General features: G+C 42.3%; 2 protein-coding genes across 6 annotated transcripts; both read left to right on the top strand.

The window, feature by feature from the left end:
- The first annotated feature begins 22,550 nt into the window (after window positions 1-22,550).
- LOC139540037 (protein fantom-like) lies at window positions 22,551-46,262 on the top strand. Of its 4 annotated transcripts, none has more exons than XM_071343567.1 (26): window positions 22,551-22,656; window positions 23,554-23,649; window positions 23,750-23,894; window positions 24,078-24,204; window positions 24,444-24,630; window positions 24,812-24,917; window positions 29,480-29,623; window positions 29,866-29,971; window positions 30,258-30,404; window positions 30,685-30,758; window positions 30,875-31,014; window positions 31,093-31,199; window positions 31,305-31,355; window positions 32,196-32,375; window positions 32,574-32,691; window positions 32,842-33,294; window positions 33,414-33,556; window positions 35,033-35,402; window positions 35,631-35,941; window positions 36,143-36,319; window positions 39,988-40,153; window positions 41,176-41,279; window positions 42,128-42,314; window positions 43,039-43,123; window positions 44,912-45,048; window positions 45,263-46,262. In XM_071343567.1, the coding sequence occupies exons 2-26, from the start codon at window positions 23,562-23,564 to the stop codon at window positions 45,403-45,405; spliced, it is 3,996 nt and encodes a 1,331-aa protein (XP_071199668.1). In that variant the 5' UTR covers window positions 22,551-22,656; window positions 23,554-23,561; the 3' UTR covers window positions 45,406-46,262. The 4 variants fall into 4 exon arrangements, with proteins under 4 accessions (XP_071199668.1, XP_071199670.1, XP_071199667.1 ...); XM_071343566.1 differs by lacking the exon at window positions 22,551-22,656 and adding an exon at window positions 23,031-23,126; XM_071343568.1 differs by lacking the exons at window positions 22,551-22,656; window positions 23,554-23,649; window positions 23,750-23,894 and having other exon boundaries at window positions 24,098-24,226.
- A 4,836-nt stretch (window positions 46,263-51,098) lies between these two features.
- Window positions 51,099-71,460, top strand: LOC139540038 (retinoblastoma-like protein 2). Of its 2 annotated transcripts, none has more exons than XM_071343572.1 (21): window positions 51,099-51,450; window positions 52,860-52,990; window positions 53,391-53,591; window positions 53,852-53,916; window positions 55,301-55,429; window positions 57,194-57,354; window positions 57,550-57,614; window positions 57,945-58,116; window positions 58,360-58,523; window positions 59,881-60,097; window positions 60,928-61,065; window positions 61,366-61,530; window positions 61,726-61,837; window positions 61,984-62,238; window positions 62,404-62,666; window positions 63,744-63,920; window positions 64,439-64,510; window positions 66,854-66,953; window positions 67,079-67,335; window positions 67,655-67,828; window positions 68,017-71,460. In XM_071343572.1, the coding sequence occupies exons 1-21, from the start codon at window positions 51,313-51,315 to the stop codon at window positions 68,182-68,184; spliced, it is 3,324 nt and encodes a 1,107-aa protein (XP_071199673.1). In that variant the 5' UTR covers window positions 51,099-51,312; the 3' UTR covers window positions 68,185-71,460. The 2 variants fall into 2 exon arrangements, with proteins under 2 accessions (XP_071199673.1, XP_071199672.1); XM_071343571.1 differs by having other exon boundaries at window positions 51,100-51,450; window positions 67,649-67,828.
- Window positions 71,461-72,089: the final 629 nt, after the last annotated feature.

Below are 72,089 nucleotides of genomic sequence, written 5' to 3'. Positions count from 1 at the left end.
ACAAACTATCATGGTCCAAACACATCAAGACAGTTGTGAAGAGGGCACGACAAAGCCTATTCCCCCTCAAGAGACTAAAAAGATTTGGCACGGGTCCTCAGATCCTCAAAAGGTTCTACAGCTGCACCATCGAGCGCATCCTGACTGCTTGCATCACTGCCTGGTATGGCAAATGCTCGGCCTCCGACCGCAAGGCACTACAGAGGATAGTGTGTATGGCCCAGTACATCACTGGGGCCAAGCTTTCAGGAACTCTATACCAGGCGGTGTCAGGCGGTCGGAGGCCGAGGCGGTGCCTAAAAACTGTGTAAGACTTCAGCCACCCTAGTCATAGACTGTTCTCTCTGCTACCGCACGACAAGCATTACTGGAGTGCCAAGTCAAGGTCCAAAAGCCTTCTTAACAGCTTCTATCCCCAAACCATAAGACTCCTTAACAGCTAATCAAAGGGCTACCCAGACCCCTCTTTTACGCTGCTGCTACTCTCCGTTTATCATATATTCACAGTCACTTTACCTACATTCACACACTCTACCTACAGTACATGTACATATTACCTCAATTAGCTCGACTAACCGGTGCCCCCACACATCGACTCTGTACCGGTACCCTCTGTATATAGCCTCGCTATTGTTATTTTACTGCTGCTGTTTAATTACTTTATTTAAAATGTTTTACTTTTCTATTTTTTACTTAACACTTTTAGTTTTTTTTAAAGCATTGTTGGTTAAGGGCTTGTAAGTAAGCATTTCACTGTAAGGTCTACCTACACCTGTTGTATTCGGCTCATGTGACAAATAAAATGTTTTGATTTGATTTATTAGCCAATAATCCCTTTGACAAATTAAACAGTATTACACTGAACAAAAATATAAAATGCAAAATGCAACAATTTTACTGAGTTACAGTTCATATAAGGAAATCAGTCAATTGAAATAAGTTCATTAGGCCCTAATCTATGGATTTCATGACTGGGAATACACATAGGCATCTGTTGGTCACAGATACCTTAAAAAAAAGTAGGGGCATGGATAAGAAAATCAGTCAGTGTCTGGTGTGACCACCATTTGCCTCATGCAGCGCAACACATCTCCTTCACATAGAGTTGATCAGGCTGTTGATTGTGGCCTGTGGAATGTTGTCCCACTCCTCTTCAATGGCTGTGTGAAGTTACTGGATATTGACGGGAACTTGAACTCCTTGTCGTACATGTCGATCCAGAGCATCCCAAACATACTCAATGGGTGACATGTCTGGTGAGTATGCAGGCCATAGAAGAACTGGGATATTTTCAGCTTCCAGGAATTGTGTACAGATCCTTGCAACATGGTGCTGTGCATTATCATTTTGAAACATGGTGATGAAGGCGGATGAATGGCACGACAATGGGCCTCTGGATCTCGCCACGGTATCTCTGTGCATTCAAATTGCTATCAATGAAATGCAATTGTGTTTGTTGTCCACAGCTTATGCCTGAACATACCATAACCCCACCACCTCCATGGGGCACACTGTTCACAACGTTGACATCAGCAAACCGCTTGCCCACACGACGCCTGGTATCGTTGAAACCGGGATTCATCCATGTAGAGCACACTTCTTCAGTGTGCCAGTGGCCATCAAAGGTGAGCATTTGCCCACTGCAGTCGGTTACTAAGCCAAACTGCAGTCAGGTCAAGACCCTGGTGAGGACGATGAGCACGCAGATGGGTTTCCCTGAGACAGTTTCTGACAGTTTGTGCAGAAATTATTCTGTTGTGCAAAACCACAGTTTCATCAGCTGTTTGGATGGCTCGTCTCAGACCATCCTGCAGGTGAAGAAGCCGGATGTGGAGGTCCTGGGCTGGCGTGGTTACATGTGGTCTGCGGTTGTGAGGCCGGTTGGACGTACTGCCAAATTCTCTAAAACGACATTGGAGGCAGCTTATGGTAGAGAAATTAACATTCAATTCTCTGGCAACAGCTCTCATGGACATTCCTACAGTCAGCATGCCAACTGCAAGCTCCCTCAAAGCTTGAGACATCTGTGGCATTGTGTTGTGTGACAAAACTGCACAGTCCCCCAGCACAAGGTGCACCTGTGTAATGATCACGCTGTTTAATAAGCTTCTTGATATGCCACACCTGTCAGGTGGATGGATCATCTTGGCAAAGCAGAAATGCTCACTAACAGGGATAAAAACATTTTAAAGAAATAAGCTTTTTGTGCGTATGGAACATTTCTGGGATCTTTTATTTCAGCTCATGAAACATGGGACCAACACTATACATGTTGAGTTTATATTTTTGTTCAGTATAGTTGAGATTAACACCTTGGCATTTGTTCTATGATAAACAACAGCACCAATATGATGACCCGTGACCACAATTACATTTTGGGGGATAAAACGACATGCGTTTCCCAAAATGCGCACTACTGTCTAGATTTAACTGAAAGTCGCACACAGGAGACTTTTCTGCGGGGTTTGTTCAGGTTCTCTCTTCTACAAAATGACGTGGGTACTGTATAAAGGACTTCCAGCTCAAATAGACATAAGGATCCAAGGGTTGAGGGGGATGGGTGACAAACAATACTAGAACCCATAAAAACACAAAGGGGTGTCTTTGAACCAATATTTAAAGGTCTTTGGCCTTGACCAAACTGACAGCCCTGAGTCCCAACGGCATCAAAGATGCTCTCCCTCCAGAGCCACCAGTCTAGTCCTAATTATCCCCTAGCCTTCTGACACTATTTTCCTTCCCTGCAAGGTCAGACAAACAGACAACAAGCAATACTTCCTCCTTCCCGGGCCCTCAGCCAGGGGCGGCGTAAAAATGGAGCAGAGACGTACAGCAACTGATAAAAACCATAAACCAGTGTGAGTGGACTGTGATTGGAGATGAAGGGATAAGAGAGCTATTCACTAGCCCCCTTGGGATATAATTAAGAGGGACCCCCCCCCCCCCAAGCTGCAGTTTAAAATAGAGAGGCGGTGAGTGGTTAAGGGGGTGGTGTAGGATGTCTGTAGTCTAGGCAGTAGCAGCGGCTGAGTGTGTGCTAGAGTCAGTGTTCCGTTTCATTCTGTCTCTTGCTCTTTTGTAAACCTCAGTTGATTAAACGTTGTTAGCAGAGGCCAACTGAATCCCACCGTAATAATTAAAGAATAACAGCGTGCGACATTCTGCGACGGCAAATGGTGTCATTTGCTCTCCAGACCAGCTGCCTGCCAGCATAACCGTCCGACCGACACTTAACTGGTTAGGATTTACTGAGCTAAGGCTGAGCTGAACTGTCTTGGAATCCACAGTTAACTGCCTTTTATAAAACCAGACAAGCCCCTCTCACATTAAGAATACTACCTCGGCCTGCTCGCCATTAAAGTTCCTCGCAGTCAATCATTCATTTAGGAGTGATGGGCAGTTATTGTAAATTCCAGACAATGGAATTAAGCATTGGATTTAGATGCACGTAGCAGAATACCTTTAGCTGGTCCTTCAATTAAGTGGTGGCGTGATGGTGTAATGTGCAAATGGGGATGCAGCTGTTAGTCTGCTATACAGACAGGTCAGCTGTCCTGTACTTTGAAATGGCACACACAGACATTAGCAAACAGCAGAGATGACAACATAGGCTACAGCTCAGGCGTCAGCAAATCAGTTCGTTATGATTGCTGTGTAGCTCCAGTTGTTGATATGAATGGGGTAACAACCAGGGGTACTAAGACCACTGGGAGTACTTGGCCTATCCACAGGGGTGATTGAGAAGACTTATGAGACTTCAGGGCTCTTCTGGGTAGAGCAAAATTCAGCTGTTGGTACAGTAAGCAGAAAAGGTTGGGAACCACAGACCTAGATGCTGCATTACAAGACATTGTGACTCCTTCTAAAACTGCATATTTAGCTATAATGCATGCATATTGGGGTCTTCGGGGATTCTGACAAGCTGTTGTCCCCCCAAGATCAGAAATACCACACTTATGGCGCTCAGGTGGCAGACAACAAGATTGACATCACCAAACTTTAATGAATGTCTCTCGTCTTGTCCTGTCCTTGTCCCTTGTCAGTATGTAAAGTAGTGTGTGCATAACCATAGGGCATATGTGCCGTATCCTAATGGGAATGTGTGTATGCATGTGTTCCTGGCTGTCCGAAGTTGAATAGAGTACAGGACCAAAATAAATAATACATAGAAACCCACCCAGACTGGACAAGGGTAATTATCAAAGGGAAAATATCATCCAGTCTGCGATAGACAGATATCTCATCTCATTACATGATCAAACCACACATGGGCCAAAGCCAGCGTTACATAGCCCCACTATGACACTGTAGCCTTCCTTCCAGCCGGCTGGCGTGTTCCTCTGTTCAATTAATGATGTTCAGAGCCGCAGTCTAGCAGGTGAACATGTGCCGCTACAATTATTCCGACTGACGTTGGAATAACTGCCAGGTAGCCCACCAAATGGTGCTGTCAGCCCCCAGGTTTAATTGCCTTGGCACCGGTGCCAGCTATAATCACCTGTCACCGCAAACAACGGCTGCATCTGTTTACACGTCTGTCAGAGGTGCCAGAACGCGCCGGCCTTTGGGACGAGACAACTTTCAGCGAAGAGCGCGACCTAGACACAAAAGGTCATGTGTCCTCCTGCTTTAGAAGTCATTCACCCAGCAGGAAGGAACTAACAAGGAAGAAAACCATGGATGGTGGATGAGAAATGACGCCTCCGTAAATGTTACGGTGCTCTTGAATGTTAGTTTTTCTTGGATGGAAACGTGGCATTCTTGTAAACTGTTCCAGATGATGTCCAGTAGTTTCTGCACAAGACGTTACATTAAATTAATAACTTCCAACCCTGATGTGTGTGGGCGCCAGTGTGTATGTTAGTGTATTCTCCCTCACGACGCCAGGACAGCGGAGTCAATCACCACCTTCCGGAGACACCTGAAACCCCACCTCTTTAAGGAATACCTAGGATAGGATAAAGTAATCCTTCTGACCCCCCCCCCCCCCTTAAAAGATTTAGATGCACTATTGTAAAGTGGCTGTTCCACTGGATGTCATAAGGTGAATGCACCAATTTGTAAGTCGCTCTGGATAAGAGCGTCTGCTAAATGACTTAAATGTAAATGTAAATGTATTCTGGTAGCAGAAGAACCAGTATTGGCCCAGCCATCCCAACTGAGTAATGTGATAGCCAGGCCCTATCCGTCCCAAAGGCAGCAGCCCCTTTAGCCCACATAGGTCCCCCCCAAACCCACCCCTCCAGTCCCCAGCACCCCAGCAGGTCTGATCCCCAGCACCCGGCCCAGTTCCTCAACACAAGTGGCCACTAAAAAGAGCAGCTGGTTCTCCCCTCGCCAGATTGATGACATTTTTATTACTGGTTCTTTCCCCAAGTCACCGTTCACCTTCAACATAATTTATGACCTGCTCAGGAGCCTTGAACAGACAATATGCTTGCTATGAAATTAACTGGAAGAGTCTGGTGGATTATAACCAGACCCTAACAATAGTGCCACATGAACTCTTTACACTGTCATATCTAATGGTTCTATATATATATTTATTTTATTTTATTTAACCTTTATTTAACCAGGTAGGCAAATTGAGAACACGTTCTCATTTACAATTGCGACCTGGCATGTTGTGTGGTATATCCTAAAACTCATCACAATTACATATTTATCTCAACAAGACATTACTATCAACCAAACTCTCAACCAAAGGCTGAATATCATACTGTTTGCTTGTATGTTGTATCTGACAAATGGGGGGCCCTTGTGGTTATAAAATATGTTATTTCCAAGTTATGCCTCATATGTCTGGCAACTCCACACCTGACAATACATATACAACCCTCTGCAGCGTTGAACAGACGGACAAGCACACAGTGCATTAACATTAGTATTGACATTGACATTAACCTCCTACTCCTCCTCACCACTTAAACAGCCTGATAATAACCTGCAGTAATAAGTGTTCAGGGCAGGCTACGTCCCAAATGGCACCCTATTACCTATATAGTGGACTACTTTTGACCAGAACAGGGAAAAAAGCGTGCCATTTCGTATGCAGGCTGGGTCTGCTACCATGACTGCATTGGGCTCATCTGTCTTGGGAGTGTAGAGTCAGATAATGAAGCTTCTCATTAAAGTCATTGGATATGCACACGACAGTCACTTTTTAACTTGGTTAGGCAGGCAGGCCCAAGAACACGTTGTCAGTCACAACACCATCGGCAGATAATAGTGAAAATATGTGATTAGATCCTTTACAGTACCCAGCTAGCACATAACGTCCTGAGAACCATATGTTTCTTAGAGCTTTGTGAGAGCGTCGTTGTCATATGGTTATTTTGCATACATATTTTGCATCCTCTCTAGGTTTCTTCCTGGCCTTTCTAGGGAGATTTTCCTAGCCACTGTGCTTCTACACCTGTATTGCTTGCTGTTTGGGGATTTAGGCTGGGTTTCTGTACAGCGCTTTGTGACATTAGCTGATGTAAGAAGGGCTTCATAAATAAATTTGATTGAAATTTGATTGAACCTTCCCACAACTTTCTGGGAATGGTGCAGGTTAGTTGCTTGGCTTTGGAACTTTTACAGCACATTTAAGGAACTTGACAAAAAACGTAGTATTTCATTACTTTAACAGAACGTTTCCTAAAAGTTAAAACATGGTTGTATTCAATTTGGTAATGTTCTAGGAACATTCTCCAACTGGTTTGACATTGGGAATGTCCTCAAATAGTTCAGAGAATGTTAAGAAACTTCTGTGGGAATTTCAGTACTTCAAAGACAAGTTTGAAAACTGATGGAAATTAAGGGACATTTCCCTTCTTTTGTGTGAATAAATAAAACATAAACCAAAAACATACATTCCCACAAGGAACCAAATTCCCTTCCAAGGAACCACATGTGCTAGCTGGGTAATATCAAATATTACATTACTTTAATATCAATATAAAACTTTTGCATTTCTAAAATTGTGTGAATATTGTTTAGTGGTTATGTCTCTTGTAGCAAAAAGAATACACTTCAATACAGTATTCAAAAAGTATTGATACCCATTGACAGCCTGAATTCAAAATGTATTAAATAAAAAATAAAAACTCACCCATCTACACACAATACCCCATAATGACAAAGTGAAAACATGATTTTATAAATGTTTGTTGATTTATTGAAAATGAAATACAGAAATACCTAATTTACATAAACTTTCACACCCGAGTCAATACTATGAATCACCTTTGGCAGCGATTAAAGCTGGGAGTTGTCTGGGTATGTCTCTAAGAGCTTTACACACCTGGATTGTACAATATTTGCACATAATAATTTTTTTTAATTCTTCAAGCTCTGTCAAGTTAGTTTAAATTATTATAATTTTATTTTACTAGGCAAGTCAGTTCTTATTTACAATGACGGCTTACCCCGGCCACACCCTAACAACGCTGGGCCAATTGTGCGCTGCCCTATGGGAGTCCCAATCACGGCCGGTTGTGATACAGCCTTGAATCGAACCAGTAGTGACGCCTCTAGCACTGAGATGCAGTGCCTTAGACCGCTGCGCCCCTCGGGAGCCCAAATGGATCATTTCTAAACAACCAATTTCAAGTCTTGCCATAGATTTTCAAGCTGATTTAAGTCAAAACTGTAACTAGATCACTCAGGAACATTTAATGTCATTGTGGTAAGCAACTCCAGTGTATATTTGGCCTTGTGTTTTAGGTTATTGTCCTGCTGAAAGGTGAATTTGTCTCCCAGTGTCTGTTAGAAAGCAGACTGAACCTGGTTTTCCTCTAGGATTTTTGCCTGTGCTTAGCTCTATTCTGTTTATTTTTATCCTAAAAAACTCCCTAGTCCTTGCCAATGGCAAGCACACCCATAACATGATGCAGCTACAACCATGCACTGTCAAAAGCATTATGACCATTTGGTTTCACTTTACTTGGACTAAGAAAATGCACTTTATGACATTGTCAAGAAGCATTAATCCCATCAGAATTATATACAGTGCCCTCCGTAATTATTGGGACAGTTAAGCATTTTTTATTCTTTTGGCTATATACACTTCAAAAGTTTGGATTTGAAATCAAACAATGACTATGAGGTTAAAGTGCAGACTGCTTTAATTTGAGGGTATTTCCATCCATATCGGGTGAACCGCTTAGAAATTACAGCACTTTTTGTACATAGTCCCCCCATTTTAGGGAAGCAAATGTATCGGGACAAATTAATTTATATATGTATTAAAGTATTCAAAAGTTTAGTATTTGGTAGCACGCAATGATTACATCAAGCTTGTAACTCTACACATTTATCTGCATCTGGGTCTTCCCTAAAACGTGATACTTATTGACTCAAGACATTTCATCTTTTCATTTGTATTAATTATTAAACATTTCTAAAAACATAATTCCACTTTGACATTATGTGGAATTGTGTGTAGGCCAGGGACACAACATCTCAATGTAATCCATTTTAAATTCAGGCTGTAATACAACAAAACGTGGAAAAAGCCAAGGGGTGGGAATACTTTCTGAAGCCACTGTATATACAAGCTAATTCAAATGTGTAAATGCCACATCAGACACAGCAATGGACACAATCTGATCCAGTAATCAGTCATTAACAAGAACACAGAATATGGCTACATCTCAAATGGCACCCTATTCCCTATAATAGTGCACTACCTTTGACCAAGGCCCTTAGGGTAGTGTACTGTAAAGGGAATAGGGTGCCTTTGGACGGACCCTGTATATCTATGTGGCTGCTGCATAATCAGGAAGTTTCATGGTGTAATACGCCATAAGAGTCATTCATTAAAACAGCCTTCAAAAGGAGGGACACTGACTGCAGGGTAAAGCATGTAAAAACAAGCTCTCCTTTGACTCATGGAATACTAAGTGATAATTAATGTATTGCTAACTTAGATGGGCATTCATCTTAAAGCTAGTTGCTATTACTGGGTGTCAGGCCAGTCGGGCCCTGGCTGCAGATTTATATTGTAACAACCCAGTCAGCCTTGTCTATAAATCATACAAAGTCCCGATGGCAGTCCTTCCACATACACACACACCCCCCCCCACCACACACACACACAGTCACTCCACCCCACACACGTTTTTGCCAACCACTCGATCACTATGGCATTCATTCTGTAAAACCACCATGAAAAATGAGTGTGCCAGCAGACCTCTTCTGCTCTCTCACAGTGATACCCAATGGATGAGTCCACTAATTGTTCTTTCAGTCTGGGGGAAGTTCTATTCATTGGTCTAAACAGCAGGGTTGGCAAAGGTGAAATCACTCCTATGAAGATGGATCTCTCCCTCTCTCTCTGAATGTGTGGCCTAGATTTGATGAAGAGAAGTACAGTACAGTACAGTGATCTCAAGCTTCTCATGGCCCAAGTGTATTTACTCTTATTAGAACAATACAACCGAAATACCATTATGGCACAAAAATGGCTGATCATTGACAGTATTATAACCATAATGACAAAGACAAAGAGGTATAGGACATGATGTGAGATACCAAACTTCTCTTAGGCACACATACACATTCATAGGATGTTTCCACTGCTAATGCAATCACGTCATACGAAACACACACCAAAAATGTTTTATGTATTTTACGTATTGTTTTGAGGTGAATCGTTTACTTTTTGTACATAGTCGTCCCCCATTTTAGGGGAGCAAAAGTATTGGGACAAATTCACTTATATGTGTATTAAAGTAGTAAAAAGTTAAGTATTTGTTCCCATATTCATAGCAAGCAATGACTTCATCAAGCTTGTGACTGTACACGTTTGTTGGATGCATTTGCTCTTTGTTTTATTTGTGTTTCAGATTATTTTGTGCCCAATAGAAATGAATGGTAAATAATGTATTGTCTCATTTTGGAGTCACTTTTATTGTAAACAAGAATAGAATAGGCTTCTAAGCACTTCTAAATTAATATGAATGCTACCATGATAATGGATAATTCTGAATGAATCGTGAATAAGGATGAGTAAGAAAGTTACAGATGCACAAATATCATACCCCCAAGATACGCTAACCTCTCATCATTACAATAACAGGGGTAGTTACCCCCCCCCCCCCCAAATGCTATGATATTTGTGTGTCTGTAGGAAAGTTATGCTAATGTACAACATTTCCCACAGAAGAACGTTGTTTCTTAATGTTCTTGGAAAAGAATTGAGAAAATGACTTTAAATAGAACCATAAGGAAACGATATGCTGAAATTCCCACAGATGAATGTTATTTCTGAATGTTCTCTGAACCATGAGAACATTACCAATGTCAAACCAGTTGGAGAACGTTCCTAGAACATTACCAAAATTGATATGAAATGTAACCATGTTTGAACTTTTAGGAAACTTTCTGTTAAAGTAATGAAATACCAAGAAAGTATTCCTTTAATGTGCTGTGAATGTTCCAAAGCTAAGCCACTATCCCGCACCATTCCCAGAAAGTTATGGGAAGGTTGTCTGCAAAATAACCATATGACAACCATGCTCACAAACCTCGAAGAAACATTTGGTTCTCAGAACGTTATGTGTTAACTAGGTATTTTCCTATTAGGGACGCAATACATTGAAAATTGTACACCGTCTCTTTAAGAGCTTCAAGTTTCCGTAAGAGATCTGTCATTCATTCATTGCTATGATCATTGACCTCCTGAAGAAGCTACCCCTTTTCCTTCCTTTCTTTGCCCCACAAATATTTTGTCGCATATGACATATGATCGCACTTTAGAACCCTGTGTGCCAATAATTTGGACCCCTAGCTTTTTTATTACTTGTTAAACAAAATCTTTTTCTCTGAGCAAATGTAGTATAAAATATTTTCTTTTCTTAATTTCTTTAGCATACAATATAGCTCAGTATTTGTATTATTTATTTTATACAGTCTTTTTTGCTCATCTTTATTAAAGGTTCCCAATAATTATGGACCCCACAGTAACATAAGTGAATATTCTAGCCAGACATGAATAACTTAACCTCCCCTAGTGTGCAGTAGCTTCTCCGAAACACTCAAATCAAATGTATTTATAAAGTCCTTTTTACATCAGCAGAAACCTAAAACCCCAAACAGCAAGTAATGCAATGTAGAAGTACGGTGGCTTGGAAAAACTCCCTAGAAAGACAGAAACCTAGGAAGAAACCTAGAGAGGAACCAGGCTCGGAGGGGTGGTCAGTCCTCTTCTGGCTGTGCCGGGTGGAGTCATTTTAGATGACTCCACTGAAGTAAATAAAGCACTATAATAATGCTAAACCAAAGTGTTATTTATAGGTTTCTGTTAATATGAAACCAACAGTTTTTTTAATGAAACCAATTTAAACTAGACTGTTGTCGAAGACACCTTCAAAACATGTCTAGCAGATGTACTGTGGGCTGTGACAGAGGTGAATGAATATTCATCACTGTGACCTATGGTAACATAAGGCTGCCATGGCCCTGCACTGCATGAAAACAAACAGAAACAATTACAGAACGAAAGGCTATGCCACCAAGAGGGTGAATGAGGGAGTGTGGGCTGTAGCCTCTCAGAGACTGGTAACCAAGTGCCATCTAGTGTCACATGGGGGTTGTGAGTGTGTGTAGAAAAGGCTCTCATTTTCTTCAACTTTTTAGTTACCTGTCCCTTTAATTGCACTTTTTGGTTAATTGTCCCTTTAACTGAAGGCACGTCGGAGCCATAGAAATGTATAGAGATCACAATGTATCAGTCCTCAATGGCGTCCCATGTAATATAGGATTTTGGGCACTGTAGACCTCTATATAGCTCTATGGTCTAAGAGCACCTGCAACCAATTATTTTATTAAATACCTGAGCTCCTTTTGTCTTTTAGGTCAGTGCCAAACAAGCCATGCCTCTTGAAGAAATTCTCCAGCATTTCTCCCTTTTATTTCTGTTATCTGTGCGTCCAATACCCAACATGAGTAGCCACAATATTGTTTACATTTTACTTTGTTTCATGTGTGAATATATTTGCATATAATGATGCACTGTTGTATCAGTAGTGGTATACTCTTGAGTTCCTGCCACATGTCACGTAAGGACATTAATAATGAATGTTTTGTATATGCTTTGGAGAATGATGATTTAATAATGAGAATTATGAAAAAACAAATGGAAAAAATGGGTTTGATAATTGTTTTGACGAATCTTATGTTCATGATATGAAAATATGCTGATGCAAATATGCAAATCTGTTTATTTCTAGCACACACTTATGGAAATGAGATGGATAATTGAAAGGATAAAATAAAAATGGGAGCCGCAACTCTCTAAACCAAAACCCCAAGTCTCTCGGCCCTATCTTTGTCCTCTAAAAGCCAATTTATGCTTGATTCAGATATTTTTAATACAACCTTCCCACTACTTCCTGGGAATGTTGCAGGATAGTTACTTGCCTTTGGAACATTCTCAGCACATTTAAGGAATTTGACAAAAAAATAAATCTTGTTACTTCCTTACTTTAACAGAACGTTTCCTAAGAGTTCAAACATGATTACATTTCATTTCAATTTTGGTAATGTTCTAGGAACGTTCAACTGGGTTGACATTGGGAATGTTTTCAAATTGTTCAAAGAACGTTAAGTTATTCTGTGGGAATTTCATTTAAAAACATGTACTGTACATTCCGTTCTCAGCATTGACAAAACATTCTAGCCTCTATCTTAAGTATGTTGACCGCGCCCACTAATTGGACACACCTCCTGCTCTTAATGAGTGTTAGTTTCCATCGAAATGGGGTTCATTTGAATACATAAAAATGTACAGCTTTGTATGCGTAAAAAAAACTAAATAGGGCGCGCTAGCTCTATCATGTTGGAGCTAGCTACAAAAAATGTATGAATTTGCATGATTAAATTAATATTCACAATCTCCAGCACCACCCCAACATTAACATATGTGAAAATTGCACATTTCTATGTTTTGTAGTCGGTGTGCGTCTTGTGATCTTAACCAATTATGAGTAGGCATTGCCTACTAATTGGTTGATGATGTCATTGGAAACACCTAGATTTTTTACTACAAAACATAGAAACACACCATTTCACATATGTTGATGTTGGGGTGGTGCTGGAGATATGAAGTTGAAACATTTAGAAATTTCATTAACTAACGTTTTCATAGAAATGTTCCTGTGATGTGCAAGGAATGTTTCCAAGAGACTATTCCCCTAATGAACTTACCCAGAACGGTGTTACCATGTTCGTAGAACTTAAGATATGAAATGTTCTAGACACGTTTCATGGGAACGTGGCAAAAACATTGTCATTTTCTGTGGGTTAGGAGAATATTCTATCAACGTCCCACCAAATATAACACAGAACATGGTTGGCATGTTCTCAGAACGTAAGATATTAATGTTCTAGACACGTTTCTTTGGAACGTTGCAAAAACATGTTCCAATAAATAATCATTACACATCAAGTCTTGTTACTGTTGCCGAGCCAATCAAGACCCTGGTTGGTGAACAACTGTTCCATTCATAGCTTTTTTTGGGGCAAGGATAGGGATAATCACACACACATAGCTTTTAAGATAGTGTTTTCAACTAAAATATTTGACATGCATGAAAACATTGTGCATGTTCAATTAATCAGTAATTATTATTCAACATGTCCTCACCTGGGATTTGAACTCCCGACCTCTTGGCTCACTGTACACCAATCTTCCTACTATACCACCATGTCCATGTCAGGTATCAGTTAATTTGACAATTCTCTCATCATTAATGTGATTGACTTATTTCAACAATTGAAGGGCTTTCTGTATAGTTGTCTAATGTCGGTGTGACATATTAACCTGTTTTAATGATACTCCTGAGTGTACCTTTAACAGAGCTGAGATTTACTTTAAAGTGCATTCACCCTATTGCTTACATTTATCAAGTGGTTTTAAATCGACACATGTGCCCAGGGAGGAGTGGTTAGAGTTTTTTTTTGGACAGGACCCATAAGCACATGCCCTAGAGCAGTGGTCACCAACCTTTTCTGAGTCGAGATCACTTTCGCAGTCAAAAAGCAAGTCGAGATCTACCACTCAGATTTTTCACCAAAAAAACATTAACATTTTAAGCGTATGCAATAAAAACAGTCTGTAGGGATGAAATAGACATGATGAACTGCTAATAATAAAAACGCAGGCCTATCGATACTAATTCAGTGCAGCTGCAGCGCGAGAGTCGGGAGAACCGCGCTTTATGTTTCATAAAAACAGTGTTGACAGTGCTGAATAAAAACTTAAACATACAGCTCTTTGCTGTATTCTTTGACAGTTTCAAAAGCGCAAAGTCAATAATAATAATAACAGAGAGCAAGTTTTTATCGTTGGCTTTTCTACAGAAATGTTTGGTGATAGACTAGGAGTGCCTATAAGATTGACGGGTTGGTGTGAGCTATAACTAGAGATATCCTTTATTGGGACAGTGGTTAGGTTGTTTGTCATTGGTGCTGGTGGCCTGGGTTTGAGACCCACTAGGGGAGTTGCCCTACTCTCACATTCTTAGCAACATATGTTAACGACATTATTTGGCAACACACATATCTGATCTAATTAAAAAATGTTTGTAATTGAAAGATGGGAATCTGTAAGATAATGACCACATTTCCACTACCTCTCAAATGATCAGACATGTACACTTGGCAAGAAGCTATGAATACTGTGAACCAAGAGGTTGAGTAAATGTTGAATAATAATTACTGTATGAATGAACATGCACAATGTAATCATGTGTGTCAAATATGCAAGTTGAAAACACTATGTTAAAAGCACTGTGTGTGGGAGTATCCCTAACCTTGCCAACAGGCAAAAAGAGCTGTGAATGGATCAGTGGTTAACCAATCAGGTCCTTGGTCGGCTTGGAAACAGTAACAGGGTGTGATATGTAATGAAAGAAAATATTTTTGGGAAAACATTTCTTTTTGACCATCAGGCGACATCCTGACAACTGATACACATAGATGTTCTTGCAATTTTCCCATGAAACGTGTCAAGAACATTAATGTCTTATATTCTGAGAACATGGTAACCATGTACTGTGTATGTTTGGTGGGAGGTTGATGGAATATTAAGGGAATGTGCTCCTCACTTTAACACCAAAACATGTTAAAAAGGTTCTCAGAAGGCCTTTGCTATCATGGATACAATGTTCCCCTAATGTAAAACTGGACACGAAAACATTAGGGGAACATTACGGGTAACGTTACAAAAACGTTCTCTCCCTAAAATTGTTAGCTGGAGAAACTCATTCAGAATAAAACCAGACCGGTAGGAGACATTGGGAGGGAAATCTCCTCCTTTTACAATGGGAGGGAGGTAGGGGAATTGAGGCGTGAAAAAAAGTGCCCTTTCCATGCTCGTCTGATCATGTGCTTGACAGTTCTGTTCTGCAGTGCTTGTTGAACAAAAGTTAGAAAAGCATCATGGAACTCAACGACAGGCCAGCTCTGACAGTGACCTGACAGACAGACACGCCTTGCCTTTGCTGACCGCCAAAACAAAAAAGCACCCTGACCCACTCCAACTCTCCGATAAAGAGATGGGGGGGTGGCGGAGGAGGAGGTCAAAGGTTAGGATTTAAGGAGGCAGCCATGAGAGGAGACTGTCATGCCCCAGCACTCTCTGCGTGACAACCCAGGAGCGGAGCATGCAGAGTGAACTCATTCTGTCCGGTCCAGCTCCCATCTCAGCCTTCTAAATTAGTTTCATTGCCAATTCATGAAAGGCAGAGAGCTGACAGCTTGACTGTCAAATCCCAGACTGTAAACCAGAGCTCTTTTTCCCATCTCAGATCACAAATACTCCTACATGCAAAGTTTGGGATTATGCATAGAACAGGACCTGAGTGATAGCCCTGCTACTTCCCTTCACAGAGGATGGTCAGAGGGAAAGAAATGGTTCCATTTCAGATAAAAAAGTTAAACGAACGATAAACATGAAGAAGCATATTGTATAAAAAAATGGGGACATTCATTAACTTCATTGTAAAATCCCCTAAACATGTAGGTAGGCTACAACACGACTGATCTTGCACAATCCCCAATGCACTACACAATGCCCTATCCCACCTGGACAAGAGGAATATCTATGTGAGAATGCTGTTCATCAACTACAGCTCAGCTTTCAACACCATAGAGCCCCCCAAGCTCATCACTAAGCTCAGGGCCCTGGGTCTGAACTCATCCCTTTGAAACTCGTTCCTGGACTTCCTGTCGGGCCGACCCCGTGAGGTGAGGGTATGCAACAACACCTCCGCCACGCTGATCCTCAACATAGGGCCCCCCCAGGGGTTTGTGCTTAGCCCCCTCTTGTACTCCCTGTTTACCCATGACTGCGTGGCCACGCAAGACGCAATAATCAAGATTGCTCCCAACATGACAGTCGTAGGCCTGATCACCAACAATGAGGAGACAGCCGACAGGGAGGAGGTCAGAGCCCTGATAGAGTGGTGCCAGAACAATAACCTATCCCTCAACGTCAATAAAACCAAGGAGCTGATTGTTGACTACAGGAGACAGAAGAGGGAGAACTCCCCCATCCACATCGACAGGGACATAGTTGGAAGGGTCAAAAGATTCAAGTCTCTCGGCGTGCACATCACTGAGGACCTGAAATGGTCTCTTCACATTGACTCCGTAGGGAAGAAGGCACAACAGCGCCTCTTCAACCTCAGGAAGCTGAAAAAATTCATCATGGCCACTAAGACCCGCATTAACTTCTACAGATGCACCATTGAGGGCATTCTGTCAGGCTGAATCACCGCCTGGCTCTTTCGGAGGGCAGTGCCGTCAGCCCAACGCACCATCGGGGGCTCGCTGCCTGCCCACGTTAAGGACTTCAGTCACAGTCTGTTCACTGTGCTATCATCTAGCAGACAGACGGTACAGGTGCATCAGATCCTGGACAGAGAGACTGAGAAACAGCGACGCATATAAGGCCCTCCCCCACCCTCCTTTCGGAAAAGCTGACCACGACTCCATTTTGTTGCTCCCAGTCTATAGACAGAAACTAAAACAGGAAGCACCCGCACTCAGGTCTGTTCAACGCTGGTCCGACCAATCTAATTCCACGCTTCAAGATTGTTTCGATCACGTGGACTGGGATATGTTCCGCATAGCGTTGAACAACAACATTGATGAATACGCTGATTCGGTGAGCGAGTTTATTATCAGTACAGGTGCATCAAAGCAGGGACCGAGAGACTGAAAAACAGCTTCTATCTCAAGGCCATCAGACTGTTAAACAGCCATCACTAACATTGAGTGGCTGCTGCCAACATACTGACTCAACTCCAGCCACTTTAATAATGGAAAAATTGATGTAATCAATTTATCACTAGCCACTTTATATTATATAATGTTTATATACCCTACATTACTCATCTCATATGTATAAACTGTACGCTATACCATCTACTGCATCTTGCCATCTTGATGTAATGTATCACTAGCCACTTTAAACAATGCCACTTCATATAATGTTTTCATACCCTACATTACTCATCTCGTATGTATATACTGTACTCTATACCATCTACTGCATCTTGCCTATGCCGTTCGGCCATCACTCATTCATATATTTTTATGTACATATTCTTATTCATTCCTTTAAACTTGTGTATAAGGTAGTTGTTGTGAAATTGTTAGGTTAGATTACTTGTTAGATATTACTGCATGGTCGGAACTAGAGGCACAAGCATTTCGCTACACTCGCAATAACATCTGCTAACCATGTGTATGTGACAAATAAAATGTGATATTACCAGGGCCCAGTTTTTTTAAAGTTATCTATCCGGATGAACTATTTCGGCTATCGGATAGGATTAAATGCATAGAAATACAATGACTAGAACGGGCGTCCCCATTCAATTCAATGATTTGTCCGTTCTATTCATTCTATTGCTATGCATTAACCCTATCTGATAGACGAAATACAGATAGATAACTTTTTAAAAACTGGGCCCAGGCCATTAGATTGTTGAACAGCCATCACTAGCCGGCTACCTGCCCGTGTACTGTCCTGCACCTTAGAGACTTTCTTGCACACAAACTCCCGGACACACACAAGTTCACACACACCTCATACACACGCAGACTCCTGCACTCACATACACACATGTGCCCATACTCACAACACACAAACATACTCACACACACAGCCAACGTTGCTGTCCCGTGTACACAGAGACATTAAACACTGGACACTTTCCATTTCTTTTAGACTGTTTTTCACACTGTGTATTTATATACTGTGTCCTCAGCATAGCTCATTCTAATAAACTCAGCAAAAAAAGAAAAGTCCTCTCACTGTCAACTGCGTTTATTTTCAGCAAACTCAACATGTGTAAATATTTGTATGACCATTAGATTCAACAACTGAGACATAAACTGAACAAGATCCACAGACATGTGACTAACAGAAATGGAATAATGTGTCCCTGAACAAAGGGGGGGGGGGGGGGGTAAAAATCAAAAGTAACAGTCAGTATCTGGTGTGGTCACCAGCTGCATTAAGTACTGCAGTGCATCTCCTCTTCATGGACTGCACCAGATTTGCCAGTTCTTTCTGTGAGATGTTACCCCACTCTTCCACCAAGGCACCTGCAAGTTCCCGGAACTTCTGGGGAGAATGGCCCTAGCCCTCACCCTCCGATCCAACAGGTCCCAAACGTGCTCAATGGGATTGAGATACGGGATCTTCGCTGACTATGGCAGAACACTGACATTCCTGTCTTGCAGGAAATCACACACAAAATGAGCAGTATGGCTGGTGGCATTGTCATGCTGGAGGGTCATGTCAGTATGATCCTGCAGGAAGGGTACCACGTGAGGGAGGAGGTTGTCTTCCCTGTAACGCACAGCGTTGAGATTGCCTGCAATGACAACAAGCTCAGTCCGATGATGCTGTGACACACCGCCCAGACCATGACGGACCCTCCACCTCCAAATCGATCCTGCTCCAGAGTAAAGGCGTCGTGTAACGCTCATTCCTTCGACGATAAACACGAATCCGACCATCACCTCTGGTGAGACAAAGCCGTGACTCGTCAGTGAAGAGCACTTTTTGGCCAGTCTTGTCTGGTCCAGCGACGGTGGGTTTGTGCCCATGTCTGGTGAGGACCTGCCTTACAACAGGCCTACAAGCCCTCAGTCCAGCCTCTCTCAGCCTATTGCGGACAGTCTGAGCACTGATGGGGGGATTGTGCGTTCCTGGAGGAATTGTGCATTCCTGGTGTAACTCGGGCAGTTGTTGTTGCCATCTTGTACCTTGCCCGCAGGTGTGATGTTCGGATGTACCGATCCTGTGCAGGTGTTGTTACTAGAGGTTGACCGATTATGATTTTTCAACGCGAATACTGATTATTGGAGGACCAAAAAAAGCCGATACCGATTTTTATATATATATTTGTAATAATGACAATTGCAACAATACTGAATGAACACTTTTATTTTAACTTAATATAATACATAAATAAAAATCTATTTAGTCTCAAATAAATAATGAAACATGTTCAATTTGGTTTAAATAATGCAAAAACACAGTGTTGGAGAAGAAAGTAAAAGTGTAATACGTGCCATGTAAAAAAAGCTAACGTTTAAGTTCCTTGCTCAGAACATGAGAACATATGAAAGCTGGTGGTTCCTTTTAACATGAGTCTTCAATATTCCCGGTTTAGAAGTTTTAGGTTGTAGTTATTATAGGAATTATAGGACTATTTCTCTCTATACCATTTGTATTTCATATATCTTTGACTATTGGATGTCCTTATAGGCACTTTAATATTGCCAGCCTAATCTCGGGAGTTGATAGGCTTGAAGTCATAAACAGCGCTGTGCTTCAAGCATTGCGAAGAGCTGCTGGCAAATGCAGGAAAGTGCTGTTGAATGAATGCTTACGAGCCTGCTGCTGCCAACCACCGCTCAGTCAGACTGCTCTATCAAATATCAAATCATAGATGTAATTATAATATAATAAACGCACAGAAATATGAGCCTTAGGACATTAATATGGTCAAATCCGGAAACAATCATTTCGAAAACAAAACGTTTATTCTTTCAGTGAAATACGGAACCGTTACATATTTTATCTAACGGGTGGCATCCATAAGTCTAAATATTGCTGCACATTGCACAACCTTCAATGTATTGTCATAATTATGGCAAATTATTTACGGTCTTTGTTAGGAAGAAATGGTCTTCACACAGCTCGCAATGAGCCAGGCGGCCCAAACTTCTGCATATACCCTTACTTTGCTTGCACTAAACGCAAGAGAAGTGACACAATTTCCCTAGTTAATATTGCCTGATAACATGAATTTCTTTTAACTAAATATGCAGGTTTAAAAATATATACTTGTGTATTGATTTTAAGAAAGGCATTGATGTTTATGGTTAGGTACATTGGTGCAACGACGGTGCTTTTTTCACGAATGCGCTTGTTAAATCATCACCGTTTGGCGAAGTAGGCTGTGATTCGATGATAAATGAACAGGCACCGCATTGATTATTTGCAACGCAGGACAAGTTAGTTAAACTAGTAATATCATCAACAATTTGTAGTTAATTAAACTTGCGATTATGTTAAGATTGATTGTTTTTTATAAGATAAGTTTAATGCTAGCTAGCAACTTACCTTGGCTCCTTGCTGCACTCGCGTAACAGGTGGTCAGCCTGCCACGCATTCTCCTTGTGGAGTACAATGTAATCGGCCATAATCAGTGTCCAAAAATGCAGATTACCGATTGTTAGCCATGCCGATTAATCAGTCGACCTCTAGTTGTTACACATGGTCTGCCACTGCGAGGACAATCAGCTGTCTGTCCTGTCTCCCTGTAGCGCTGTCTTAGGCGTCTCACAGTACGGACATTGCAATTTATTGCCTTGGCCACATCTGTAGTCCTCATGCCTCCTTGCAGCATGCCTAAGGCACATTCACGCAGATGAGCAGGGACCCTGGGCATCTTTCTTTTGGTGTTTTTCAGAGTCAGCAGAAAGGCCTCTTTAGTGTCCTAAGTTTTCATAACTGTGACCTTAATTGCATTTTACTGCATTGTTAGGAGCTAGTAAGTCAAGCATTTTGCTGCACACGCTATAACATCTGCTAAACTGTGTATACGACCAATACACTTATTTGATTTTGCATTGCAGGTATCACGGTAAAGGCTAGCCCTGGATCATGACTCTCAGTTCCATTACGTTACAAATAAGTCATTGTGCGAAGTTGTCTTCTGTACAGGGGAGTTTTGTTAAGCCCGACACTCGGTCTGAACATTAACACGCATCACTTGTGATACGGTTTTGGAAGCATAAGGGCTTTATCTTTCATATCAGCGAGAAATAATAATATAAAATAAAAAGTTAAATTGATACACACCTTTATAGGGTATAGGGTTACTGTTCCCACACGGCCATATCTCCATGTTACAGCGCGTGTTTAGGGAAGAAAGACGTAAGATAGAGGGACCACATGTGCTAATGGTTAAGGTGCATACAGATTGAGGAATTCAGATATTACATAATTGTTTTTAACAATACCCACAGAGTTCTTAAACTACGGCAAGCAACATGGTTCAATGTGACATTAAATCAGTACGATCTACTTTTTCGTTTTTTCAAATTACCGCCTTCTTGGACCTAGAATTGGGATCATGTATACTGTGCTAATGCCTATACAAAAAAAACTGAGAGCAATGTACAATACAGCGAACTTTGCAAACGAGGCATTTGTTGTATGCACATGGGGGCCGCCATCTTTATGAACTTTCGCCATTTGCTATCTAGCATGCTGCGAACACCTGTGTGTAATGGAAGCCCCAATACGGTCGAGCTGCGCCATCATCTCTCAAGAGTAGTCATCCCTCAGGGTCTCTATGCTGCCACCTACTGATATGTCATCTCTCAGTGTAGTGCATCTCTCAGGAAAAGTGGGGGTGTCGATAGGTGAGAGCATTTAGAAAGAACCATATAAGACGTGGAAGCGCTGGAATTCCATAACTACTAGCACTGCCATGACTTGATATTTCAATTATTATTATTCCAAATATTCAATAATAAATAATACATTAATGGCCCCAAATTATTTTTATGGTAGCTAGTCCTGTGTAGCTCAGGTGATAGAGTATTTTGGAGGCGCATGGCGCCAGCGTTGGGGAGTTCGATTCCCACGAGGGACCAATTATGAAAAAAGTATTCAAATGTATGCACTCACCACTGTACGTCTGTTAAATTACGTAAATGTAACGTTGGCTAGCATTTACGAGAAATGTAATGTTACATACATACTACCTGTAGGTAACATTTAAAGAAACAGCTTAGTCAGTGAATATACTTTTTTGGAATAACTGAAATGCCTCACTGTCATCTCTGCAGACCATTACTAATGTCCGATAACCCAAACGACATATTGAGTGAAACGTGTCGAAACCCCCACTTCTCCATATGGTTCATTTTGAAACGTCCACTCTTTTCGAAACCTACACTTTTCCTGCGATGTGCTGTACTGAGGAGATAGCAGTAGGTGGCAGCATAGAGACCCTGAGGGATGACTACTCTGAGACGATGTCGCAGCAGCTGGAACCCCATCGCCAGAAACGTGGCGTCACTGAAAAATACTCTCGGCTGCAACTGTGTGATAAAGTCGGTTAAAACAGTGTACAGTAATTTAATATTTTGTATTTGTGAGATTATTTTGATGTGATATGAAAGTCTAGGATCTTTATGTTTCTATAGCCGCATCGCAATTGAGAATCGATTCACGTTTAGATGGAGTATTTGGCTGTTTTGGTCCTTGGACCTTAAGGCTAACAGTAAGCTCCATCTTGGGCAAGATTAAGGCTTGTCAACATGGTAATGAAAAGAGACAGTGTAAAAGACACAGTGCATAGGAACATTTACTGAAATAATGCCTATCAGCATTGCAAAGTAGGTTACTGCACCAAATACCTTTTAGATACTGACTCACTGTACATAATATTATGGAAAGTGTGTATCTTTTCTGACTACTGCTCTTCTCCTGAAACTACGTATCCCATGATTATTTTGAAACGCATGCGCACACGGGGACAGGAAGACGATTGTTTGTTAGCAACAGTCTCTGAGGAGTGAAGTGTTTATGTGAAACGGTAATAAATGTGTAGGAAATGAATAGTTAATTGTAAACATTATGCATGCATGCTTTACTATTGGATAGACAATTTTAAACTGGACGATAGCTAACTTGTTAACTTGCTTTTCCACTCTAAAACGTACGTTAGCTAGTTCATTGAGACTTGGCTTCAGACGAGCCGCTTGTTTTTGTACGTATGTAGACAAACGAACCTAGCTAGCCTATTTGTGAGCTATTTTGACCTAGAAAGAAACATTTAGCTAAGGTAGTAGAACAATAATAAGATGTACGCCTATTCTAGACATTGATAGCAACTAGTTAGTACTAGTTAGTTGCATAGTTTTCATCTGACCTTCCTAGCTAAAACAAGCCACAGGAGGCTGTGTCCTGTTAGTTGTCTTTCATTGATGGATAGCTGTAATGTCTCAACCTTTTGTTTCCAGATTGAACCATGTCAACGTTTGCTGACGAGACCGCAGCAGATGTGCCCGTTAAAGACATCACCCTAAACCTCACTAAGGTTGGAGTGGGATTATCAGGTTATTAATGCCATTACTTGACTTTAGTTTACTTTACTCTACCCTATGGACCATAACAATTGGGACTAAACTGGTGGTAACTTCCTGGTTCTGTTTGCAGAGATGCTGGTAGCCCAGAATGCCCGGGCGAGGCAGGCAATCTTGCGGGTGAGCAGGGAGGAGCTGGAGGACAGGTTCCTACGGCTCCATGAGGAAAACCTGCTCCTCAAACAACACACACACAAACAGGAGGACAAAATCAAGAGGTGGGAACTGCACCTGGATGTATGCACACACACGCAACACACACACATTTAGCTAAGGTTTCAACCTCAATGCATACCCCTACAGTATCAAACCTTAGAGTTAAACAACTCTTCATGTGGATTTCTGACCCTTGCCTCTGCTCCCATTCTATTGAACTTCCAACTTCTCTTGGCTTTTCGCAGGATGGCCACCAAGCTGGTGCGCTTGGTGAAGGACCGTCGACGTGTGGAACAAGTGGCTGCAGGTGGGGTGCGTCCAGGGGGCCGGGACGTGGAGCTGGAGGAGATGATGGAAGAGCTGCAGGAGAAGGTGGACCACTTTGGAAATAAGTGTATGCGTCCAAAATTGCACCCTTATTCCCTATATAGTGCACTAGTTTTTACAAGGTCTCTGGTCAAAAGTAGTGTAGGGAATAGGGTGCCATTTGGGACAGAGCCAGTGTTTTCATGAATGCTTTTATGTGTCATCCTCTGGGATTTCAAATGCGCATCTTGTCGATGTACGTTTTCTTTATTTGCAACCCAAAATCGAGTGTAATTCAATTCTAGGTCCAGGAGCTGCAGATGCAGAATGAGGGCCTGAAGCAGCGCCTGTTGGCCGCCAAACAGCAGCTGCAGACGCAGAGCAAACGGCCCACCCCCTATGGCCATGTCCAATCACGAGTCAATACAGGCCTGCGGAAACTGAGGGAGGACACGTTCAGCCTGGCTCAGCTACCCCCTGCTGCCCCCAGAGGTGACCTTTGACATTTTACTGCAGCTCTTTTATACTCTGACACTGAATCCCAAATGAACTCCTAGTCTTTACTCCCTAGGCGTAGATTGAATAGAAAAGCAATATGGCTTTAGCCTCATTTTCAAATTTAGGAGGGAGTTTTCTATTAGCCTTAACTTTTGTGTCTGTTTGTGTCTCCCAGGCCCTAGAAGTGTGGAGGTAGAGATGAGTGGCAGGGCCCCTCAGGGTCTGCTGCCCAGATACGGACACAGTTTGCTGGACGACGCCAGAGCTGAGATCCGCAACCTGTATGTACTGTTTTTATCAGCTAGCTAGACTGTGGGGGACTGTACTTTTTGCACCATATTAGCAACATCCCCTCCATGATTGCAATGCTCTCTCTCTTTCTCTTTCTCTCTCTATCATCCCCATCTATCTGTCTCTCTTTCACTCAGTCTTTTTCTGTCTCTCTCCATCTCTCTCTCCCCTTCCCTCTCGTTTGTATTTTTTAATTAATTTTATTAATATATTTGATTATATCTATTTAAGTGATAATGCGCAAGAAGCCGGTGTTTGGAGGATTTATTGGCACAGGTGTTGTTAGGGTCGAGACGAAGTCTAGGGCTGGCAAACCATAGCAATATATTCTAAAAACTGGCTTCGGGGGCATTTTCACTTTTACCAACATATTCAAATAATTATTGACATTTTCATAAAAAATGTTATTTTGATGAATTTATTAAAACTATTTCATCCTTCCACAATATATAGTCCCCACACAAATCTAGGGTTGCTACCCAAGCCGGCTAGTCGTTCGTTCTATCGGTTCGGTTGCCAGACCCAGTCGTTCAGTCTTTTTGTTCTGTATCTATGGATACAGTCGTTCGATCTAAATGTTCCATTGCCATACTGGCTGGCAACATTCTTATCCCTTGCTTGCTAGCTAGCCAACTACGGCTAACTTACAGTCACATCAAAAAGTGCAGCCCAAATAACAACAGTAGCTGCATTTGCATTTGTTTAAGCTGTTTTCTAGTGACATTTATTTTGACACATCCATAACAATGAGCTAATGAGGCATGATTTCATTTGGCATAGAAAATGTCAGGACACTGTTGTTCAGAGGAGCTAGCCAACAACACAGCTAACATAATCACTTCAAACTGAAGGTGGAAAGACTGCAAACTAGCTGCACTTAATTTCGTTTGACTTTTTTTCGATTTACATTTCTATGTATATATTACATAAAAATTATGCCAGCTGATTCACGAGTTCAACTGGCTGAGAAACACCGCCTGGCTGTCTCGTCCGGACTCCTGACACGTTCATTACTATGGGACACATGGAGATCAAATTTGAATATTGAAACAATGTTGCAAATTACATGAGAGACAGACAGCAAGGTTTATAGAAATCTCCACTGTTGAAAACTAAATGTTAGTCTCAAAGAAATGTGAGATAATGTCTAGATGCTTTTTATAGTGGAGATCAAGTTTATAAATTGCTTGGCTGGGCTAATGAGACAGTGGATTGCGCAGTCAGATGGAACAGAGTAAATAGGCATTTTAACATCATAGATTTAGCCGGTGGTAACTTGTGGAATAGACACAGACTGGAATGCGGTTTTAACCAATCAGCATTCAGGAATAGACTCACCCGTTGTATAAATTATAATAGAGCCCCACAGTGGTGTCATAAAACCTAGCAGTCAAACAGGACAATGGTCCCAATTGTTTTTCCAACATTTGATAAAAGTCACCTTGTCCTAGAGAGATGTACATGGTTATCAGGGTAAGCCTACATGAAACACAGCCCTTATTTTAAGTGTTTCTAAAATCCCCCATGGGAAAAATGTATGGTGGAAAAACGATTGGAACCATTTCCCTGTTTGACCGCTAGGTTTTATGGGTATTTTGACTCATGCTGTGGTAATCTATACACTGCAGGAGGATCTCCTACAATTTTGCACCAATTTTCTTCATTTTAGGCTCTTACATCCTTCTGGCCACTTTTTATATTCTGCTGTGTTTTGTATTATTTACCCATAATGCTCATTGAATTGACATTCCAAATGACCATTAAATAAAGCTCTGATTGTTTAGTTCTACTATGATTCATTGTGTTGGCCAAAAAAACGTAAGCAAAAAAAACAAACATCCTGCCAAAACTACTATTTTACTTTTCAAAATCCATACAGTCATGAATAATTCTTGCATCATCATTTATCCCATGATGACGTCACTCCGCCCCCCTCCAGCCCTATGAAAGGGACCCCCGGACCATCTAAAAGTAATTCATAGTCTTATCTATCAATCACAAAGCCCAGAAGAAGCAGATTAGCCACCCTGTCCGCAGGCAACACCGCACTAGGGTGTCCCGGCGTCACAGGAGAGGAGGCCGACAGACCCCTGGTAGTGTAGAAATGTTAAAGTCTGCTTAAATAAAAGAGGGCTTTCAACTAAACTGAACAAAAATATAAAGGCAACATGTAAAGTGTTGGTCCCATGTTTATGTGCTGAAATAAAAGATTCCAGACATTTTCCATACGCACAAAAAGCTTATTTCTCTAATTTTGTGCACAAATTTGTATACTTTCCTGTTAGTGAGCATTTCTCCTTTGCCAAGATAATCCATCTACCTGACAGGTGTGGCATATCAATAAGCTGATTAAACAGCATGAGCATTACACAGGTGCACCTGGTACTGGGGACAATAAAAGGCCACTCAATTGTGCAGTTTTGTCACACAACACAATGCCACAGATGTCTCAAGTTTTGTGGGAGCGTGCAATTGGCATGGTGACTGCATGAATGTCCAGCAGAGCTGTTGTCAAAGAATTTAATGTTCATTTCTCTACCATAAGCCGCCTCTATTGTCGTTTTAAAGAATTTGTCAGTACGTCCAACAGGCCTCACAACCGCAGACCATGTGTAACCACGCCAGCTCAGGACCTCCACATCGGGATTTTTCACCTGCCGGATCGTCTGAGACCAGCCACCCAGACAGTTGATGAATCTGTGGGTTTGCACGACCAAAGAATTTCTGCACAAACTGCCAGAAACCATCTCAAGGAAGCTCATCTGCTTGCTCGTCGTCCTCACTAGGGTCTTAACCTGACTGCAGATTGATGCCGTAACTGACTTCAGTGGGAAAATGCTCGCCTTCAATGGCCACTAGCACGCTTCAAAATTGTGCTCTTCACAGATGAATCCCGGTATCAACTGTACCGGGCAGATGGCGTTGTGTAGGCGAGCGGTTTGCTGATGTAAATGTTGTGAACAGACTGCCCCATGGTGGAGGTGGGGTTATGGTTTGGGTAGGCATAAGCTACGGACAACAAACACTTGCATTTTATCGATGGCAATTTGAATGCACAGAGATACCGTGACGAGATCCTGAGGCCCTTTGTCGTGCCATTCATCCGCCGCCATCACCTCATGTTTCAGCATGATAATGCGCGGCCCCATGTGGCAAGGATCTGTACATAATTCCTGGAAGCTGAACATTTCCACGCTGCATGAGGTAAATGGTGGTCACACCAGATACTGACTGGTTTCCTGATGCACGCCGCTCCCTTTTTTTTAAGGTATCTGTGACCAATAGATGCATATCTGTATTCCCAGTCATGTGAAATCCATAGATTAGGGCCAAATGAATTTATTTAAATTGACTGATTTCCTTTTATGAACAGTAACTCAATAAAATCTTTGAAATTGTTGCATGTTGCGTTTTATATTTTTGTTCAGTGTAATACTGTTACGACACTGACTTGTTGTTATTATTAGATGGTTTATAAGAGTTTTAGGAAATAGAGTTAATAATAGACAAGTAGATAATAATAGCCCAATCTGTTAGGGAAATATACAGTTAAAACATTGAATCATTGTATCTGTCCCTAACAAATAAATACATTAAAACAATGTACAGTACCAGTCAAAAGTTTGGACACACCTACTCATTCCAGGGTTTTTCTTTATTTTTACTGTTTTCTACATTGTAGAATAATAGTGAAGACATCAAAAATATGAAGTAACACATATGGAATCATGTTAGTTTGCATGATTCTTGCCATTCTCCTTTGACCTCTCATCAACGAGCTGTTTTTGCCCACAGGACTGCCGCTGATTGGATGTTATATATATTTTTTGTCTTACCATTCTCGATAAACCCTAGATAGACACTGTCGTGCGTGAAAAGCCCAGGAGGCAGGTAACTGCCAAAATAAAGGAAACGCCAACGTAATGTCTTAATAGGGCGTTGGCCACCACGAGCCAGAACCACGTCAATGCACCTTGGCATAGATTCTACATGTGTCTGGAACTCTATCGGAGGAATGCGACACCATTTATCCAAGAGAAATATCATAATTTGGTATTTTGTTATTAGTGGTGGAAAACGCTGTCTCAGGCACAGCTCCAGCATCTCCCATAAGTGTTCAATTGGGTTGAGATCTGGTAACTTCGATGGCCATGGCATATGGTTTACATCGTTTTCATCAAACCATTCAGTGACTACTTGTGACCTGTGGATATGGTCATTGTCATCCTTTGGGTTTATAACCTTGGTAGCCAAAATAATGGCCTGCCCAGCAATTTTATACATAACCCAGAAATGTTATACATAACCCTGAGCATGATGGGATGTTAATTGCTTATTAAACAACTCAGGAACCACACCTGTGTTGGAAGCACCTGCTTTCAATATAGCTCGTCATACCTTATCCCTCATTTACTCAAATGGTTCCATTATTTTGGTAGCTACCTGTATATTTAATATTTTTTACTGTTATTATTGTCATTCTCACTTTGCTTGAGCAACAGTAGCCTTGTCGTTCATTCTAATAAAACTAATCTGAACCTTTGTCTGTCAGTGAGAATGTGATTGAGAGTCAACGGTCTCACATAGAGGAGATGGACAGAGCTGCAGAGCTGCTGAGGGACCAGCTGAGGAGGAAGGAGAGAAAATTTGAGGAGTCGCTCCTTCACCTGCGAGAGCAGCAGACCACTGGGCAGAGGTAGCACACCGTGCAGAAGTAGCTACTCTGCAGAAGTAGCTACTCCTCAATCAACTGCATTTAGCACATAAGTTTCAACTTTTGATTGATTTTGTTTTTGGTGGAGATTCACATCCGCAATAAGTGGTAGTGTTCACGTACCTGTATATCTCCAGTTGTTTTTCAGTAACGGCATACACACACACACACACTATATGGGGAATAGTGATCAAAACCATGCCTCTGTGTTGTGGTGTCTCCAGATCTACTATCAAGGACAACGTGGAGATGATCAGGTTGCAGAAGCAGCTTGTTGAGAAGGGCAACGCGTTCACTGTGCACGAGGGACGATTCCTACAACTCCAAGAGGTAAAATACAACTGCAAGTTCCAGGAGACACTAGTTCATTAGCAATGCTCTAGCAATGTCCAGTGTGGATTATTTGGGAAATGCAGGTGGCATTAGTACTGCACCAGATCGAGGTTTTAAGAAAATATTTGAGCTGGTAGAAATAAATGGGTTTCAGAATATCTTTTGGTCTCCACCGCACATTCTAGTCAATAGTCGACATGGAAACTTCAAATATCTTGTTCTTTCAATCACATACTATTCAAACCCAGTCACCATGGTAATGACCACCGTGTTGTGATTGCAGAGTCAGAGGACCCTGAAGGCCAGTCACGAAGCTGTGATGGCCAAGGTGGATGAGTTAATGGGCCAGCTGAAAGACGAGCGACTGAGGAGTCTGGGCCTGGAGAGCCAACTACAGGCCAACTCGTTCTCAAAGAGAAGGACAGAGGAGGTAACCTTCCGATACATTTGGGGCTGGTTTCCCAGACCCAGATTGAGCCAAGTCCTCAACTAAAAAAAGCACTTTCAATTGAGATTCTCCATTGAGCGTGCTTTATAGTCCTGGACTAAGCTTAATCTGTCTGGGGAAAATGGGCCTTATGGTTTAGTCATTTAGCAGGCTCTCTTATCGAGAGCAATTTGATGAGATTGAAACAATCTCATAACATTGTAGGGAAACCCTTGGCTAAACTCTTTGGCTAATAAACGATCCTCTTTTTAATGAAACACAGTTGCAGGAGCAAATCTTTGACCTGGAGAAGGAGAGGGTGTTGCTGAAGGAGAACTGTGATAAACTGGTGAACAGGTGAGGGATTGGACACCACGTTTGTACGTTGCTTTGCGTGTTGAAATCCTATATTGAAAAACTCTTCTCTGTACGATCATTTTGTGAGTATATGACATATGGTTTTGTGTTCCCAGTGCTTTCGATGTAAGCCAGGATCAGAAATTTAGGACGCGGGAGCAGCAGCTGAAACTACAGATAGCCCAGCTAGAGTTGGCACTGAAGTCGGACCTGACAGACAAAAACGAGATTCTGGACAAGATCAAGGTTGAAAGAGGTAACTGTCGACCAGAACGTTTTGTGTCCATTCAGAAACATTTTACATTGAAATGTTTTAATTGTGTTACTCTTTTAGATATGAACGAAAAATTGAGCCAAGAAAAGGAAGACATTCAGCTTCGGTTCCTGGAACAAAAGCAGCAGTTAGATGAAATAAGGGATCGAATAAAGTTTTACACCAAGGTACAGGAGCCGGTTCTCACTCCATATATAAATGAATGTGTTTTTTAATGTGTGTACCTCGACCAACGTGGTTATAGATGTGCGTTCGTGTTTTTTCTCTTTCAGGAGAGTGAGGTCGATGTGGCAGAGCTCAGTGAGGCACTGATGCTAATCAAGGTAATTGGTCATTTTACCTCAAATCAAATGTATTTAGAAAGCCCTTTTTACATCAGTAGATGTCACAAAGTACTTATACAGAAACACAGCCTAAAACCCCAAACAACAAGCAATGCAGATAGTAGTAGCATGGTGGCTAGGAAAATATCCCTAGAAAGGCAGAAACCTAGGAAGAAACCTAGAGGGGAACCAGGCTCTGAGGGGTGGTCAGTCCTCTTCTGGCTGTGCCGGGTGGCGATTAGAGTACATGGCCATTTAGGCCAGATCGGTCTCTTATCTCTACCTGAAATCATGCTCTAAGGCAGGGCTGCCCAACCCTCTTCCTGGAGATCTACTGTCCTGTAGGTTTTCAGTCCAACCCTAATTTAGCATATCTGATTTAGCTAGTTAAGGTCTTGTTGAGCAGCTAATTAGTAGAATGAGGTGTGTTAAATTAGGGTTGGACTGAAAACCCACACTGAAAACCCTAGGTCTCCAGGAAGAGGGTTGGCCAGCCCTACTGTAAGGTCCACTTTGACCATATGCAGCATCACCATATGTTACTACTCCCATCCACAAGGGGGCACCGTGCATTACAGTTTGCACTGAAATTAACACCTTTCCCGTTTGTCACTAGTTACCACAGCCACAAAGTTATATTGTAAAAATGTATGAAAACAAAAAATAGCTCTTTTGGTTTTAATTTAAGGTTAGTCATAAGGTTAGCAGTGTGGTTAATGTTAGGGATCAGGTTAGGGTTAGGTTTATAATCATTGTAAATTATAGCAATAGGTGGGGTTTAGACAAAATTATGACTTTGTTGCTGTGGTAACTAGTGACAACCATTCTTTCCTCCCTCAGGTGCGTAAGTCCCAGAGGAGTGGTGAGCTGGGCTTCCTGGAGCAGGTGGAGGAGGAGGTGCGTAGCGACACGGAGCACTCCATGAGGGAGCTGCAGGCCACGCATGCTGAGACCATCCATGAGCTGGAGAAGACCAGGAACATGCTCATAGTCCAGCACAAGATCAACAAGGACTACCAGGTACGTGGTTATACACAGCATGAATCACTTGGACTACACTTAGGAAAATAACTAGATATTCCATAACATTTGCAACAAGGACAATTGAATGGTGTCTTACATTACACATACTTTAGAAATGGTCTTAATTCGTAGTATTTCACTTGATAAGGTGACATACCTTTTTTTTTTAAGTTACACCGTATTCTTGTGTCTCAGGCGGAAGTTGAAGCGGTGACACGTAAGATGGATGACTCCAAACTGCAGTACGAACTAAAGTTGGAACGCCTTGCCCAGCTGCTGGACATGAGGGCTGCCAAGATCAAGAAACTAGAGGGTGTGTATTTATTCTGTCACGATTATTGTGTGTTGTGGTGATTTTATTGTTATGTCTAGTTTTGTGGTGTTTGGTCGTGTCTGGTTTTGTCTTTATTGTCATTTTAACTGATTTCCTTGTTGTACTGTACTCTCTCCGTTCACCACGCAGCCCAACTGAAAGACATTGCCTATGGCACCAAATCACACGTTTTCAAACCCGAGGTTACTGACGACGACGTGACCGACGAGTTCGACGAGACCGTACACCTAGAGCGTGGAGAGAACCTTCTGGAAATCCACATCGGCATGGCAACCCTCACCCCAGTCGCCCTGGAGACACTGAGCGACCGCGAGCCCTCCACCTTCTGCACCTACGCCTTCTACGATTTCGAGCTGCAGGCTACACCCGTAGTCAGGGGAGCCAGGCCGGCGTACGGCTTCACGTCGCAGTACGTGGTAAGGGTGGACGACCTATTCCTGCAGTACCTCCACACGGGTTCGGTGACGCTGGAGCTGCAGCTGGCCCGGGGCATGGATTTTACGACAGTGGCTGTGGGGCAGCTCAGGCTGTCGGAGCTCCTGGAGAACGACAGCAAAGCCCATGGGACCGTACAGCTGGTTGGTGAGTGGAGGGGTTTTAATATGGACTTCTTTCTACCAGGGTATGTAACTCAGATTCTCAGGTATCTACTGCATATCCAGTGCCTACAATAACTCTGCTTTCTCTTTTCTGCTCCTCAGGTGTGGCTGGCGAGGTGCAGTCGTTTGGCTCTGTGGAGTACTGGGTGAGGCTGCGGGTGCCCATGGAGCAGGCCATCCGGCTGTACAAGGAGAGAGTGAAAGCCCTGGGCTACCTCAGCTCTGCTTTCAATGCGGAACAGCAGGTAGCTAGTGGACAATGTAACCAAACTAATCTTTCTTGGACAGACTACGTAAAAAATGGTACCATACATGCACTATATGGTCAAAAGTATGTGGACATCCCTTCAAATGACAAGACTGGGCTATTTCAGCCACACCCGTTGCTGACAGGTGTATAAAATCGAGCACACAGCCATGCAATCTCCATAGACAAACATTGGCAGTAGAATGGCCTTACTGAAGAGCTCAGTGACTTTCAACGTGGCACCGTCATAGGATGACACCTTTCCAACAAGTCAGTTCGTCAAATTTCTACCCTGCTAGAGCTGCCCTGGTCAATTGAAAGTGCTGTTATTGTGAAGTGGAAATGTCTAGGCGCTATATCGACTCAGTCGCGAAGTGGTAGACCACACAAGCACACAGAACAGGACCACCGAGGGCTGAAGCGCTTAAAAATCATCTGTACTCGGTTGCAACACTCACTCCCAAGTTCCAAACTGCCTCTGGAAGTAACGTCAGCACAAGATCTGTTCATCGGTATAGCTTCATGAAATGGGTTTCCATGGTCGAGCAGCCGTACATAAGCCTAAGATCACCATGTGCGATGCCAAACGTCGGCTGGAGTGGTGTAAAGCTCACCGCCATTGGACTCTTGTGCAGTGGAAACGCGTTCTCTGGAGTGATGAATCACGCTTCACCATCTGACAGTCCTACGGACTAATCTAGGTTTGGCGGAAGCCAGGAAAATGCTACCTGTCCCAATGCATTGTGGCAACTGTAAAGTTTGGTGGAGAAGGAATAATGGTCTGGGGCTGTTTTTCATGGTTCGGGGCTAGGTCCCTTAGTTCCAGTGAAGGGACATCTTTGCTACAGCATAGAATGACATTCTAGACGATCCTGTGCCTTCCTGTTTCAGCATGACAATGCCCCTGTGCGCAAAGCAAGGTCCATACAGAAATGGTTTGTCAAGATTGGTGTGGAAGAACTTGACTGGCCTGCACAGAGCCTTGACCTCAACCCCATTGAGCCAGGCCTAATCGCCCAACATCAGTGCCTGACCTCACTAATGCTCTTGTGAAAGAATGGAAGCAAGTCCCCGCAGCAATGTTCCAACATCTAGTGGAAAGCCTTCGCGGAAGAGTGGAGGCTGTTATAACAGGAAAAGGGGGACCAACTTAATATTAATGCCCATGATTTTAGAATAAGATGTTCGACGAGTAGGTATCTACATACTTTTGGATGCATCGCATAACGAGCAGCAGTATTTCCGGTGCTTGAACCCAGAACTTAATCTGACCAAATTCTATGAGATTTTAGTTCCGGGTTAAACAAGATTCATAACCATACCACAACACAGAACTAGAAAAATGTAATGTCTACCCTATTTTGGTGGTTCAATGCTGGTGCTTCAATTTCACAAAACTTTTGTTAAAATACTTATTTCCTATTTGGCCCGTAAATCCTTACTAACCCCACTCTGTTTCTCTATAATCCCTCAGGTGTCAACCTCAACCCTAATCCCCCATTCAGTGTCAGCCGACGGAGGCATGAACCTGAATGAGCTCAACGTCACCGTCCGATGCTGCAGCAACCTGACATCCCGCCATGCCCACCCACCCAGCCCCTACGTGGTCTACCAGTTCTATGACTTCCCTGACCACGACACCTGCATCGTGGGCGACTGCAGCGAGCCTCAGTTTGAGGACAACATGTCCTTCCCAGTGGCCATGGAGGCAGAGCTGGACAGCTACCTGAAGGCAGGGGCTCTGCTGCTCTACGTGTTCGATGACCACGATACCCAGAGTGAGATGTACCTGGGCAAGGCCAGGGTGCCCCTCCTGTCTCTGGCCCACGACAAGGCCATCACTGGTTAGTTTGGTAGTTAGTCAGGGTGGTTAGTTAGAGCAACTATACTGGTAATTATTGACTTTGAGTGTGTTTGTATGGATACTTTTATCTGTCTCTTCAAACTGCGTACATTACTTCCATGTTTTGCCTATTTTATTGAATCTTAGTCACACACGTCTCTTTTTGTTTGAGTGGGACCAGTTGGGCCACTCCAACCATCGACATGCCCTCTGTGTGTCCACATCTCAGGTACATTTGAGCTGACTGACCCGTCCGGCCTCCCCAGTGGCCATATTGATGTGACGCTGAAGTGGAAGTTCACCTACCTGCCTCCTCCTGGCTCTACCATGACAGTTGAGCAGGCCAAGTTTGTACCCAAAGAGAGACCAGTGAAGCTAACAACACGAAAGGTAGAGGAGAAGAAGGTGGAAGTGGAGGAAAAGGGGGAAGAGGAGGAGGAGGAGAGGGAGGGGAAGAAAGAGGAGTTGAGGATGATGGTGAAGGAAGAGAAAAGTGCCAAAGCTCTTCTTCCTCTTCCTACTACTTCCACTGCATCTGAGGTAAGTACAGGTACTATGAGGGTAATGTTAGCTTGGTCTGGGATGGTTTGATGGATTTTGAGGTGGCTTCCAGTACAGAAATAGTATTTACTACAATGTACCTTTTGAAAGGCAATTTGATGGGAAAGGATTGCAGTATGTTTCAGTTACCTTTTGGTTCTTGATTTGTCATGAAATTGTGTTTGATTCTTGTCTCCCGAGATACCGTTACCAAAACCTAGACTACGGACCTTGGTGAAAGAAAAAGCGGCAAGCAAAAAAGTCTCATTCGTGGATGTCACAGCACCCGAAAATCAAGAAGCTGAAAATGTTTCATGTCCCTCTATTTTGCCTGGAACAGAGAAAAGGGAAGTCTCAAAGTTACCGCCCCTAACAAAGGTACTTTATGTCTCTGTCTCTGAGTTATATGTTATATTAAACATACCTTTTCTGGGGTTTGGTGTAGAGGTCGACCGATTATGATTTTTCAACGCCGATACCGATTATTGGAGGACCAAAAAAGCCGATACCGATTAATCGGCAGATTTTTTTTAAATTTACAAAAAATAAGAAAACAAATGTATTTGTAATAATGACAATTACAACAATACTGAATGAACACTTATTTTAACTTAATATAATACATCAATAAAATCAATTTAGCCTCAAATAAATAATGAAACATGTTCAATTTTGTTTAAATAATGCAAAAACAAAGTGTTGGAGAAGAAAGTAAAAGTGCAATATGTGCCATGTAAGAAAGCTAATGTTTAAGTTCCTTGCTCAGAACATGAGAGCATATGAAAGCTGGTGGTTCCTTTTAACATGAGTCTTCAATATTCCCAGGTAAGAAGTTTTAGGTTGTAGTTATTATAGGACTATTTCTCTCTATACGATTTGTATTTCATATACCTTTGACTATTGGATGTTCTTATAGGCACTTTAGTATTGCCAGTGTAACAGTATAGCTTCCATTCCTCTCTTCGCCGCTACCTGGGCTCGAACCAGGAACACATCGACAACAGCCACCCTCGAAGCAGCGTTACCCATGCAGAGCAAGGGGAACAACTACTCCAAGTCTCAGAGCGAGTGACATTTGAAATGCTATTAGCGCGCACCCCGCTAACTGGCTAGCCATTTCACATCGGTTACACCAGCCTAATCTCGGGAGTTGATAGGCTTGAAGTCATAAACAGCGCAATAGCTGCTGGCAAACGCATGAAAGTGCTGTTTGAATGAGCTTACAAGCCTGCTGCTGCCCACCACCGCTCAGTCAGACTGTTCTATCAAATCATAGACTTAATTATAACATAATAACACACAGAAATACGAGCCGTAGGTCATTAATATGGTCGAAGTCGCTCTGGATAAGAGCGTCTGCTAAATGACTTAAATGTAAATGTAAATGAATCCGGAAACTATCATCTCAAAAACAAAACATTTATTCTTTCAGTGAAATACGGAACCGTTCCGTATTTTATCTAACGGGTGGCATCCATAAGTCTAAATATTCCTGTTACATTGCACAACCTTCAATGTTATGTCATAATTGCGTAAAATTCTGGCAAATTAGTTCGCAATGAGCCAGGCGGCCCAAACTGTTGCATATACCCTGACTCTGCGTGCAATGAACGCAAGAGAAGTGACACAATTTTACCTGGTTAATATTGCCTGCTAACCTGGATTTCTTTTAGCTAAATATGCAGGTTTAAAATATATACTTCTGTGTATTGATTTTAAGAAAGGCATTGATGTTTATGGTTAGGTACACGTTGGAGCAACGACAGTCCTTTTTCGCGAATGTGCACTGCATCGATTATATGCAACGCAGGACACGCTAGATAAACTAGTAATATCATCAACCATGTGTAGTTTTAACTAGTGATTATTATTGATTGATTGATAGTTTTTTATAAGATAAGTTTAATGCTAGCTAGCAACTTACCTTGGCTTCTTACTGCATTCGCGTAACAGGCGGGCTCCTCGTGAGGCAGGTGGTTAGAGCATTGGACTAGTTAACCGTGAGGTTGCAAGATTGAATCCCTGAGCTGACAAGGTAAAAATATGTCGTTCTACCCCTGAACAAGGCAGTTAACCCACCGTTCCTAGGCCGTCCTTGAAAATAAGAATGTGTTCTTAACTGACTTGCCTAGTTAAATAAAGGTATAAATAAATAAATCGGCAAAATCGGCGTCCAAAATTACCGATTTCCGATTGTTATGAAAACTTGAAATCGGTCCTAATTAATCGGCCACTCCGATTAATCGGTCGACCTCTAGTTTGGTGACTATGGGGTTATTTTGCTTCATGTTATAGTTGTAATTTTAGCTTGTGTGTGTGTATATACAGTTGAAGTCGTAAGTTTACATACACCTTAGCCAAATACATTTAAACTCAGTTTTTCACAATTCCTGACATTTAATCCTAGTAAAAATGACTTGTTTTATGTCAGTTAGGATCACCACTTTATTTTAAGAATGTGAAATGTCAGAGTAATAGTAGAGAGAATTATTTATTTCAGCTTTTATTTCTTTCATCACATTCCCAGTGGGTCAGAAGTTTACATACACTCAATTAGTATTTGGTAGCATTGCCTTTTTTTGGGTAGCCTTCCACAAGCTTCCCACAATAAGTTGGGTGAATTTTGTCCCATTCCTCCTGACAGAGCTGGTGTAACTGAGTCAGGTTTGTAGGCCTCCTTGCTCGCACACGCTTTTTCAGTTCTGCCCACAAATTTTCTATAGGATTGAGGTCAGGGCTTTGTGATGGCCACTCCAATACCTTGACTTTGTTGCCCTTAAGCCATTTTGCCACAACTTTGGAAGTATGCTTGGGGTCATTGTCCATTTGGAAGACCCATTTGCGACCAAGCTTTAACTTCCTGACTGATGTCTTGAGATGTAGCTTCAATATATCCACATAATTTTCCTACCTCATGATGCCATCTATTTTGTGAAGTGCACCAGTCCCTCCTGCAGCAAAGCACCCCCACAACATGATGCTGCCACCCCCGTGCTTCACGGTTGGGATGGTGTTCTTCGACTTGCAAGCCTCTCCCTTTTTCCTCCAAACATAACGATGGTCGTTAAGCCAAACAGTTCTATTTTTGATTCATTTAGACCAGAGGACATTTCTCCAAAAAGTACAATCTTTGTCCCCATGTGCAGTTGCAAACCGTAGTCTGGCTTTTTATGGCGGTTTTGGAGCAGCGGCTTCTTCCTTGCTGAGCGGCCTTTCAGGTTATGTCGATATAGGACTTGTTTTACTGTGGATATAGATACTTTTGTACCTGTTTCCTCCAGCATCTTCACAAGGTCCTTTGCTGTTGTTCTGGGATTGATTTGCACTTTTCACACCAAAGTACGTTCATCTCTAGGAGACAGAACGCGTCTCCCCCTTCCACGGTTGCATGGTCCCATGGTGTTTATACTTGAGTACTATTGTTTGTACAGATGAACGTAGTACCTTCAGGCGTTTGGAAATTACTCCCAAGGATGAACCAGACTTGTGGAGGTCTTCAATTTTTTTTATGAGGTCTTGGCTGTTTTTATTTGATTTTCCCATGATGTCAAGCAAAGAGGCACTGAGTTTGAATGTAGGCCTTGAAATACATCCACAGGTACACCTCCAATTGACTCAGTCTAATTGACATAATTTATCAGAAGCTTCTAAAGCCATGACCTAATTTTCTGGAATTTTCCAAGCTGTTTAAAGGCACAGTCAACTTAGTGTATGTAAACTTCTGACCCACTGAAATTGTGATACAGTGAATTATAAGTGAAGTAATCTGTCTGTAAACAATTGTTGGAAAAATTACTTGTGTCATGCACAAAGTAGATGTCCTAACCAAATTGCCAAAACTGTAGTTTGTTAACAATACATTTGTGGAGTGGTTAAAAAACGAGTTTTAATGACTCCAACCTAAGGGTATGTAAACTTCCGACTTCAGCTGTACACTGGACCTGTAATGAGGCAATTCAATGTGATGATTAAGCTTTATTTAGAGTTACTATCTACTGTGAGATTATGCAAGGGATGCATGCATAGAACGGTGATGTGCTCCACAGGTGGTCACAGGGTCAGAGGTAGCACCAGAGCCTCCTCAGAGCACCACAGAGGAAGAGGATGATGAGGAAGAGTCTCACTTCTCTGAGGGACAAGTGATCGTAGCCAGCTCTCAGTCTACCTCAGACGAATCAGACATTTCCGAGGAGGTTCTCGAACAGATGGAAGGTAAGCACCTCACTGACATCAACAACCAGTTTCCTTGGTCCAATGATAATGCTAATAATTTGTATCAAGGTCCTATCGGAATTGGGAAGGATATGTTTGTTTTCCCTGCTCTCCCTGTCTTGTGTTTTGGAGTGCAGCTGCTGTACTCTGTTTAGATTTGCAACCAGTTTTTCTACTTCTTGCATCAATCTGAATCATTTTCCAGCAAGGCCTAATTTACAAACAAAACCCAAACCTGTACTGTAACTCTCTTAAGTATGACTTTAGTGTACAGTACCTACTTTTTAGTCTGAGTTAGGATAGGGTTAGGGCTGCAGGTCAGCTCTGGCTCTTCAGCCTTAATAGCCAAATGTACATTTACATTTTAGTCATTTAGCAGACGCTCTTATCCAGTCCATGCATTTTTGTCCTGGTCCCCTGTGGGAATCGAACCCGCAACCCTGCCGTTGCAAGCGTCGTGCTCTACCAACTGAGCCCCACGGGACCAAATCCCCTATGGATCCTTAGGAAAGAAATACTTACTATTGTATTCTCTTTCAAGTGCAAACAGTCCATGCTATTGTTTGTTGACATGTTTCTTCACCAGAAAACCCATAAATATTTGAGTTCTGCTGCCAATAGTCTTCAGGCTGGGGATAGCTGAGCCCATCAATGTTAATGCTGACCTTGAGTAGTACGGGAGAGACCCCCCCCCCCCCCCCCCTTCAGTGTTCAGCAGTGGTACATATCACTCAGCCTGCATCAATGAAACTTGCTGTCAACACGTCAACGCCAATAAGAATAGGTGATGTCATGTCAACTGTTATCATTCTCCCCAGTTTCTTTCAAAACACGCATGCAGTGTACACACGCACACGCTCACAGCAACACTTATGAATCCTCTCCTACTCTATTGCTCAGTATAACCCCCCCTTGCTTCCTTCTGCAACACATCAAGCCTGAAATGCTCTTCTTGGTTATGACTGAATCTTTTTTTCTCCTTCTCTCCCCCTCTCTTTATCCCTCTATCCCCCCTCCCCCAGACTTGGAGGAGGCCCCTGTGGCAGAGGACGAGGAACAGAGTGAATCTATCCTCTCAGACAGTGATGACTGCATTGTTCCTGGCCAGTCCTCAATGGGACGGAAGGTGGGTGAACCAGGGATAGAGGATAGAACCCAGCCTGTTTGCCTTGTACTCTCAGAGTCCATAGAGGATAGGCGTACAGTACAGTTGGATAGAAAGTACTGCATCAAGGTTATTGGGCTTGTTGTGTTTATATCAGGGGAATTTAACAGCAGCATCCAAGTAAAAGTTTTACCCAACAAGTCTAGTTATTTGTATTGCTTATGTTGCCAACCCCCATTGTTTGGACAAACCACTAGTACTGTAAGTATATTTACTGTGCCAAGGTTTTCTATTGATCATCTTTAACCAGTTTGTCAGATGGGATTATTGATTCTTTATTGAAAGCACAAAACACAAGCATTCATTCATCATTAATGGTGTGGATTTGAACGGTACGGATATGATATCCAGTTCAATATTAGCTGCATTATTATTGTTGATGGATAGAAAAAAAGATTGTTCTGCAAGTGAGTTACTTACATATTCCTCTCACATCTGCTAAGGATGTTATTTTAAAGTAAATGTACAATTGACTTAGCTATTTTAGATGACTCATTATTTTAGTAGTTTATATTTCAGTACAATTATGTCTGACCCATCCAAACATATTAGGAGGTATAAGAAATTATCTCCAGTAATTGACTATCTGGAATTCTTCAGTCATTACTGCCCTGGTAGGTTAAGATTCTACTGTGTGTTCCTATAGACCCCTCAGCCTAGTAAATGGGATCCACAGCATGAATATTAGCCAATAGACTTTCCAAAATCCCACCGCGTGTAAAGCCTAAATGATGATCCACCCTTGTTTATTTCAGTGGCGTTATGTCACCGAGTCTTATTACGTGACAGCGTCCTGTTTGTCTCTGCAGCCTTCTGAGCGCGTGCGTGTGGAGATCGTGTCTCTGAGCCTGAGGCCTGAGTCGCGGGCAGCAGCAGATGGTAGTGTGGTCAGGTTGTTTGTAGAGTACTCCCTGTTGGACATGCCCTCTGAAGAGACGCCACTGTCCCTGCCCAAACCCTCACCGGGTAAGACCAGCCACTACAACTACAGCAATGGTAAGGGATACCAGAGAGCGCTTACACACACTAATACACTCACAAATGCTGAACACACACACACACACACCACAGGAGGTTGGTGGCACCTTAATTGGGGAGGACGGATTTGTGGTAATGAGTGGAGCGGAATGGGTGGATTGGTATTAAAAACCATGTGTTTGATGCCGTTCCAGACATTATTATGAATCCCTGTCAGGAGAAACAAGGCATGGCTTACTGGAAACCATGTGTTTGATGCCGTTCCAGACATTATTATGAATCACTGTCAGGAGAAACAGGGCATGGCTTACTGGAAACCATGTGTTTGATGCCGTTCCATTAGCTCCGTTCCAGACATTATTATGAGTCGTCCTCCCCTCAGCAGCCTCCACTGACACACACACACATATACTCTCTCAAACACACACACACACACATATACATACATACATACATACATACATACATACATACATACATACATACATACATACATACATACATACATACATACATACATACATACATACATACATACACAAACAAATACTCATACAATGTACACTGTCAGTCTTACTGAGCCCTTACCAGTGTAGGATTTCAGCTACAGATTAAGTAGCTAAAGAGAAACTGACAGGCTTGATGGAGCAACTCTGAAATGTTTCCTCCATTGAGTCTGTATGTGTGTGTACTTGGAGTGTCAGATGTGATTCAGTAAGCCATGCCTTGTTTCTCCTGACAGTGATTCATGTGGACATGAAGAACAACAAGTCCAGACGGGAGATTCTAAGGGGGGTACTAGAGGGACGCAACCCCCAAATGGAAAGGTAAGAAAAAGGTTGTTAAAACTTCTTATGGCTGGGGGCAGTATTGAGTAGCTTGGATGAATAAGGTGCCCAGAGTAAACTGCCTGCTACTCAGGCCCAGAAGCTAAGATATGCATATTATTAGTAGATTTGGATAGAAAACACTCTGAAGTTTCTAAAACTGTTTGAATGATGTCTGTGAGTATAACAGAACTCATATGGCAGGCAAAAACCTGAGAAGAAATCCAACCAGAAAGTGGGAAATCTGAGGTTTGTAGGTTTGCCTATCCAATAAACAGTGTCTATGGGGTCATATTGCACTTCCTAATGCTTCCACTAGATGTCAACAGTCTTTAGAACCTTGTTTGATGCTTCTACTGTGAAGAATGAGGGAATAAGAGATGATTGAGTCAGGTGTCTGGCAGAGTGCCACGAGCTCACTCAGGCGCGCCCCTGTGAGAGTTAGCTGCGTTCCATCGCATTTCTACAAACAAAGGAATTCTCCGGTTGAAACATTATTGAAGATTTATGTTAAAAACATCCTAAAGATTGATTCTATACATCGTTTGACATGTTTCTACGAACTGTAATGGAATATTTTGACTTTTCGTCTGGCCATCAATTTGGATTTTGGAACTAAACGCGCGAACAAAAAGGAGGTATTTGGACATAAATTATGGACGTTATCAAACAAAACAAACATTTATTGTGGAACTGGGATTCCTGGGAGTGCAATCTGATGAAGATCATCAAAGGTAAGTGAATATTTATAATGCTATTTCTGACTTCTGTTGACTCCACAACATGGCGGGTATCTGTATGGCTTGTTTTGGTCTCTGAGCGCTGTACTCAGATTATTGCATTGTGTGCTTTTTCCATAAAGCTTTTTTGAAATCTGACACAGCGGTTGCATTAAGTTAAGGAGAAGTTTATCTAAAGTTCCATGTGTAATACTTGTATCTTTTATCAATGTTTATTATGAGTATTTCTGTAAATTGATGTGGCTCTCTGCAAAATCACCAGATGTTTGAGGCAAAACATTACTGAACATAACGCGCCAATGTAAACTAAGATATAAATATGAACTTTATCGATCAAAACATACATGTATTGTGTAACATGAAGTCCTATGAGTGTCATCTGATGATCATCAAAGGTTAGTGATTCATTTTATCTCTATTTCTGCTTTTTGTGACTCCTCTCTTTGGCTGGAAAAATGGCTGTGTTTTTCTGTGACTAGGTACTGACCTAACATAATCAGATGGTGTGCTTTCGTAGTAAAGCCTTTTTGAAATCGGACACTGTGGTGGGATTAACAACAAGTTTATCTTTAAAATGGTGTAAAATACTTGTATGTTTGAGGAATTTTAATTATGAGATTTCTGTTTGAATTTGGCGCCCTGCACTTTCACTGGCTGTTGTCAAGTCGATCCCGTTAACGGGATCTCAGCCATAAGAAGTTTTTAAGAGTGTATGTGTGTTTGTACATGCATGCGCATGCATGCTGGTAGTAAAAAAGGAGGCGTAGCTGGGATTTCCCTTTAACATTACGCAACATTACTGTCAGCTAGAAAATAGCCTAAATGATTAGACCAGATAGTGATGAGTTATGTGCTTCTCTATGGTGTCGCTGGTCATGGAAGGCAAGAAGATGAGGACAGGACTGTTCTAGACTGAACGGTTCTAGAAATGACAGTCTGTAGATCTAGAAATGTACACACCGTTCTAGAGATTACATATTAACCTTGCCTGACCACTAACCTGCTGTGATTGGTCCTGTCTGACCTCTGGTGTGTTGTGATTGGCCAGTATCAGGTTCACGGTGGTGAGCGAGCCACCGGAGGAGGAGGAGCAGGAGAAAGAGTGTGAAGATGTAGGCGTGGCCTTCTTCAGGATCCCTGACATCATGGAGCAACAGCAAGACGTGATTGAGACCAGCCTGAACAGTGAGTATTGTGTATGCATATTGTGTAGAAAACTGTGTCTTTATGTCAACTTGTGCAACAGGAAGTAAAACATTTGTGTGTTTTCTCACCCCCAACCCTCTCTTTTTATGTGTGCATCTCTCTCTATCACTCTATCTCTCTCGCGCCTTCTATTTTACTTTTACTTCCTCTCCCTCTCCACTCCCCCCCTTTGTCTCTCTTTCTGAGTGTGTAGTTGTGGATGTGCAGGACAGCAGTGTGGTGGTGGGCAGTCTGTGTGTGTCTGTAGAGGGACTGGAGGCACTACAGTCTATCATGGAGGACGCAGACCATGACTACACGCCCCTCTCCTCACTGGAACTAAAGGCAGAGGGTTAACTCGCAACGAACATTTTACTAGTGTGAACGACTTGGGTGTTTAGCCTTGCACGCCACAAGACTGCGTTAGCTCACTGGGCTAAAGCCTAGGCATTAGCTAGCACAAGTCTTCTGGTCTCAGACAAGGTTACTCATCACATAAAAATGGTTCACCAAATCACAGCTGTAACACTAGAAATCAGTGGAGGCTGGTGGGCGGCGCTATAGGAGGACGGGCTCATTATAATGGATGGGATGGAACGGAGTCAAACTTGTGGTTTCCATATATTTGATTTCATTCAATTCCAGCATCTACAGTGAGCCTGTCCTCCTATAGCTCCTCCCACCAGCCGACTGCTAGAAATACATTTTACTGCTGTTTACACAAGCATTCATCACTTCATTTATTTATTCCGGGAGCTACAAGAAGTAAAACTTGGAATGTGTAATGGCTAATATGGTCTATGGACACACTTTTCTATGTTCTGATACTGTTATGTATGCAAATTAGTCATTTGCAAATGATACTGTATTTAGGTCATGTATTTTATTTATATATTTTTATAGTTGAAAGGGATTATTTTATGAGGCAGTATGGCACTCCATGTTAATGGCGTGATGTGTGAAATTGTGTTAGTAAAAAAATTGTGTATTTATACTGCCTTGTGACATTGGCTCTGGTTATAATTGGATAATTAATTGGATAATTAGCACATTAGCACGAACCAGGAGTAATGTACGGACTGTGAAAATGTGTACCTCAAAAATATATTTTATATCTGAAATGAGGGTGTTCAGTAGAGTTATAGAATGTCCAAAGCATTGAGAAATATCTTATTTTTACCTGTGTTAGAATAATAAAGAGTTTAGTTTCTACATGTCCTTATTTTGTTGTATTGATTCCTGTCCTTCATTTGTTTAGTTTTAATGATTGCCAGAACAACCTCTATTTGCAAACATCATTTTGGCATGTAAAGTATTTAGCAGGATTTAATATTGCAGGGTTCACTGGCTCTGATAACATTTGCTCAATTTCCTGTGACATATTAAATATCTGCCCCAGAGGTCAAGGCAATTGAGTGTCCACTGATTTGTGTGTTATGAAGCCCTTTGAAAAGAGGATCATAGTCCTATAAGCAAAATCCTAACCTTCTGCTCAATGCTTGTAGTTGTAAGCGAATTAAGTGTTGATTACACCATAGAAGAATGGTATCCAAAACCAGAAAGGTATTTTGTGGTTATGAAAGGGATGTTGACTTACACTACAGTACCATCTAGTGCTGATTTGATGCATCTCATCTGAGACTATATTTTAAAAAGTAATAATATGCATCCACTGTGTAGAAAATGCAATCAATGATTGTCCTTTCCCATGCCACTAATTGCATATGTATCTAATCTAGGGGGCAGTGCTGTGTGCAGTGGCATGTTTTTCAACAAGGAGTTGCCAAAGAAATAAGATGCTATTTTTAAACAATTTAGGTTAAATTGGAGGCAATGCTGTGCAACAAAAGAAACATATCTCTACAAGAGGATTCATAGTTTTTTTTGTTTTTTTACATTGTACCATTTCAATCTGCCTAGCTGCATGTTGTTACAACATAGTTGTTACAATGTGTTGACTGTGCACGTGGTGGTAGTTGCTACAAAGTAACACCCAATCTGCTTTATTGGGCAGAAGAATTGGGAAAATAAATCAGTTATAAAGCTGCATAAAAACATGGTCTCTTTTTTGCTTTCTTGAGTAAGGCAGCTCCAAAATGCAGCTGTTTTAACCCAGCTCAGTGCTTTCTGTGGTGGCAAGGCAGCCAGCAGGTCAGTAGGGGTTGGTCATGTTCTCTGGTTGCGCCGTCATTGGCTCAGTGTTCTGTCACTCATGGGGACACTACATCACAGCCAAATCCAAGGGTAGAGCCCGAAAATTCAAGCCCCTTGGGTGCTGCCATAGAGTTATATTAGAAGTGCCCATCCAAGAAGGCTCAAGGTCATTGGCCACAGATAACATGTCAAATCACGTTATATCTACAGTAGCTTTGATTGGACTGATCATGTCAACGTCATAAATCAAATCGACAATCTACTGGCAAATCCTTTGTAATCCTTGTCGTACGAAGATAAATAATGAAGAGAAATTATAGATAAAACGTATCGGTGCTCATTGCCCATTGGACATAAACATTACACAAGTTGGAATACGCACATTCAACAATGAGTGGTTTGGAAGGAATCAGTGGCTAACTGCAAGCGTTGCAAAGAAATCACTAGCCTGCTATTCAGTGGAGTGGGTGTGTGGTCCGAAGTCTGGGTTTAAGGGTCTGTTTCCAAGCTTAAAATGATAAACATTCAACATTCACAATGCTGTCAATCCAAAACCATGCTGCTGCGCTCAAAACTCAGAACTGGGAAATCTGACTTCAATGAGTTCAAGACAACTGGGAACTCTGAAAAAAATGAGCTCCGACTGGGAAAATTGTCTTGAACGGTCATCCAACTCGGGAATTGCAAGTCAGGAACTCGGGCCTCTTTCTTTTTATTTAATTTTTTTATTAACAAATATTAACAAACAAAATAGGAATATTTACATGCAAACAAGCATACATACAAACTATTTACATTGCCAGAAATCCTAAACAAACACCATAATCATTAATAATACGGCAGGCAGCCTAGTGGTTAGAGTGTTGGACTAGTAACTGAAAGGCTGCAAGATCGAATCCCCGAGCTGACAACATAAAAATCTGTAGTTTTGAACGAAGCAGTTATCCCACTGTTCCTGGGCCGTCATTGAAAATAAGAATTTGTTCTTAATAACTGACTTGCCTAGTTAAATAAAGGTAAAAGAAAAAATACAAGTTGAATAGCCTTTTTGTTTTTCATTTTAGTTCAAGTAGTGCTATATTGTTTAAATTCATTTAGGTTAGGTTTTGAATTAAACCATTTGCATTTGTTAATATGAAATGTACCTAATACCTCCGACCTGACGATCACTGACGTCATCACGATTCGACCTTGTTCTTTTCCGAGTTCACAGTTGTCATGAAAGCACCATAAATCCAGAGAATGCCAGACTTATGACAAAGTTTGGTGACAAAATGTGTCCACGAAGGTCCGCCGCGCCACCTTCCTGTTCAAGTGAGCACAGCACAAAAAGGTGAGTCCAAAAATGCATTGTATGAAGCTGCATAAATTATGTAATATGCCAGGGAGATACAGTTGAAGTCGGAAGTTTACATACACTTAGGTTGGAGTCATTAAAACTCGTTTTCCAACCACTCCACAAATGTATTGTTAACAAACTATAGTTTTGGCAAGTCGGTTAGGACATATACTTTGTGCATGACACAAGTAATTTTTCCAACAATTGTTTACAGACAGAATATTTCACTTATAATTCAATGGGTCAGAAGTTTACATACACTAAGTTGACTGTGCCTTTAAACAGCTAGGAAAATTCCAGAAAATGATGTCAGAAGCTTCTGATAGGCTAATTGATATAATTTGAGTCAATTGGAGGTGTGTACCTGTGGATGTATTTCAAGGCCTACCTTCAAACTCAGTGCCTCTTTGCTTGACATCATGGGAAAATCAAAAGAAATCAGCCAAGACCTCAGAAAAAAGTCTGATTCATCCATGGGAGCAATTTCCAATTGCCTGAAGGTACCACGTTCATCTGTACAAACAATAGTACGCAAGTATAAACACCATGGGACCACGCAGCCGTCATACCGTTTAGGAAGGAGACGCGTTCTGTCTCCTAGAGATGAACATACTTTGGTGTGAAAAGTGCAAATCAATCCCAGAACAACAGCAAAGCACCTTGTGAAGATGCTGGAGGAAACGGGTACAAAAGTATCTATATCCACAGTAAAACGAGTTCTATATCGACATAACCTGAAAGGCCGCTCAGCAAGGAAGAAGCCGCTGCTCCAAAACCGCCATAAAAAGCCAGACTACGGTTTGCAACTGCACTTGGGGACAAATATCATACTTTTTGGAGAAATGTCTTCTGGTCTGACGAATCAAAAATATAACTGTTTGGCCATAATGACCATCGTTATGTTTGAAGGAAAAAGGGGGAGGCTTGCAAGCCGAAGAACACCATCCCAACCGTGAAGCACGGGGGTGGCAGCATCATGTTGTGGGGGTGCTTTGCTGCAGGAGGTACTGGTGCACTTCACAAAATAGATGGCATTATGAGGTAGGAAAATTATGTGGATATATTGAAGCAACATCTCAAGACATCAGTCAGGAAGTTAAAGCTTGGTTGCAAATGGGTCTTCCAAATGGACAATGACCCCAAGCATACTTCCAAAGTTGTGGCAAAATGTCTTAAGGGCAACAATGTCAAGGTATTGGAGTGGCCATCACCGAGCCCTGACCTCAGTCCCGTAGAAAATTTGTGGGCAAATCTGAAAAAGCATGTGCGAGCAAGGAGGCCTACAAACCTGACTCAGTTACACCAGCTCTGTCAGGAGGAATGGGCCAAAATTCACCCAACTTATTGTGCGAAGCTTGTGGATGGTTACCCGAAACGTTTGACCCAAGTTAAACAATTTAAAGGCAATGCTACCAAATACTAATTTAATGTATGTAAACTTCTGACCCACTGGGAATGTGATGAAATAAATAAAAGCTGAAATAAATAATTCTCTCTACTATTATTCTGACATTTCATTCTTAAAATAAAGTGGGGATCCTAACTGACCTAAAACAGAGAATTTGTACTCGGATTAAATGTCAGGAATTGTGAAAAACTGAGTTTAAATGTATTTGGCTAAGGTGTATGTAAACTTCACCCTAATAATTTGGTCCCTTTTCCCCTGCTAATTTTGCCTACTGTTCTGACTTGGTGGTGCACATGTAGCCTATAGCCTGTTTTAGAGAAATGTAATCATCGAATATTGTAAGAGCTTTCATTGTCTGCTTATATGTCCCCTTTATTTATCCTACGGTTCTGACTTGGTGTACAGGAAGAATACTGTAAGAATGTTCCATGTTCTGAATTCTGTCACTGTTTGTTTAAAAAGTGCTCAACAAATAGTTATTTACTATGTCCGTCCGCTCATTAATGTCTTAATCGAAATTATGCATTGCCTCGTCTCCTTATGCCATATTTTCTACATCTCAATTGTCAGTAGAAACCACATTTGTTTAAGCAAGTCAGCCATATCAGCTATGTTTTTTTAAGGGCAGTAAATTAGGCTGAAGGAACTGTTTCGCTGCCAGACAAGGCTCCGCTGATAGCCAGGTGTAGCAGTGGTAAGGAGTTGGGACTGCTGATGGGACTCTGCCGTTGGGACAGCTTTATGTAGGGCCTAACAGTCTGTGGGTACCGTTTGTCACCGTTATAGGGCAATGTATGTATTGTTTAGTGTTCTGTGGTGTAATGGCTTTGCTGGCATGCATCTAAAAATATATATTTTTGCGCCACCAAGATTTACATGCTAAAATCGCCAGTGATTTGGTTTACGTTGTTGAACATTGCATGAATGATTAAAAAATCTCACAACAAACTATCTCACAACAAACTGGTATGAATGATATAATCAGCCGGAAGTATTATTTTATTGAATCACTGGTATTCATCCATTAAAGGTTGGAAACGCATTTTTTGTGGGCGGAAACCTCCAGTACGGTTGATATCGTATTCACCAAGCAAATACCGTCAACAATGTCACGTTTTCTATCGCTCATGTACTCTACGCAAGTCTTTTGCGTAATCTGCTACGCGAGATAGTAGCTTTCACTCAAAGGACATTTAAATGGCTACACTGTATAGCACCCACTGTATATTGGATCGCACAATACGAATAGTAACATTGTTTATATGTACGTTGTAACAAACCGCGCTTGAGTCGACTCTGCTTTGTAACTGCGTTGTAATTTGGACCCGAATCTATTTGCTGTGTACCCTTTGGAACAGTCAAAATGAACGAGGAGGAAGACTTTTTGCAGAAAACAAGGCAGGGGTTTGAAGATCTCTGTCGAGCTTTGAATATGGACGAGGAGGCGAGCAACGAGGCATGGAAGAGCTACGAAAACATAAGCAAAAATTACACATTAGAGGTAAATATGTTTTGCTTTGTATATTGTACAGTAATATACATTTAGCCATTTTGGCAACCAGTTCACCGCAGGCTTCACTTGAAGAGTAGCATTGCCTCTACCTTTCACGACCGACATTTTACGTCGTCTCATTTCATATTTAAAGACGCAGCTTGAATAACGTTTGTAGTTTTACATAAATATTTGATATAAAACTCCATTATTTGTGATATTTTTCTGTGGAAAGGGGAGGAGTTTACCGGTCTGAATTTACCGGTCTGTGTCAGATTTAGAGGCGTACCAATCTCATGGTTTAGAATAGGACAAGGTTAACTGGGGTCAGGGATTCCCAACCTTTTTTCTCAAGGGCGCCCTTTTTCACATTTAAAAAATGTCACTACAAAATTTTGTTTATTGAGATAGCTTATACTAAATACACCACCAGCTTGATTTATTTAATTTATTTGAGGGACCAAGGAAAATGTTTTTGAAGCTAATTTCCTGCAAACTACATAGTTTAACAAGACATCATGACATATTTTAGGTAGGCTCTTTATGTAGGTAGGCCCTTTAATGATAATAATAATAATGCATACTGAAAATAAACTCGAGACCCTATTTCCCCAAATGTTATTCCGCCACCAAATATGTTTATTAAGATCATTTATATGAACCCTCAATTTAATGATGCATATTCTCTTTTACATCAACTGAATAGATCAATTGATAGCGACAGAGTCACACATTGTATAAGACTGCTTCCCATGCAAAGTCCCATTTCTTTGACTCCTTGACATTAGAAGGTTGTTGCTCTGCTTCTGAATGTCATTGAGACTAATATATTCCCCCATGTGCATTAGAGTCAAGTCTTCCTCTGTCATTTTACCTCTTGGTTTTAGCCTAAAGCATCGCAGATTTATTAATTGTTTTTAGTTCAGTATAAAAACAAATAAAAAAATTACTCCTCAAATCAAGGAAGGTCCCGCACCTCCCAACGGAACATTGCCGCCCCATATGGGGGGGCGCACCCCCTAAGTTGGCAACACCTGGTCTAGAAAAGGGGGCGCTGCTCTTTGGTCATAACACTGAATGATCCAACTTACTTGATCTTTTAAAATATGGTATAGTTATGGATATCAGGGTTGTTCTAATAACGTCTGCATTGTGCATGTGCCTTATTCACAAACCTTTCCCCATAAGGGATAGCCATCTGCTGTATTTGTGTATGGTTTATTTGGAGGTGGTTTGACAGAAAATTAGGAATAGGGATAACAGAAGAAACCACTAGAGGGGAGAATTTCTAACATATCTCCTCTCTGGCCCCACCAGCTCTAACTGGTATCCTTAATAGTGAGATAGAGCCTGGGACAGAAAAAGTAACACTCTATCTCTCCCCCGCTCTCTCTCTTTCTCATCCCCTTTTCTTACAGGGCAGTGAGCTACACTGGTTAGCCTGTGCTCTCTATGTGGCCTGCAGGACAGCCATACCAACGGTGGGTAAGGGCACCGCGGAGGGAAACTATGTCTCTCTGACCAGGATCCTCAGCTGTTCAGAACAAAGGTGCGTATGCCCAGGCACTAGTCCCTATGGTCCGGTTTCCCGGAATCAGATTAAGCCTAATCCTAGACTAATAATGCATGTTCAATGGAAATTATACATTGAACGGGCCTCTTAGTCTAGGACTAGGCTTAATCTGTGTCCAGGAAACTGGCCCTAAAACTGCCCCACTTCATATATAACTTACTAAAGGACTTTCACACAAAGTCCTCCATAGATTTGCATAACAGTCCATATGGTGTCTTGCTTAGTTCTTGGATTCTGATTCCAACATGGTTATTTGTGTAATGCTGAACAAGGAACCACACATCTACTAACAACATAACTGTCCTATGTAGTATGTCATTTATTGAACTGGAAAATACTGTCAATTCTCAAACAGTTGCCCTGTTTCTGATTGCAGCCTCATTGAGTTCTTTAACAAGATGAAAAAATGGCAGGACATGGCAAGTCTGCCCCAAGACTTTTGCCAGAGCACGGAGAAGCTGGAGAGGAATTTCACAATTTCCGCTGTCATCTTCAAGAAATACATCCCCATATTCAAAGCCATCTTTAAGGCACCCTCTGACGACCCACCCAGAGTCCACAGGAGCCGCAAACAGAGGTGAGTTTATTGTTGATACTGTAGCTCGCTATGCAGTTCTGACATCTCACTATTTTCTACAATAGTTTGACCGCTCTTGAACAAAGCCAAGTAGATGTGTGCACTCACTACTGTAAGTTGCTCTGGATAAGATCATCTGCTAAATGGCTAGAATGTACAAATGGAATTGCTTCTATCCTGGTGCCAGCCAGATCGTGAGATCTCTGAGCACAGCGGTCAGTCTCCTTGACCAGACTGACCGCTGACTTATTCTGATTTAGACGCCATCCCTGCACCGTCGCTGAAGTCTTCAACTTCTGCTGGATTCTGTTTGTCAACGCTAAAGGTGAGTACTTCTATTTCGTTCGTGGCAAAAGACTGGAAAAGAGGGGGAGGACAGAGGGGAAAGGACTAGGGATCAGTGGGGTCCTGAGAAAAGGCTAGTTTGAAGGCTATGTGAAGTGATCACCACTTGGTTACTCACAAAGTATAAGTGACAAGGGCTAGCTACTCTACATTGGGCACTGGGCATGCCAAGGCCTGCACTGAGTTGTTGGCATCAGCAGGAGAACAGAGGCCAGGGCAAATAGATGTCATTTTTATATCTCCTTAATCCTTAATAAGAACTCAAAAGACACGCACGCACACAACCAGATCTGTTCACACACGACTGCGTGGCCGCGCACGGCTCCAACACCATCATTAAGTTTGCCGGCAACACGGCGGTGGTAGGTTGCATCACTGGTTGGTATGGCAACTGCTCGGCATCTGCCCGCAAGTTGCTACAGGGGGTAGTGCGTACGGCCCAGTATATCACTGGGGCCAAACTTCCTGCCATCCATGACCTCAATACCAGGCGGTATCAGAGGAAGGCCCTAAAACTTGTCAAAGACTCCAGCCACCCAAGTCATAGACTGTTCCCTTTACTACCACACGTCAAGCGGTACTGGAGCACCAAGTCTGTTACCAAAAGGCTCCTGAACAGCTTCTATCCCCAAGCCATAAGACTGCTGAACAGTTAATCAAATGGCCACCCAGACAATTTACAATGACCCTCTTTATTATTTATTTATTTATCTTAATCATTTTGCACTGACTTCCTTGCACTGGCTCTATGCACACTCACTAGACTCTACACTCTTAGAAGAAAAGGTGCTATCTAGAACCTTAAAGGGTTCTTCGGCTGTCCCCATAGGAGAACCGTTTGAAGAAATAATTTTGGTTCCAGGTAAAACCCTTTTGGTTCCAGGTAGAGCCCTAGTGGGTTCCATGTAGAACTCTTTCCCCAGAGGGTTCTACATGGAACCCAAAAGAGTTCTACCTGAACCAAAAAGGGTTCTGCCTGGAACCAAAAAAGGGTTCTTCTATGGGGAATACCGAAGAACTCTTTTGGAACCCTTTTTTCTAAGAGTGTCCTCACACATACTACACTGAATTTGATTTTACTCGTGTTTGTTAATTGAATTAGGTGAAAGGTGACTTTGGTAAGTATACTGTGATATCCATTGTTCTTTGGACGTAGTTGAAATAATCACAATCGAGGTTTGAGGCTACCAGCACTACTCTGCTCTATCTTTCAGATCAATTCAATTCAACAAGCTTTATTGTTAGGACCAGATCATTGTGTCAAACTATCTTTGTGTCTTAGAAAAGCAGTGTAAAATCCTACTTATTATTATTATTATTATTATGATTATTTCAATGTCTTTTCTCTCTCCCTCCCCTGCCAGGAAACTTCCCTATGATCAGTGATGACCTGGTGAACTCATACCACCTGCTGCTGTGTGCTCTGGACCTGGTTTTCTCCAACGCTCTACTGTGTAACACCAGGAAGGAGCTGCTCAACCCCAACTTCAAAGGTGACCTCCCGGCCCAAACCTATATCCCCTCCCTATCCTCCCATCTCTCACCCCCTATGCATACAGTACATTCGGAAAGTATTCCTACCCCTTGACTTTTTCCACATTTTGTTACGTTATCAATCTACACGCAGTACCCCATAATGACATAATCGTTTTTTCGAATTTTTTTTTTAAATACCTTATTTATGTAAGTATTCAGACCCTTTGCTATGAGACTAGAAAATGAGCTCAGGTTCATCCTGTTTCTATTGATCATCCTTAAGATGTTTCTACAACTTGATTGGAGTCCACCTGTGGTAAATTCAATTGATTGGACATGATTTGGAAAGGCACACCTGTTTATATAAGGTCCCACAGTTGACAGTACATGTCAGAGCAATAACCAAGCCATAAGGTCGAAGGAATTGTCCGTAGAGTTCCTAGACAGGATTGTGTCGAGGCACAGATCTGGGAAGGGTACCAAAACATTTCTGCAGCATTGAACGTTCCCAAGAACACGGTGGCCTCCATCATTCTTAAATGGAAGAAATTTGGAACCACCAACACTCTTCCTAGAGCTGGCCGCCTGGCCAAACTGCACAATCGGGGGAGAAGGGCCTTGGTCAGGGAGGTGACCAAGAACCCGATGGTCACTGGCAGAGCTCCAGAGTTCCTCTGTGGAGATGGGAGAACCTTCCAGAAGGACAGCCATCACTGCAGCGCTCCACCAATCAGGCCTTTATGGGAGAGTGGCCAGACAGTAGCCACTCCTCAGTAAAAGGCACATGACAGCCCGCTTGGAGTTTGCCAAAGGGCACTTAAAAGGACTCAGACCATGAGAAAAAATATGCTCTGGTTTGATGAAACCAAGATTGAAATCTTTGGCCTGAATGCCAAACGTCACGTTTGGAAGAAACCTGCCACCATCCCTACAGTGAAGCATGGTGGTGGCAGCATCATGCTGTGGGGAAGTTTTTCAGCGGCAGGAACTGGGAGACTAGTCAGGATCAAGGGAAAGATGAACAGAGCAAAGTACAGAGAGATCCTTGATGAAAACCTGCTCCAGAGCGCTCAGGACCTCAGACTGGGGCGAAGGTTCATCTTCTAACAGGACAACGACCCTAAGCACACAGCCAAGACAACACAGGAGTGGCTTCAGGACAAGTCTCTGAATGTCCTTGAGTGGCCCAGCCAGAGCCCGGACTTGAACCCGATCTAACATCTCTAGAGAGACCTGAAAATAGCTATGCAGCGACGCTCCCCATCCAACCCGACAGAGCTTGAGAGGATCTGCAGAGAAGAATAGGAGAAACTCCCCAGATACAAGTGTGCCAAGCTTCAACAAAGTGCTGAGTAAAGGGTCTGAAAACTCATGTAAATCTGATATTTCAGTTTTTTTTAAATTAAAAAACTGTTTTTGCTTTGTCATTAGGGGTTATTCTGTTTAGATTTATGAGGGTAGGGGGCAATGTAATCCATTTTAGAATAAGGCTGTAACGTAATAAAATGTGGAAAAAGTCAAGGGGTCTGAATACTTTCCGAATGCACTGTATATACCCTCCCTATCTTCCTATAGATAACAACATTGATAGTATCCAACCAGTATCCGTGCATGTGTATGTGTGTGCAGGCATGCATGCATACATGTGTGGTTACTCACATGATCCGTACGTAGAGTATGTTCAATCTCTGTGGTCCTTTTCCGTGTTACTGCATAGTTACTGTAATACCTCATCACTTGCATCTAATGCAGGAAGCTGCTATATCTCGTCTGATCTACAGGCCTTCCTGAGGACTTCAACAGTAAGGACTACAAGCCTACTGCAGGGCCTTACTGCTTCATAGAACAGCTGTGTGAACTGCATGATGGCCTGGTGCTGGAGGCAAAGGGGGTCAAGGAACACTTCTGGAAACCGTTCATTAAGAGGCTCTTCCATAAGAAGGTTTGGCACACACACAAACACACACACCTCAGTCCTACACACGCACACACACACCTCAGTCCTACACACACACACACCACACACACACACACACACACACACCTTAGTTCTACACACACACACACTCACACCTCAGTCCTACACAATCTACTTTGTCTGCCTTGTCTCATCATGTATTTTCTGTGTCATCAACAGATTCTCAAAGGGAAAGAAGATAGCTTGACTGGCTTCTTCGATCCTATGAATTTTGGAGACAGTTTGTAAGTCAATCCTTATCTTGTCTCTCTTCACAGAGCAGATATTGATAGTCTTTTGAGTAATATACATTACTCATATACACTGAGTGTACAAACCATTTAAGAACACCTGCTCTTTCCATGACATAGACTGACCAGGTGAAAGCCATGATCCCTTATTGATGTCACTTGTTAAATCCACCTCAATCAGTGTAGATGAAGGGGAGATAGGTTAAAGAATGATTTTTAAGCCTTGAGACAATTGAGACGAATTTAGGCTGTTCTGAGGGTCAAGGTGTTCCTAATGTTCGGTATACTCAGTGTATTTGTGTGTGTGTGTGTGTGTGTGTCTAGTGCATCCATGGGGCGTGTGTACGAGGAGCATGTTCTAGCCACAGGGGGTCTGGATGAGAGGATCTTCCTGGGAGAGGGGGCCAATGAAGACCTTGGCACACCAGGCCCCTGTCTCTGTGTGGGAGTAAAGAACCAGGACGCCTCCGCATACAGACTCTACAGCAGTCTGACTGTAAGACACACACACACACACACACACACACACACACACACACACACACACACACACACACACACACACACACACACACACATTATTATACTATTATTATACATTATTGCTTGTTATGTATGAAATGTGCTGCTGTTATTATGATTACTGTAACACACAAACGCACATGCACGTCTTGTGTCTTTGAATTCAATGCAAATGTACAGTAATCCCTTTGCTATGTCCCCTTTGTGTGTCCTGTAGGCCTCAGCCTTGAAGGTGTCTACTCCTCTGACGGGTCTTAAGTATGTCCAGGACAACTGTCTGGGCACGCCGGTATCTACAGCCATGCAGAGTGTTGGCCGACTCCACAGCCTGCTCACAGGACTCAAACACCGCCCCAGTGGCAGACTCACCGACTTACTGGGGTATTGCACACAATACAAATAATAAAATGTATTCTAAGCTGCACACAACCACACCAGTGGCCCAGAACATTTTTAATGGGGTGGCCAAGGTGGAGCACAGACCCAGTTTTGTGGGGCCAAAACATTTTTAACCTTAATCGAAGCAAGGTGGATTCTTTTTTTCCTATATATAATTCTGATGGTTCAACGCATTAAATGCTTCAGCTTAGGTTTGGTACATTTCCCTGTTCAATAAATCCTAAATCAATTAAACCAAAAGCCTTGTTACAGTGTTTGCATTCAAGGTTGTGATTTTATATAAGGGTATTAGCATAGTAAATTCTCTTGAAAGTGGCATCCAAAGTGCTTATTATACCGTGACATTTAGGGGGGTCTCTATTTTTTTTTTAATAGGACCTCCTATGTGCGCACTTTGTTTTTGATGACCATGTAATTTAACTGTAAAAATGTCTTTACCTTTTAATGTGTCATGAACACAACCAGTCAGGATGTTTTCCCCTGATTGTCTAACAAATCACTTCAAAATGTAGGTTACCTGTGCATGTTCGTCTACTCCAAAATAAGTCTAGCATCCGAACAGTGCACTGTGCACCCACCACTTGAATGGAAAGGGACATCCTATTACAAACACCATCAGTGTAATGACATTCGGCCTATAAAGTGGTGTGTATTCATGGATGCCAAGGGAAGCCAGGCTTCCCCCAAAAATGTTACAATAAAAAAAGAAATTAACTTTTTCTAATGTGATTTCTCATTTGTGTCTATCCATGTTTCATAATTTTCCTTCGATTTGCAAGAGGCTGAGTCTAATTCAACAGAGAAAGCATCCGAGCGAGGCAAACAGCGCCCCTCTATCTTAGTATCTGTAGCCCATTTATCTGATGCTGTCTGGTCAAAAATAATGTGGCATGTCATACTCTTTTTGGCCAGATGGCATCAGATACATGGGCTACACATACAAAGACAGAGGGGCACTGTTTGCCCCTGCACGTATTGTATTCTTTCTCCGGTGAGATTGATGAGTCTTGCTGAAGGTGTGCATCTTTGTCAAAATTATCAATATATTCAGAGACAACCTAACTCAAAATCTCTGGGGGGCCACTTGGGTGGCCAGTCAGATTCCACATTCTGTGTGTGTGTGTGAACCACATACAGATTGTTATTATTTAGTGTTTTATGTATTGGATAGGCTTTACCTTTTCAAATACTCACCCATTCTTATATTGTTACCACACGGAAGAGTTCAGTTGTCCATTTTCATTTTAGGTTGTTAGTATTTGAGCCGTGAAAGGTGTTTTGGGGTGTAAGTATGAGTTTGGAGGGTGATTTATCAGTAACTGTGTCTGTCTTGTTCCAGGGCGTGTGCCAGAGACCCAAGTGAGACCATCTCCACTAGGCTGAAGGACATGTGCCAGGTCTTTTGTCAGCACTTTGAGGGCAAAGGGGAGGAGAACACAGGACTGGGGAAAGACATTGCAGTGAAGTACTTCCGCCTGGCGGAGGCGCTCTACTATAAAACCCTGGAGGCCGTCATTGACCAGGAGAAGGAGAGACTGGGCGACACGGACCTCTCTGTGAGTCTCACCTGCGCTGCGCTGCCCTGCTAGCTCAGCTCAGTTTGCTGTAGCTAACTAGAAATTTCACACACATTTCCCAATGACGTCAAAGCATTATTTATGCAAAGGTCCAAGTTACGGTATTGTATTTTCAGTTCACATATACACTGAGTGTACAAAACATTGGGAACACCTGCTCTTTCCATGACAGACTGACCAGTTGAATCCAGGGGAAAGCTATGATCCCTTATTGATGTCACCTGTTAAATCCACTTCATTCACTGTAGATGAAGGTGAGGAGATGGGTAAAAGAAGGATTTTTAAGCCTTGAGACAATTGAGGCATGGATTGTGTATGTGTGCCATTCAGAGGGGGAATGAGCAAGACAAAATATTTAAGTGCCCTTGGATGGGGTATAGTAGTAGGTGTCAGGCGCACCGGTATGAGTATGTCAAGAACTGCAACACTGCTGAGTTTTTCACGCTCAACAGTTTCCCGAGTGTATCATGAATGGTCCACCACCCAAAGGACAACCAGCCAACTTGACACAACTGTGGGAAGCATTGGAGCCAACATGGGCCAGCATCCCTGTGGAGCGCTTTCGACACCGTGTAGAGTCCATACTCATACGAATTGAGGCTGTTCTCAAAGCAAAACGGGGTGCAACTCAATATTTGGAAGGTGTTCCAAATGTTTTGTACACCGTATATGTTTAAATTGGGCTCTACGTTGAGATATTGCATGTTATGACACTTTCATCTCTGCCAGTCTTGCTTGTAAAAATATGGAAAATAATTTGTTCTCTATGGTGGATGAGCAATAAACCTTTTGTTCTGTTGTGTCCTTAGGGTATTCTGGAGCAGGATGTGTTCCAGCGCTCTCTGCTGGCCTGCTGTCTAGAGATTGTCATCTTCTCCTACCGACCCCCAGGGGACTTCCCACGAGTCATACACATCTTCCAGCTCCCCGCATACCACTTCTACAAGGTACATGCTTGTATTTCTATCTGTATTACGTGTTTGTATGTGTGATTGTCCTAGTCATGAGTGTGTGTGTGTGTGTGTGTGTGTGTGTGTGTGTGTGTGTGTGTGTGTGTGTGTGTGTGTGTGTGTGTGTGTGTGTGTGTGTGTGTGTGTGTGTGTGTGTGTGTGTGTGTGTGTGTGTGTGTGTGTGTGTGTGTGTGTGTTAGTCATGAGTGTGTGTGACTAGACAGTATGTAACCTTCTCCCCTTTTGTCTGTGTGCGTTTGTGCGTGCGCTCATGCATATCTGTGTAATCTATCTCAGGTGATTGAGGTGCTGGTACGGGCAGAGCAGGGCTTGTTCAGGGAGGTAGTGAAGCATCTGAACCAGGTGGAGGAACAGGTCCTGGAGAGCCTGGCCTGGAGGGGGGGATCCCCGCTGTGGGACAGCGTCAGGGAGGCCAAGAACCAGCCACCAGCTTGCCAAGAGGTAGGACATCCACAGCACCCCTCCTTATCCCCACCCTACTCATCACATGCACAGCTAAGAAAATGGTGCCAAGTTTCACTTCTCGCACACATACTGAATCATGTGGCCCCAAAGTAACTCTGAATTCAATGTCTTGAAAAAGATGGACTGGACTGAAATCAGAACAAAATAACAATCTTTCTCATTGATGTTCAGGTGATGCCACCGCAGCACCTGGAGGATGGGAACGGAGACAGCAGTGCTGGCAGCGCCCCTCTCATCCCTAACATCCATGGCACTGACCTAAGCACCAACAGTGGTGGGAAAGGTTAGTCATTTAGCTTGTTAGCTCGTCAGGAGGTCAATTTGTCTGTCAGTTGTGCAATAACTCATTCAAATAGTCAGTCAATGGGTTGTAGTCAGTTGGTTAACTCCACCCTCCCTCCCCCTCTCCTCTCCCCACTTCGCCCCCAGGTGTTTCTCCCTCTCCCACCACCCTGTTGGACCGCTACAGCTCCCCCCCCACGGGCTCGGCCAGGAGACGGCTGTTTGTGGACGCTTCCTTCGACACCTCATCGGACCCCTCCTCCACCAGCACCACTACCACCACCGTCAGGACCTCCCAGGCCATCGTCACTACCACCATCCCTGCCGGACAGACAGTGGTCACTATGGCAACGGCCACGGTTACCGCTAACAACGGACAGACGGTCACCATACCTGTGCAAGGTGACGTTTGCAGATTCATTACTGTACAGTATGACATTATGGTTTTTTGTACACCTTTGCCCTTACTGCCAAATGATACTGTATACTCCTATATGCATTGTATAGTGGGGTTTCTGACTGATGCAGGTTATTAATGAGAACTCTCATGCCCTCTGACCTCTGCAGGAATAGCCAATGAGAACGGAGGCATCACCTTCATCCCTGTCCAGGTGAGTGTGACAGGACAAGGCACGGCCATGCTCCAGCCCCTGTCTGCCCAGTCCCTGACTGGCACTTTGACCAGCCAACCACAGACCACCACCACCCTGAACAGTCCTGCCCTACAAGGCAGCCCCGCCACCAGTAAACCAGTCAAGAAGCTGGCAGCCCAGGTCCCGTCCAGTAACAAGCCTCAGAAAAAGGGTTCCCTCTCGCTGTTCTTCCGCAAGGTAAGGGCACACAAACATAATCTCCATCGGTCACTGAATTTAAAGGGATAGTTCAGGCACGTTACAAATCTAACTCATCTCATCTTTTGGATAGGGAGGAAGTGTACTGAACAAAAATATAAACGCAACATGTAAAGTGTTGGTCCAATGTTTCAAGAGCTTGAAAAGAAGGTCCCAGAAATGTTCCATACACACAGAAAGCTTATTTCTCTCAAATGTTGTGCACAAATTTGTTTAAATCCCTGTTAGTGAGCATTTCTCCTTTGCCAAGACAATTTATTCACCTGACAGGTGTGGCATATCAAGAAGCTGATTAAACAGCATGATCGTTACACATGTGCACCTTGTGCTGGGGACAATAAAAGGCCACTCTAAAATGTGCAGTTTTGTCACAACACAATGCCACAGATGTCTCAAGTTGAGGGAGCATGCAATTGACATGCTGACTGCAGGAATGTCCACCAGAGCTGTTGCCAGAAAATGAAATGTTCATTTCTCTACCACACGCCGCCTCCAACATTGTTTTAGAGAATTTGGCAGTACGTCCAACCGGCCTCACAACTGCAGACCACATGTAACCACGCCAGCCCAGGACCTCTACGTCCGGCTTCTTCACCTGCAGGATCGTAGACAGCTGATGATACTGAGGAGTATTTCTCTCTGTAATAAATCCCTTTTGTGGGTTAAAACTTATTCTGTTTGGCTGGGCCTGGCTCCCAAGTGGGTGGGCCTATCCCCTCCCAGGCCCACCCATGGCTGCACCCCTTCCCAGTCATGTGAAATCCATATATTAGGGCCCAGTTAATTTATTTCCATTGACTGATTTCCTTATGTGAACTGTAACTCAGTAAAATCTCTGAAATTGTTGCATGTTGCGTTTAAAATGTTTGTTCAGTATAGTTTAAATCCATCCTAGTATTCTGTTTCTGCCCTCTGTGCCATATGTGGCCAGTTTCAACCCTACCTTTTTAAGAACCCGACAACTGTAGCATTTCATACCATAAATGATGGATTTTTGCTTGAGTTTAAAGACTTAAACCCTGGTACTATTTTGTGCCTGCTCTGTACCACCAACAGGTGTACCACATGGCCAGTGTGCGTCTGAGAGACTTGTGTGCCAAGCTGGACATCTCTAGTGAGCTGAGGAGGAAGATCTGGACGTGTTTTGAGTATTCCCTGGTGCAATGCACAGAGCTCATGATGGACCGACACCTAGACCAGCTCCTCATGTGTGCAGTCTACGTCATGACCAAGGTAGGGTTAGAGTGTGTGTGTGTGGGGGGGGTGTCAGTCCCTCCAGGATTTCGTTGAGCTTTTTTTTGTGATCGTTGCGGGCCAAAATGCTTGATTTTGCTGCGGCAATTTGAAAGGATTTTGTCATTTTTGTCACGAAAATGCACTGACGAGGGAAACATTTGTTGACGTGTTGCTTGATTGAACCATTTATGCGGTAAAAGTGTGGTGATTGGTTAGAATTGCGAGCCCTCTTTTTGTAGTGTGGTGATCCGACAGTTATATGCGATAATATTGCGATGATTTGACTGTTTAATGTGGTAATAGTGTGGCGATTGGTCAAATTTGCATGCCCTCGCAAAATATGTGGTAAATTGCGCAGAATCGCAAAATCCTGGACGGATTGGGATGTTTGTGTGGGAAGGGGGATATGGATGTGCGTGCGTACGTACGTGCGTGCGTGCGTGCATGTGTGTATAGACTGTGGGTGCGTAAGGTCGCAGGAAGTGTGTGTAGTATGTGTTTCTACTGTTGTGCAGGTGACCAAAGAGGACAAGTCCTTCCAGAACATCATGAAGTGCTACCGCTCTCAGCCCCAGGCCAGCAGCAGCGTGAGTACTGTTAGTAGGGCCTTATGTAATGATGTACAGTGCATTCGGAAAGTATTCAGACACGTGTGTGTGTGTGTGTATATGTGTGTGTATATACAGTATCAGTCAACATTTTGGACACACCTACTCATTCATCCCCTCCGACAAATAATGACGCCGGAGATTCCCTCCACAACTGAAGAAATTCCACAAATTAACTTTTAACAAGGCACACCTGTTAATTGAAATGCATTCCAGGTGACCACCTCATGAAGCTGGTTGAGAGAATGCCAAGAGTGTGCAAAGCTGTCATCAAGGCAAAGGGTGGCTACTTTGAAGAATCTCAAATATAAAATATATTTAGATTTTGTGTAACACGTTTTTGGTTACTACATGATTCAATGTGTTATTTCATAGTTTTGATGTGTTTACTATTATTCTACAATGTAGAACACAGTAAAAGTAAAGTAAAAAAAACCTTGAATGAGTAGGTGTCCAAACTTTTGAGTAGGTGTCTAAACTTTATATATATATATGTTTACCTCACATATAATTTAAAAGTATGTATTAAGGTGTCTGTAATAGAATGAACGTGGCGAAAACAAATGTAGACATTAATAAAGGCAGTTCTATAGCTTCCAAAATATTTTTGACAATGGTGGGGGTGCGGCAAGATGGAGGTGTGGTGGCATCAACACAGCGCCCCCTATCAGTCATCTAGTGCATAACTCTTATGGCCAGGGCCAGGAGATTTTCCTGACCTGACCAGGAAAAACTTCAAGCCCTAGTTTGAGGCTATAGTACTGTGACAGCGTCACTGTTTTCCCCCCCTTTGGACACTGGATTATGTTCACAAATAGTGCTAATGCTGTCAAGGAACCACTCAGAGGTGGCACCACAGGTCCCAGAGTGGTGTGGCATTTTATTGTTATATCTGGGGCCCTTGGTTTTTCCTGATCTGGTAACCTAACCAGGTAGAACTCTGGACCTTACACGGTATGACGTGATTAATCTGTTGTAAAATTGTTTAATATGGGCTATGATGGATCAGAGTTTTTCTATTAAGGTCACATGGTTTAAAAAAAACTCCTGGCCTTGGAGTGGATGAAAACCCTGTCAAACTGCAACAACCTTCAACCTGTTCATATGAATTATATTTTAAAGAAGGACAAGGGGGGGGGGGGTTCTTATATGCAGACACAGTGAAAACAACATGATTGGAAAATAAAACTCAGTGCTGAGCTTGCTTTATGCAGGTTTGCATCGTAAAGTCCTGCCCTATGCAACTGTAGGACAAGTAAGAAATGTTGTCAGTCTGTCATAGTAGGCTAGGCTATAGACCCTTTTCCAGTACACGACACACTGACGTCACAAACTCCTGCGCGCGACTCTTGGTGGCAGTGAGAAAGCCATCGCCATCTGTGCCCATTCAACATAGCCTAGATTTAAGTTTTTATTACTTCTCATACACTTACACAATGATGTTTTGATTCTTGCTTGAACAGTCGCTAAGATTATAGTTGGTTGTGCTCTTTGCAAAATAACTAGTTTGGATGCAGCAGTTGTTAGCTAGAATGCTAATGCTCATTGATATATGCTTAAGCAAAAGCTAGCCAAAGAGCCATTTTACTGGTTGAAGTGGGTTTTTTTTTTTAAAGCATAATGCAGTTGATTTACAATGATGACACATATATTATATTAGGCAGGACATTCATTCAAGCCTTAAAATCCAATTATGATCCAAAAGTAGTGTGAAATGCACTCATAATCAACATGTAAATAAGAGGCTTCTTTTGCTGCCGTTCTATTAGAACTCCCCCTTGTTCTGCCATCATCTTGCGCACATCGCCCTCATGCTGGAATGTTTGCAAAAACAGAAAGGGGTTTATGCAGCTGCTGCTGTTAGTAGCCTACAGTTGATTAGACTGAAAAATTGTCTCCTTTCTATGTAATACAGCGTGTAAGATCGCTAATGTTTAGGTGTATAGGCTGCTACATTTATGTAAGAGTTTTAGCTTGTGTCTGTCAGGAGTGATGCTTGCTAAATAAATACCGGAGGAAAGTGGAGAGAGCGCCTTGAGTGTTGTTCCCGGCCCGCGTGACCTGCGATTTCCATGCATCTGATTGGTCAAGACACGCAAAGAGCCTACAGCAGCACTCTGATGTGAAGGACAGATAAATTGTGTGCAAATTTACAAATCATGAGGCAAATCGGTCCAAAAAACAGCACTTTTCCTCTTTCTTTAATGCTTTGCGTCGATGTATTAAACTGAATCAAAAGTGATTGAAAAGTGCAAATTACACCTCACCACACGTTTTCCGGCAGCCCTGGAACCACTGGTTGTGTGTGATTTTATTTACCAGGTCTACAGGAGTGTGTTGATCTCTGGGAAGAAGAAACGTCTCTCGGGCAGCAGTGTGGGAAACACACAGAGCTCTCCCACAGACAACAGCCAGAAGCAGGGTAAGAACACACACACACACACTGTGTTAGATCTGGGTTACATGTTGAGACGCAAACTATTTCCTGGACCTCTTCTCCCCTCCCTCTGTCTATTTTCCCTCTCCCTCTCTCTTTACCCCCTTCAGGGAGTGGAGACAGCAGCCCAGTGCCCATGTGTTCCACCAGCACCCTACCTGCCCCGCAGCCTGGCAGCATCCCATCCACCCCCACCCTGGCCCCCTCCACCTCCTCATCCCTCCCTCCCTCCCAGGAGCAGGAAAAGGAGGGGGGAGTGGTGGGGGAGGAGGAGCGAGGAGACCTCATACACTTCTACAACCGGGTCTACATCAAACAGATGCGTCACTTTGCCCTCCGCTACTCGCCCAGCTCGCCCTCTGCAGGGGTGAGTGAGTGAGTGAGAGAGGGAGGGAGCGGGTGGGGGGTGCAAGGGAGGAAAAGAGAGAAAGATAGGAAAGGGAGAGATGAAAGAGGAGAAAAAGTATGAGTTTTGTTTACAAACTTAGAAGAAAAGAGAATCCCGCAGACTGCTCTTGCTAGTATCTTTACAAACTTAACTCTATTCTGCAAACCTATTGGTTAAAAGCAAGAGAGGATAGAGGTAGAGAGTAAGGGAGGGAGAGGAAAATGACATTAACAAATTTAATGTGTGTTTTGAATAGGTATCTGCCTATGCTCTTATAATGTTTTTGTGACAGGTGCAGTCTCCTCCCCTGTGCCCGTACCCCTCCCTGAGGACCAGCTCCCCTCGCAGGGTCCTCCTGTCCCACAACCACTCGATCTACATCTCCCCCCACAAGACTACTGGAAGCCCCCCCACCCCCTCCATTACCGCACGGGACAAGATCTTATACTACATCTGCAGCAGCCCATCCAACGTGAGTCACAAGTACATACACATACAGTACTCATGCACACAATGTATGCTGGTTAACGTTGATTCAGCACAGTACTTTTCAAACCCTGACAGTGACTCATTGATTAGTTTAATCATACCATACCTGGCGTGTGATGATGATGAACCCTCCCTGACCTGTGTCTCTGATTTCTACCTCTGTCTGTGCAGCGCCTGGCGGAGATCAACAGTATGATCCGCACCGGGGAGACGCCCACCAAGAAGCGCAGCATGCAGCTTGAGGAGGAGCCATCGCCCAAGAGGGTGTGTCCGGACAACCAGACGGCCCTGCTCCGCAGATTACAGGACGTGGCCAACGACCGTAGCTCCTCCCACTGAGGCAGGACACAACCCCTTCAGAACACACCACAGGCTGAAGTCGCTAGTCACTAGATGGTCATGATAGAAAGGAACATTTTGGCAATATAATAAATATCAACATTTATGAGCATATATTTGATTTCCATTTAGGGGTAAGGACAGGCGTAAGGTTAGGAGGAAGGTTCAGTTGTTAGTGTTCATGGTCGGTGGTTGGTAGTTCTTATGATTTGTGTCTAGAAAGTACCATATTTCTGTCCATGGCCAGATTGTGATGAGCGGCTCAATTATTTTATCACCATGGCAATAAGACTAGCTGGTTGTTTTAGCAACAAAACCGATGCGTGCGCGATTATGGTGCTAAACAGACTGGGTTGGCTTAATTGTTGACATGTCAACTATATTTCGTCTCTAATGTTTATTGAAAACATATATACAGTTGAAGTCGGAAGTTTACATACACTTAGGTTGGAGTCATTAGAACTCGTTTTTCAACCACTCCACAAATTTCTTGTTAACAAACTATAGTTTTGGCAAGTCGGTTAAGACATCTACTTTGTGCATGACACAAGTCATTTTTCCAACAATTGTTTACAGACAGATTATTTCACTTATAATTCACTGTATTACAATTCCAGTGGGTTTATTACAGAAGTTTACATACACTAAGTTGACTGCCTTTAAACAGCTTGCAAAATTCCAGAAAATGATGTCATGGCTTTAGAAGCTTCTGATAGGCTAATTGACATCATTTGAGTCAATTGGAGGTGTACCTGTGGATGTATTTCAAGGCCTACCTTCAAACTCAGTGCCTCTTTGCTTGACATCATGGGAAAATCAAAAGAAATCAGCCAAGACCTCAGAAAATAAATTGTAGACCTCTACAAGTCTGGTTCATCCTTGGGAGTAATTTCCAATTGCCTGAAGGTACCACGTTCATCTGTACAAACAATAGTACGCAAGTATAAACACCATGGGACCACGCAGCCGTCATACCGCTCAGGAAGGAGACGCGTTCTGTCTCCTTGAGATGAACGTACTTTGGTGCGAAAAGTGCTAAATCAATCCCAGAACAGCAGCAAAAGACCTTGTGAAGATACTGGAGGAAACGGGTACAAAAGTATCTATATCCACAGTAAAACGAGTCCTATATCGACATAACCTGAAAGGCCGCTCAGCATGGAAGAGGCCACTGCTCCAAAACTGCCATAAAAAAAAGACCAAGGTTTGCAACTGCACATGGGAACAAAGATCATACTTTTTGGAGAAATGTCCTCTGGTCTGATGACACAAAAATAGAACTGTTTGGCCATAATGAACATTGTTATGTTTGGAGGAAAAAGGGGGAGGCTTGCAATCCAAAGATCACCATCCCAACCGTGAAGGACAGGGGTGGCAGCATCATGCTGTGGGGGTGCTTTGCTGCAGGAGGGACTGGTGCACTTCACAAAATAGATGGCATCATGAGGCAGAAAAATTATGTATATATATTGAAGCAACATCTCAAGACATCAGTCAGGAAGTTAAAGCTTGGGTCGCAAATGGGTCTTCCAAATGGACAATGACCCCAAGCATACTTCCAAAGTTGAGGCAAAATGGCTTAAGGACGACAAAGTCAAGGTATTGGAGTGGCCATCACAAAGCCCTGACCTCAATCCTATAGAAAATGTGTGGGCAGAACTGAAAAAGCGTGTGCGAGCAAGGAGGCCTACAAACCTGACTCAGTTACATCAACTCCTCCAGGAGGAATGGGCCAAAATTCACCCAACTTATTGTGGGAAGCTTGTGGAAGGCTACCCAAAACCTTTGACCCAAGTTAAACAATGTAAAGGTAAAGGCATGCTACCAAATACTAATTGAGTGTATGTAAACTTCTGACCAACTGCGAATGTGATGAAAGAAATAAAAGCTGAAATAAATAATTTTCTCTACGATTATTCTGACATTTCACATTCTTAAAATAAAGTGGTGATCCTAACTGACCTAAGATGTCATTTTTAGGATTAAATGTCAGGAATGATGAAAAACTGTGTTTAAATGTATTTGGCTAAGGTGTATGTAAACTTCTGACTTCAACTATACATTTGCACAATGCGAACTTGTTGTCTCTCAAATACATTGTTAGTTGTTGGTTACCTAGCTAGTAAATTTTAGCCATAGACGTGACAGCAGTCAAAACACCTCAAAACAAGATCAAGAACAAAATAAAAGTAGCTGATACAAGCCACCTACGATTCCCCACATGGCAGCTTCTTGTCATTGTTGCTAGCTATCTGGCCTTCCAGAAACACAACAACACACAGACATTTTCGTGATATCAGCTAACCCATCTATATATTTCTACACATATCAGAGTCAAGGGAATGTATTTTGTCTAAATACACAGCAAATACAGAATGGACTGTCAGTGTTGTGGTGCTTTGCAAATGTGCATATATGGTGGAGTATGCTTCAAAATCACATGCATTTTAAAGTCTATTCTAATAAATAATGTTACTAACTTGCTCATGCCTGCAATTTAGCTGTTCAATATACTATGCATGAATGCCTTTCAGTGTTTTGAGATTATTCTGGAGACAAAATGCATCATTACATCATCTGTCATGTAGAAATGTATTTTGGATTTTATATGTCAGAAGTTTATATAATGAGCTTTTTTTTTTTTTTTTTTGAGCCAGAAGAGAAAGCACTTGACAATGACCATGTTCTTAATACTTTGTACACTGTTTCAAAAATAAGTATTTTTGAAGCTTTTGTAATACCGGAGAAGATGACATGATGTCATCAAGTCTCCCGGGTTTCTTTTCCAAAGTCAGAAAAACCTTTTTTTTTTTATATACTTCATTTTATGCTCTTATTTGTCGTTTATGTTTGTGTGAAATCGGTCAGATATTTATGCTACTTTTTTAACTTTAGATATGTTAGCAAGCAACTATAACTTTCCCTTAACAATGACGAGTAGTAGAATCACTGACAACAATATTTATTTTCAGTCTCATGTAGCTACCATTAATTAATTATGTAGCTACCATTAATTAAGGTAATCATTTTAGTATCCAATCTATTTGATATTTGTGTTAGTCACAATTGTATGTTATCGTTTTGTTAATCACCAACTTAGGAAAAAAAAGAAAGCATATTATTTTATCGTGCACAATGTTTCTGAATTTTATTGTGAGATTCTGTTTCTGAATCGATTCATTTAAGCTATACAGTACATGTACATGTCTTTGTTTAACTTGTCTAGCTGGTAAAAAAAAAACATCCTTGGAAATAAAAATATATATTTAGGAGTCATACCATTTTTTTCATTCACCTTTTTAAAGGCAACCTCTGTGGACCTCAAAAGTGTCATCAGAAGATTTATGTTTAGTAAGTTTAGTAAGTTATATTTTCACCACTAGATGGTGCTGCAAGAATGACAGTGATGTTGTACTTTGTAAAGACCTATGTCAACACAATAGTTTAGTGGCCCATGCCAAATTGGCCATACTGTATTGTATGTAATTGTAGACTTCTAATATGTGTGAGAAGTATACAGGATGACAGGGATTGTGCTTATGTGAATGTTTCTTTGTTGTTACTTTTTCAATTAGGTATTCAACAGTCTCCACATTTACATATGCCAATGTTTTTACGTGTCTTATGGTGCTACTGCTTTTGTCTAGCAATATCATGAGCCAATGATCTGTAATCAGATCCTAGTAATAAGCATTTTCTCTACAAAGCATTTGATTTGTATGGGGGCCATTCTGACCACCGCTGGAAAGGATAGCCAGGGTTGTAGCAGCTTTCAGCAGGACCCTGGCCAGGTCATAAGCAATGTACCATCATTTAACTTCAATGGCACAGAACGTAAAACAACCCGTTTGTGCTCTTGAACGGAAGCATGTCAAGGTTACGATAACCCAAACATAGTAAAACAA

The sequence above is a fragment of the Salvelinus alpinus genome, chromosome 15, assembly GCF_045679555.1.
Source record: "Salvelinus alpinus chromosome 15, SLU_Salpinus.1, whole genome shotgun sequence".
Taxonomy (NCBI): Eukaryota; Metazoa; Chordata; class Actinopteri; order Salmoniformes; family Salmonidae; genus Salvelinus; species Salvelinus alpinus.
The sequence above is the reverse complement of the archived record's forward strand: the minus strand, read 5'-3'. Positions and strand labels throughout refer to the sequence as shown.

Bases quoted from the DNA above. Each gene is read 5' to 3' on its own strand.
- LOC139540037 (XM_071343567.1), top strand. From the start codon at position 23,562: ATGTCAACGTTTGCTGACGAGACCGCAGCAGATGTGCCCGTTAAAGAC. The intron at 32,376-32,573 runs GTACGTGGTTAT...CTTGTGTCTCAG, and splicing joins AGATCAACAAGGACTACCAG to GCGGAAGTTGAAGCGGTGAC. The intron at 45,049-45,262 runs GTGAGTATTGTG...CTGAGTGTGTAG, and splicing joins GATTGAGACCAGCCTGAACA to TTGTGGATGTGCAGGACAGC.
- LOC139540038 (XM_071343571.1), top strand. From the start codon at position 51,313: ATGAACGAGGAGGAAGACTTTTTGCAGAAAACAAGGCAGGGGTTTGAA. The intron at 62,239-62,403 runs GTGACGTTTGCA...TGACCTCTGCAG, and splicing joins GGTCACCATACCTGTGCAAG to GAATAGCCAATGAGAACGGA. The intron at 67,829-68,016 runs GTGAGTCACAAG...CTGTCTGTGCAG, and splicing joins TCTGCAGCAGCCCATCCAAC to CGCCTGGCGGAGATCAACAG.